General features: G+C 44.4%; 1 protein-coding gene across 1 annotated transcript; it reads right to left on the bottom strand.

The window, feature by feature from the left end:
• Positions 1–25,240: 25,240 nt before the first annotated feature.
• On the bottom strand, positions 25,241–58,576 carry Tmem272 (transmembrane protein 272). The gene is made up of 5 exons (XM_047554119.1): positions 58,427–58,576; positions 51,322–51,402; positions 38,748–38,807; positions 33,818–33,900; positions 25,241–27,414 (listed from the first exon to the last, which is right to left on the bottom strand). The coding sequence occupies exons 2-5, from the start codon at positions 51,377–51,379 to the stop codon at positions 27,052–27,054; spliced, it is 564 nt and encodes a 187-aa protein (XP_047410075.1). The 5' UTR covers positions 51,380–51,402; positions 58,427–58,576; the 3' UTR covers positions 25,241–27,051.
• Positions 58,577–72,089: the final 13,513 nt, after the last annotated feature.

Genomic DNA, 72,089 nt, shown 5'->3' with positions numbered 1-72,089 from the left:
GATGTTCTTGGGATCAGACAAGTCCACAATGCATAGAAAGATGCTCTAAACCCGAAAGTCAAAAACAGTTAAAGCTTTTTTTAAAAAAAGATATAGGGCTGGGGAGATAGCTCAGTCGGTAGAGTGCTTGCCTTGTAAGCACGAAGCCCTGGGTTTGATCCCCAGCACCAAAAAAAAAATAAAAATAAAAAAAAAAATAAATAAATAAAATAAAAAAAGATATAAACTAGTACATGAACATAATTTTTAAGAATTAAAATGCTTACACAACATGTAAGGGTTCCAATTTCTCCTTACTTATGAAGTTTATTAATTTCTGCTTTGTATCATGTATATCACTGGACACAACTACCTTTCCCAGGTAAAATTACACCTGTAATCCTAGTGACTGTGGAGGCTGAGGCAGGAGGATTGCAAACTCAAGGCCAGCCTGGGCAACTTGGCAAGATCCTATTTAAAAAAATTTTTTTTTAAATTTTACTTTGGAATGATATAAAATGAAAAATAAGAGTCCCACTCCTCAGAAGTAAACCATTGTTCATGGTTTCTTACAAATCTTCTGAAAATTTTTCAATGACACCACATAGACATATTTATACACAAACACACTATGTATTTTTTTTTCTACACAAATAGGACCAGACTCTACATTGTAATACATCTTCCTTTTTCACTTAATAATATGTCTTTTATTTCATTGTGGTAATAACACAATATGACATCTATCTATCTGAACAGATTTTTAACTGTAGGACAAATTGTGTTGATTATAGGTACAATGTTGTACAGCAGATCTCTAGAGAGTATTCATCTTGCCTAACTGAAACTTTATGCCTGTTGACTAGTAACTCCCCATGTCCCCCTTCCCTGAGTCCCTGGCAATCACTAGTCTACTCTTCTATTAGTTTGACTGTTTTAGATACTCTCCTATAAATGGAATCATGCACCATTTGTACTTCTGTGACTGGCTTATTTCATTTAGCATTATGTCCTCAACGTACATGCATGTTGTCATATATCACAGGATTTCCATTCTTTTTATAAGGACAAACAATACTCCATTGTATACTGGACAATAATATTCCAATGTATTCACTTCATTTTCTTTATCTGTTTACCTGTTGATAGACATTTAGGTCATTTCCATATATTGCTAAAAGCTCTTCGGCGTCCTGATGTCAGTTCTTTTGGATACATACCCAGAAGTGCAATTGCTGGATCAAATGTTAGTTCATTCTATTTTAATTTCTTGAGGATCTCCCATGCTGTTTCCCAAAGTGGCTGCACCATTTTGCATTCCCACAATGTGTAAGGGTTCCAATTTCTCCTTGCTTATGAAGTTTATTAATTTCTGCTTTGTATCATGTATATCACTGGACACAACTACCTTTCCCAGGAGAGGTGAGACTCCTTGATGCAGAAGTCGTGTCTAATGCTCCCTTTTCTCCTACAGTAGCACATGCAGCCATGTGTATGGTAAATGATTAATATACACTGGTTGTGCCCAGGGCACAGAGCCAAGGATATTCCTTCTGGAATGGTCAGTAGACATATGTGACTTACCACCAACCCATGGCAGAGACTCCTGCTACTGCAGAGACTGGAATACTGAGCTTACAGACAAGAATCTGAATAAAAGTCACAACGTCTTTGATAAAGCAGGGAAGGTAGTGCCCTGCCACAGTTTCCCTATTAACTGAGCCACAGAACACAAAGTATGGTCAGAATTAGTTTCTCCTGTTTTAAGATATATTGTTTTTCTCACCCTGAGACAAAGGCCCAGAGATGAGAAAGAGGAACCAACCCTACACTTTCATGACTCAGAACGTCTGTAGTCAGCTTGAATGCCATATTTGGCTGAAGTGTGGTACAACTGACTATTCTACCTTCAAAGGATAGGGAAAGTATTGTCTGTGCAGGATTGGGCTCTTTTAAAATGTCTGTCATAAATATGTGCAATTATTAGGTGTCAATTAAGAAGAAAAAAAAAAAAGATCTGCGAAGGCCCTCACCCAGCCAGAGCAGACACGAGGCTGATGACTCAGACCTGGGTCAGTGTGCGCCAGTACCAATGACTGCAACCTGAGTCTAGACACCTAATCCTTCCTTCTGAGGCCTTCTCCGCAGCTGCTTAAACCCCTCCCACCCAGCAATGCGGCCCAGCACTTATCCAAAATTCAGGTTAAAAACAACCACTACCCCACAATTCAAGTGAACAAAACCAAATTTGCTCTGAACATTCCACAAGCTCCCTGAGCTTTCTGGAAGCATCCTACATGTCTCAGAATGAAAAGGAAATAGCAACAAGGAAGAGAGAATTACTGTCCTAGAATACAGAGCCACAGAGCCTGGGGAAGTGAAGGATCATGGAAAGATGAAGGCAATCATCCGTCTTCCTCGAGGAGTCCCCCGAGGACAGGCTAGCAGACTGTTAAGGCCAGAAGGAATGGAAACTGAGGGACTAGGTACAAAGTTCCAATCTTCAGGTCCTTACAATGGAAAGACTGATCCCAGGAACCGCTGGGCTCCTCTGTACTAACTCTAAACCCTGGGAGCCAGGTGTGGTTATTGAAATAAAAGGATACTTTCTGTGGACAAGCCATTGTCTAGCTTCTGTGTGGCCCAGAAGTCATGAGGTGACATCATGGGCATATCCACTTACGTCAGAGCAGTTCCCACAATGCTGTAGTTTGAATATTGAATGTTCCCAAAGGCCCCAGGTGTTGAACGCTTGGTTCTCAGAGTGGCACTAACGGGAGGTGGTGGGGTCTTTGGAACATGGGGCCTACTGAGAGGTCTTCAGGTAAGTGGGGGCATGACCTTGAGGAGTATGTGGGACTTTAGACTCCCATTCTGTCTTTTGTTTCTTTGCCATGAGGTGAGCAGTTTTGCTCCATCACAGGCTCCCACCGTGATGTACTACCTTGCCACAGGTCCAAAGCAATAGGGCTGATGGATCATGGACGAGAACCTCCCAAACACTGAGCCAAAATAAAACTTTTCTTTTTATAAGGTGATTATCTCAGGTATTTTGTTATAGTGATGGAAAACTAACCAACACATACAATGAGCAAATGTCAACAGTGTGTGAATAGAAATCACTATGCAGGGATGAGGTGGCATTTATTCTTAATGTTGAGTACTTGCAGAGCTAAGGCAATTGTTCTTGACAAGCTGGGAATCCAGGCTGACCTGGGATGACTGAAGAGTAGAACTCCCTAGTTCTCATCTTGGTGTGTGATGTTGATGGGTCAATCCCCCAAAAGACTTAAGGTACTTTGACAGCACTGTCCACACACATCACGGGGGTGGCAGGAGTTAAAATGCAGCCCAGACACCTGTACCTCTGAGATCTTACCTTCTAAAACCCATAACTCCAGTTTAATCACAAGAAAGATCCTAATTGAGGGACAGTCTACAGAATACCTGATCATTACTTCTCAAATCTGTCAAGGTCCTCAAAAACTACAAGTATGAGAAACGTCAGAGCCAAGAAGAACCAAGGAGACTGACAACTAAATGTAACATGGATCTTGGATGGGAACCAAAAACCAAGACAGGACATTAGGGGAAAAGTGAGCAGGTCAGAATAAAGTATGAAGCTGGCTGTAGGGTAAATGGGACCTCTGTACTATTATCACAATTTCTCTGTGCATCTAAAACTCTTCTAAAATAAAAAGTTTGTTTTAGAAAATACTGCTCAGAGAGGTAACTTCCAAAGAAGGAGTCTGATACCCTCCTATGCAGGCAGTAAGATAGTGATGAATTGTAACTAGAAGCTTAGGAAGGAGGATCCACCTGGTTTTCTCCCCCAGACTCCTTGGGAGCTTCGTGCCAAGTGGACGGATGAACAGAAAGTTTGCTCTGTGATAACCAGCTTGTGGCCACACACAACCACTCCAGAAAGATCACCTTGCCATGGTATTTACCTCTCCATATGTCTACACATCTGATCTTAATAAGCCAGTGTGCACAAGAAGTGCAGTTCTCCGCGTGGCCTGAAGTCTGACCTGGTGTCCTTCTTTCCCATGCTTACCCAACTCAGTTGGCCCGCGGCACACCACCTCGAGGGACCTCTGATCTTTGAGGTCCACTCAACCAGGCATGCAGCTGACCAGCCCTCCAGTCTCTCACTGCTCTGCAACACATCTGGGGCCTCTCAGGCTCACAACTCCCACAGAGCAGGGCGTTGGCACTAACTAAAGAGAACTGGAGAACTTAAAGCAGAGTACGTAAGATTGGGAGTGGAAGTGATAGTATAAACAACAATGCTGACACCAGTAAGACAGGCTGAGTATTCCTAGTCCAAAAAATCTAAAATGCTCCAAAATCTGTAATTTTTTGAATACCAGCATGATATCACAGTAGAAAGTTCCAGGCTGGCCATGGTGGCACATGCCTATAATCCCAGATCCTGAGGAGGCTGAGGCAGGAGAACTGTAATTTTGAGACACCTGATCACATGTGACAGCTCAAAGTCAACACGCAGGGGCTTTTCAAATACTGTATAAGATGTCTCTCCAGCTCTCCATATAAAGTGTATAGGAAATATAAATGAATTTTGTTTTCAGACTTAGGTTCCATTCCCAAGATATCTCATTATGTACATGCAAATATTTCAAAACCCCAAAGAAATCTGAAATCCAAAACATTTTTGGTCCTAAGCATTTTGGACGAGAGCTACTCAACCTGTAGTTAACAACAGCTACTCCTATCGACAGAGAGTGATACCCTGAACTTCCAATGTAGCCTTTATCATGATAGGTCAAGATCTAACAGAAACCACCTTCAGCAGAGGGAACTGAATGCAAGGATTTGTTGTCCAGGCAATAAAGGGTTGTGTTATGGTCTGAATATGAGGTGTCCCCTAAAAGCTCCTGTGTTAACACAGGAGTATTCCAAGGTACGATGATTAGATATGAGAGCTGTAAACTAATCAGTCCACTCCAGTTTGAATAGTCTAAGTGGGTGGTAACTGCAGGCAGGTGAGGCGTGGCTGGGAGGGGTGTGCCCTGGGTCACTGGGGGTGTGCCCTGGAAGGGCTTCCCTGTGGCCTCTACCCCTGCTCCCTTTACTCCTGGATCCCTGAATGGGGCAGTGCTCCTTCACCACACTCTGCTGCCATGATGTTCTGTCTCACCTTGGGACCAGAGCAAAGGAATAGGCTGACCACCGACTGAACCTCTGAAACCATGAGCCAAAACAAACTTTTCCTCCTTAAAGTTGTTCTTGTCAGGTATTTTGCTCACAGCAATGAAAAGCTGACCAACACAGAAGGTGAGAACTTGATGAACATTGACAAAATAATGCAGAAATCTAGTTAAGAACAGAGAGATTCTATCAGCCCAGGACCAAGGATAACTTCAGTGTGACTCCATCAGGAGCCCAGAGAGGAGGTGCAGCACCACCAGGGAGGTTTCCCCTTCCTCCCACCTACCAGTCTTCCTCTGATACGTGCCATTCATCAAACCCAGCCAGAAGCTGCCTGCTATATGAGCTGGAGGAACAGGGGTGGGTTGGGGACCATACCATCGGTCCCCAGCCCACCCCTGCTGTGATATGGGGCAGGGCAGGAGGCCTAGGGCAGGCAGGCACTCTCTAGAGAAATAGCTCGTTAGTCACTTGTTTGCCACACAGCACGGTGAGGGGCTGTGTCTTCTCTGTTGTCTCTCTCCAGATCCTAGCACACCACCTGATGTGTGCTTCCCATTCAAATATGTGTTAAAAGCTGAGTAATGTTTTAAACCTATTGATCAGATGAGAAAGCTGAGGTTCAGGGGAGCTAAGAACATTGCCCAAGTTCCCAGGGCTATGGAGTGCAGAGAGCCCAGCGCTTTCAGGCAGGTCGTGATTTGTGTGGGGCTCCTACCCATGGGAGACCAGATGAAGTGGTGAAGGGGTGCCCCTTCCTCAACAGGCAGGAGAGCTGCTCGCTGGCAAAGCCTGGAGGAGTCGCTGAGTCAGGGAAGCCACTTACACAGGTACGAACAGACAGGCACCCTCGGCCCTGGACAGCCCAGCTCGGAATGCCAGGGGCCACTTAGAAACACAACAGTGCAGTGGGTCTCCCGGAGCGATATGGAGGCGAGGGGGCAGGCGGGGCAGGACTCTCCCTCTCCCAGCGCCTGGAAGCAGGCTGCTCCCCTCTGTTTTCTATCTCTTCCCAGGATGGTGGAAATGGATATAAAGATGGTGGAAATGGATATAAAAATGGCTCACTATTATAAGCAGAACCATATCATCATCATTTTCCATACAATTTACTTTTAAAAAAACATGTCCCAAACCACAGTGGCTGGAAGCCAGGCAAACCTGCCCACGGCCTGAGATTAGTATTCCTGTTGTATCCTGCAGCAAGCACAACTGAGAGTTATCAGCAGGCAGACAGCCAGCGCTCAGCCCCCACCTCTGCAGCCAGGTCGCAGCAGCACTTGCAGACATTAGAGGAAGATTTAGAGACCCTCGTAGTCACCACCAGCACCAAGCCTCTGTGAAGCATCTGATGGCGTGAGACTTGCCTGTAAGAAGGAAAGAAACAGCCACTGGCTTTGAAAATATTATTTAAAAAATAACAGCCATCATCATGAGCCTTGCAAGATGTTCCATCTGCGATTGGACATTTTTCTCTTTGGGAGGGCTGTCTGCCCCTCCTTGGCTCCCCTTTCTCTCCCATGGATTCCCAGGTTGTGGGGCCTGTGGGACAAGGAGGTTCATAGCACAGCTATGGAAATGGAATGGATGAAGATGCTCTTGAGTGGCAGTGAGCAGCCGAGGTGACAGGGTCATCTCCAGAGGCCTCTTCTCTTCACTTTGATCGTCAGGGGGCTGTGTCAGGGTTTCCATTCAGGGCCAGCCTTCCTGGGAGGCACTATCCTCACAGCTGCCCGGCCCTGCAGTCAGAAGGGCCTTGTGCTTGGTTTCATTCTCTGTCTTCGCTGTCCCGAGGTTCCTATTACACGGGATCCCACAATTTCATTTGTACTAAGCCCTGTAAATTCTGTAGCCAGTCTGGTTCTGCTCTTTCAGAAAAGGAAGATCACAAGATGTGGGCCAGGTCTGAAAGCTCCTGTTAGAAAGTGGCTCTCTCACCTTCAGAATGCGAGAAAAATCTTTGCCACCTGCACCTCAGATACAGCATTAATCTCCAGGATATGTAAAGAACTCAAAAAACTTAACGCCAAAAAAAAGCGAATAACCCAATCAATAAATGGGCAAAGGAACTGAACAGACACTTCACAGAAGAAATACAAATGGTCCACAAATACATGAAAAAATGTTTAACAGCATTAGCAATGAGAGAAATGCAAATTAAAACTATACTGAGATTTCATCTCACTTTAATCAGAATGGCAGTTATCAAGAATACAAATAACAATAAATGTTGGCAAGGATGTGAAGAAAAAGGTACATTCATACATTGTTGGTGGGACAGCAAATTGATGCAACCACTCTGGAAAGCAGTATGGAGACTCCTCTGAAAACTTGGAATGGAACCATCATTTGACCCAGTTATCCCACTCTTTGGTCTATACCCAAAGAACTTAAAATCAGCATACTATAGTGTTGTGACCAAATCAATGTTTATAGCAGCTCAATTCACAGTAGCTAAGCTACCCTTCAACAGATGAATTGATAAAGAAACTGTGGTACATATACACAAGGGAATATTACTCAGCCATAAAGAATAATGAAATTATGGTATTTACAGGTATGTGGATGGAACTGGAGACTATCATGCTAAGTGAAATTAGCCAAACCCAAAAAACCAAAGGCTGAATGTTCTCTCTGATATGTGGATGCTAACTCACAAGAGGTGTGGGGGAGGGAGGAGTGGAGGTTCACCAAATTGAATAGTGGGGAAAGGGGAAGGGAAGAGGGATGAGAATGGGAAAGAAAGTAGAATGATTTGGATATAACTTTCCCAGGTTCACATATGAACACATGACCATTGTAACTCCACAATATGTACAATCACAAGAATGGGAAGTTATTCTCTCTGTATATATGATGTGTCAAAATACTTTCTACTGTCATGTATTAAGACCAAAATGCTGTTGGTCTTTCTCTGTTGTTATTTCTCTTCATTATACGGTCAGTGGGCTAATGAATGAATGGCTTGACTTGGTGGTACCCGAGTCATCCCTGATGTGTCACTGACATGGGCTCCTTCTGGGGTGGAAAAGCTGGATCATTGTTCAGTGCTCTGTCTTACAAAGGGTTTGGCCCCTGCCCGTTGGCTTCTGCTGGCTTCACCGGCAGCCCAGGCCCATGGGTCAGACCGCAGCACCCTCATAACAGAGTTCAGGGGGGTGCTCAACTCTGCAAGAGCTGTGGCTGCCTCCACACCAAAGCAAACACAGGCATTGCCAACCCAGAGAATGTGGGCAGGGACCCAGCCTCCCTGGAGTTGAACACTGAGGCAAGAAACCCCAGCAGGAGGGGCGGAGAGCAGTCCCCTGGTGACCACTCTCTGATGATCTCACTTCTGGCACCTTCTGCTCCTCCTGGATCACAAACCGAGGGAACTGTGCCACCTGGTGGAATTCGACAAAACCATCTGTGAGTGACAGTGTAGCTAGGGAGACCAGCTTCTCCGCAAGAAAGATGAAAACATAGGGACCCACAAAAAGAAGACGTGAGATTGAGACTGTTCTGGAAAATCTAGCCGGTCAGCCCTACAGCTGCAGCAGAAAGGGTAATAGTAGATAGTGAGGGTGACACTGGAACCTTCTCTCCTGCCTATCCAGGCTGAACGACCGTGCAAATGGGATCACTGTCAAGGTTAGGGGTCTGAACATGGGAAGGATAAGAAAGATAAGCCTGGACATTTCTGTTTCCCCAGCATCTAGCATCACGCCTAACTCAGACAGCTGAGCTTGGCGGCACTTTAGATTCACCTGGGGAGCTTTTAATGATCCAGAGGATGGGCCCTGGCTCCCTGGTGATCTACTCTTCAGCAAAACTGGAGAACCACTGGCTTAACAAGCAGTAGGGACACAATAGTTATTGGATGCTGAATGCATAAATGGCCCTCATAGTCAGCAAATGCCACACAATCACCACACAAGATTTACTTAACGGGAGTTTGCTCCAGGGTTACTCCAAGGTTTACTCCAGGGCCAAGGAGGCAAGTAAACATTATGCAGTCTGGTTTCTTCAATAAAAATAGCCCAGTTTATTAAAACTGGGCCTGTTTCATGGGATGATCCGAGTTCACTGCAAAACCAGCCACTCTCCCTCCTCCTGTCCACGACTCTTGTGTTGCTAAGACACAGTCATCCCCTCCTGGACTCGGCAGATAATTAAACAAAGCTCCAAATGATAAAACATTCCCCTGGAAAATGCCTACCTTGGTTTTAAAGACAGGGGAATAAAGTGTGTTGGGGGGGGACATCTTTAGCATCTTGAAAAGCGATAAATTACCAATCTATTCCCTGAACTTTTGCAGAAACATCAATTTTTCCTGAAGAAGAGAGAAGAGACATGGCAAACTTTTCCAGCTACCATGGTCCCACTTGGTGACCCAGGGAAATGAGTTCATGAAGGAAATTCTGGCATTTGCTTCAATTCTGGAAGCCTTCTGCTGGTTGAATGATCACGGGCAACTGGAGGGCCTCTTTGCAGGCAAGTTAGGGAGGTGGAAGGTCTGTTCTGTCCCTGGAGGCTGCACATGGGCAAGGAAGACATTACCTTGAGGCACCCCAAGGGGAGTTATTTGGGGGGCACTAGTTCTTAAAAAGGTTCCACGTCCAAATTGCAGTGGACTTCCAGGATCCCCCTTCATGCTCACCCCCTACCCCTGAGATTCTCATTGAGAAGACATGAGCTGGAGACCAAGTATTAATTTTTTTTATTTTTAGTTCCATTGGTGATTTTGATGACCAAAATCAGCTTGAGCCTCCCACTTTTAATCAGAAAATACCATGGCCTGTGGGCAGAACTTGAGCTTTCCTGTGAATTAAATGTCAAGGAAAGGGCTTCGGTTACTTCCTTGGTCCATCTGTAGCTCAACACGAAGCTCCGAAAGTCAGCAGCTGTGCCCATCACCATAGGAGCACTGTCCAGGATTTGCTCAACTACAGGTGACATCAGATGCTCTTCCCAGTGTGGACCAGCTGCAGACTGGTCACCAGGTTCAGTGGACCCATGGTTAGCAAACTGCCCACCTTGCTGGGCTATTTCAATGGCAGTTACTTTTCCAATGCTGCTCTTTCCTCTGGTGATCAAGAAGGCTCTTCCAGAACTTGGATCTCCAGGTCACCAGGACAAAGATGCAGATTCATAACCACTCCTGGAAAGAGCAAACCCTATTGAAAGAATGGCCATAGGAACTGGGACCACACCCCCTGCCCCCAGGGAGAAAGCCTGGGGTTGCTGTCATTGCTCCCTGCCTCTTCCAATCCCTCCTTCCTTGGTCTCCCTGCTTTCCCTCCAAATCTCACCAACAACAGTATCTTCTCAGAGCCTACGTTTTCTGGAACGTTATCTTCCTGAACTGGCATCTCAACTATCTTTCCCTGACTGCCTCCGATAATGGGAAATACCGCCCCCCCCCACACCCCTCTTGATAGCTGGATAGCTTCTTCCCATTTGGGTGTGGGGGAATTAATTTAGGGGACCATTAGCATTACACTTATTGCCTCTCACACACAGAAATTCTGACCTAGTTGGAGAAGCAGAGCAGACTGACAAGTAGGGAATGAAAAAAGAGAAAGGTAGCATCACCAAGCAGCTCTGCACCTGCTCAGAGGAAACCAAGGCTCCTGCGGGGCTACGGGGTATGTGTGGCCCAGCTCTAGGCTGTGCCATTAGGATCACAGCTGTGGGGGACTTGTGTCTGAGTACTGATCATTTTCTGCCAGACGACAGCAAAACACACTGAGGACAAGGTGCTTTTTCTAATTTGCACGAAGGTGTCTTATTGGATAGAGTAACCCAGAGTTCCTTAACTGTTTCTACCCTTCTATCCTCACTTTCTAGTATTTCCTGGTTAAAAAACTGACTAAGGTCAGGGGAGGCAGAAGGGAGGGACTGGCAGGAGGCCCCCCACCCCAACCCCTGCACTGGCAGAGAGGGGCCCCAGAGCTTATGCCTCTCACTCACAGACCCTGGTGAGTTCTCCCCTGCAATGCAGAACGGGATTCTAAGCTGAAGGTTCACAAAAGGCTGAGGGCCCCACTGCCCCCGCCCCCCTGTTTACACGCACCTTGCCAACTGTTGGCCTACTGCCCCATTCCCTTGGTCCAGCACCACTGCCAGTTATACACCCGAGACACTGGGGAAGAGGCCAAAGCATGTTTATGAGCTTGGGTTTGGTTTAGAAGTTTTTGCCATAGGGCAGTTAAGCCAGACAGACTTAAGAGAACAAGAATAAAATTCCTGTTTGTACCATCTGTAGCTCTCCTGACCAAGGCCCCTCAGAGACTGTCCTACCCATTGCCTCCTCTGAGAGGCCCAGTTAGTGGGACAAAAAGATTTCTTACTCCAAAGCCTTCCTGAAAGTTTGACCTGAAACTAAAAATAGTATCAATAGCAAAGGCTTGGACTAAACAGCTCTGCCTTTTAAAAAGCTGTGGGATCTTATGTGTTGATTTAACCTTTCTGAGCTCCTGTTTCCTCATCTGCAGAAAGGTGATAAGGAGAGTTACCTCTTGGGCGGCCTAAACAAGATCATGTATGTAAGGCACATAGTACAGCACTTGGAACATATAAGGAACTCAATACATAGTGGTTACTATTATAACTATTTAATAAAGACAACACCTTCCATGTTCAAAATTGAGCTCATTTGCCCACCCTAGCCCCATCTTCAAATCAGTGAGGAATTTGAGAGTATTTAAAACTATAAATAAAGATGAAGTGGAAAGATTTGTTTTCCCCTAAGAGCAGAGGTGGGTCCTAAAATTTCTGTGAAAGGTTTTTCTGGTAGTGGTCAAGGGTTTATCAGAAAGAACCAAAGGCCTGGGTCAATGAATAGGGGACTGGTCAGGAGAAGGTATCATGAGAATGAACAGACTCCTCCCAAACCATAGCGGAGTCAGAAAAAAAGAGCAGGCCCACGTGGAACATTCTGAAAAGAAGACCGGAAAATCCCCTCTGTAGAAAGGACAAAAAGGCTTCTCCTGATCAGCCAGAGGAGACATTAGTCTCTGGGCTTCCATATTTATTTGCATTAGAGACTAGAGTTTGCTGAGGGTGGTTCCTGTGGATTAAACCTCTTCCTAGGCTGGGAGCTCTGCCAACAGGCAGCGCTGGGCTGGTCTGTGGTACGTGTCCTGCCTGCCCTTTGTCCTCTGCCCTGGATTTTTTGCCTTTTATACTGGAATTCCATGCTGGTCCAATCTGCTGTTAAAATAAGACTTGGCTTTTATGTATCCTCATGCCCCCTTTTGGGGAAGGTTTTATCTTCACAAATTCTTGATATCCTCTATTTTTCAATGCAGATTGATATGATTTGCCTAAGGTCACAGGATGGTAGGGGATAAAGCCAAAATAAGTTCCCCTTTCATTAAACACCCAGACTAGGTGCTCAAAAGGTGTGCCTAAACCAACAGCATCGGTCCCATCTGGAAACCTGCTTAGAAAAGACTTATCTCCTCCCTTGAGTCAGACATCTCAGGGTAGCCCAATAATTTGGCTTCACACACACTTCACTTGGTTTTGATCCAAGCTGAAGAAATTCTTGTCCTTAGTGTTTCCTGAACCCCAGATGATAGGGGGCAAATTTGTAGGTATCAGTGTCCCCCACTTACCCAAATAAGGAATTTGCTTGGGTCTCACCCACCCCTACCAGGAGCTTAGGAGTCTTTTAAAAATTGCTCCAGAGAATGATTAGGTTCACACCAGTTTGGAAACAGTGACAAGATCCTGTTGCCAGGGGCCCAATACAGGGAGGCTTTATAAAAATCCTGGTGAGCCCAGAAAAACACCATAAACCCTAGCTATAAGCTTCACATTGAAATCAAAATGAAGTTGTTGTCTTTCCCTCCAATTCACTAAGTGCACAACAAAAAGGAAACCCTCTAAAATTTGCCATCTCTCTTTCCCTCCTCTGGGCCCCTCAGGCCGACTTCTACCTTCCTTCAAGGCAAGGTGTGAAAATCTCTGAAGAGTTCAGAGTCCAAGGGAAAGATATTTTACAAGCCTGTTTTCCCTGGGACCAGCTCCAGCTCTGGAGTTGGAAGCTGACTGTAGTGTTCTGTGTAACATGGAAATATCCAGCAAACAGTGGTCACTGCCAGAGGACACTCCTTTGAAAGAGGGTAGTGGCCACTAAACTCAGGGCTGAGGAATTTTCTGGGAAGCAGGACTGACAGTTACACTTCTCACCATTCTTTGCAGGACTGGGTTCTGGGGAAGGTGTGAATTTTCCCCAAAAGGATGTGGATGAAAAGAAGAGAGCATAAGCCCTGACTCTCCTAGGAATTCTTCTTGTGTTCTGATTATGATGGAAACTTGCCCAGGTGGCCTTAGGAACTGATAAAACCCTAGTGCAGGAAGGAGAGAAAGTCTCTCAGAGATGAAAATGCGTCTAGGCTCTATGCAGACCCACCACATCATCAGCTCTAGGGGTGGGGCCCGAAAACTATATTTTTAATTCTCTGCCAGTGATTCTGACGAGCAGGCAGGGTTGAGAACGATTGGTTAGCTGAATCAATTTTAAGATAACTTCCATCCCTCCTCGGGAAAAATGTCACCCCTTAAAATCACAAGGAGGTGGAGGGCCGGCTAGGGCACATCGAGCGTGGGCACAGGCTGCAGCGACCATGAGCGCCACGAACCAAGCGCACACGGTGGGTGCAGAGCCCTGAAACCAGCCCTGAAACCCACGTCGAGCAAGCGGTCGCAGTCCACTCCCCGCATCTTCTTAGTGCGAAAAAATCAAGCAGGAAAGTACTAAGACCGAGTCTTGGCTAGCGATTTGGAACTAGCCGCGGCTGACGCCAGAAGGAGCCCTACGAACACAGCGAAGCGAGCACAACCACGGGGCGCCGAGGTAACGGCGAGCAGGAACAGAGGCGCCCGGGCTGCCCCGGCGCCAGTGGGTCGGGCCCTCCAGCGGCGGAGCCCCGCCCCCTGCGCAAGCCCCGCCCCCAGTCGGCCCCTTTTCCGCGGAGGCAGCTCCGCCCTTGGACTCCAGCCTCGCTCCCTCCGAAGGTAGCTAACCCCGCCCCTCGGAGGGACAGCCTCGTTTCCTCGGGTCCAGCTCCGCCCCTTGGACGCCAGCTCCGCCCCCCGATGACAACCCTGTTTCCTTGGAATCATCTCCACCTCTTGGCCGCCAGCCCCGCCTCCTCAGGAACCAGCCAGTCCAGCCCTTCGGGCAGCCCTCCTGGGATCGTCCAGGGGCGGGACTCCGGGCACAGCCCCCCACTCCCACCTTCTAACTGCTGGTTTGCCGGCACCCTTGTAGCTGAAGACTCGGTTGGTCCACTCAGCGAGGTGGAGGAGTAGCGGGCGCGTCCCCGCCAAGCCAGCTAGACCGCGCCAGGCCACGTGACCGATGCCGCCCCGCCCACGGGCCCCGGCGCCGCGCGTGGGCCTCGGGCCGCCTTAGTTGGTGCTAGCCTTACTGCAGGGTGGTGGAGGAACATGGTGGGGTGCATGCCGCACGCGACTCCTGCGTCGTGCTCGCGGTGCCCCCTCCCCAGCCTGGGAGCAGCCCGCGGTTACGTCATCTCGGTTATGTAAGCGCCGCAGCTTCCAGGGCTTTTCCCTAACGGGAGGGTAGACCCTGCTCCTGCTCATCTCACAGGGAAGCGTGGTGGTGCCGAGGTCCACAGCGTCACCTCGGGTTGAGATCCCAGGCCATCTGGAGAATATCTGCATGCTGGGTCTTGGGTAGGATCAGAATGCAAAGAAGGTCTCCAAACGCATTTGCTAGAATTTGATAACCTAGAAAATCGTGTGCAGTAAAAAGATGAGGCTTATGATGTTTAAATGATTTCTTCATTGAATGGGTTTTATCATAATTAGCATTTCTACACGTATTAGTTCACGCAATACCCCAAGCACAACTTGCCCTCTTTCACCGTCTGTCAGGGACAGAGTTAGATGGGTAACAGTTTTGTGCACACAGTGACACAACTGCCCAGAGGCAGGGCTGGGTCTCCCACCTGAGAGGTAATTCTGTCTCCAAAGTCCAGGCTTTTGACACCAGTTCTGCAGTTTCGTGCAGTGCCTCGGAGGTCCCCTTGATCTCCCCAAATCTTCATCTGCCTCCCTCCATCAATGCCCAAATAAACATACAGGGCCCGCAAAAAAGTATGGTTGTTGCCTGAACCCAGGTCCCAGATAACTCATACAGCTCTATTCCCAACCCTGTTATGTGGGACTCACCCTCATATCTGACTTCCATCCCTAATGTCATATTACAAATGGGTTGCTTCTGTCCCACCTCCCTGTCGCTCCATTTAATTCTGCATTGCTTTACCTCACTCACCCAGAGACTGAGCACTCTTACGTAAGATGTGCAGAGGCCAGCTGCTTTAATGGCCTCATTAAGATCACTGCCCATCCCCGCCCCCCACATCAACCCCCGCCCCTGTGGGCATATTCTTACTTTAGAATAACTTCTGAAATAAATTTCTGCTAACATCTTGCTCCTCCAACAGGACTCTGAAGCTCCCCTGCATTGCTCTTATTTCTGACAGTGTGATGAAAGGAAGCTTAAACAAATGGCAGTTTGCAAAACCATCCAGCCGGGTGTTAACTTTCAATGTCCGGTTTGGCTGGGAGAATATTTTAGATCCCCTGGGTTACACACTGTGCTTTGTACATTCAGCTTTGTGTCAGCAATGGAAAAGGTGTCAGTCTTCTCAGAATCTCTCACACCAACTCAGGAAATAATGCTTTTGGCTCACAGAGAGAGCAAGAAATTGTTTTGAACCACAAGGTCTATCGAGGGTTTGAGCAGATCCCTGAAGGAAAGGGATGGATGGAACCTAGCTCTTTCAATCGCCATGAGAACCTGGGCTTGCTGCATAAACACTCAGTCTTGGAGGGTTTTTTTAATGATAAAATGGGAATTAATATGGTCATCTTGTGGGGTTGTTGGGTGATTGAAAGCATTATAAAGAAGTTAGTTTTATATGAGGTGATCAGAAATGTTTGTTTTCCTCTGTAAGTTTTCTTCTCATTCCTATCCTCTCCCACACTTAGAGCCAACTGTGTACATTCAGTAAATGTTCTGTGAGTGCTTGAAGCTTTAAATGTTTAGCCTCACATTAACAAGCATCCCCAAGTTATTTAGGGTACATATTAGCCACGCTTCCATGGGAGGTTTTAAGGAAAGCAACCCTGTCACAAAAGGAGTTTCCACTTTCCCTTGCATAACAAGTAACACACAAAAATAAAAAAGGGCAGTTCTTGCTATTACCCCCATTTTACAAATCAGCAAACTGAGACTTAGAGGGGTTAAATAACTTGACTGAAGTCAGAGAAAATATGTAGTGGAACCAGGATTTGAGACCAGTCAGTATGACTAGAGCCCTAAGTTTTCCCACTGTATAATACTGTGGAGAGGCAAGTCAGCCTCTTTGGGCCTCAATCTTCTCCTAAAAGACTAGTGACATCTGGGGCCCTTCCAGCTCCAACTTTTTACAGTCTAACAAGAGTGTTATATAAAGATGTTATGGGGCTGGGGAGATAGCTCAGTCGGTAGAGTGCTTGCCTTGTAAGCACAAGGCCCTGGGTTCGATCCCCAGCACCCAAAAAAAAAAAAGATGTTACCATGGTTTGGATGTGGTATAAGTGTGTTGCCCCAAAGGCTTCTGTGTTAGAGGCTTGGTCTTCCGTGTGTCACTGTTGAGGCGCTGGACCTTTAAGGGATCCTTGGGTCGTGAGGAAGTACCCTGGCAGGGATTGGGTATTTCTGGTGGCTTCCTAGTTAGTTCTTCCTAGAGGGTTGTTATAAAAGGCTGAAGTGGGCCCCGCCCATTCTCGCTGGCTTTCTATCTGGAGATAGGTTTCTTCCTCCCACACTTGCTCCCACCTCCTCCACGAGGGGATGGGGAGCGGGGCATCCACCAGAGCCTGCACCATACTATCTGTACCTTCAGCCTCCAAAACCATGAGCTAAATGAACCTCTGTAAAGTTAGTCTGCCTCAATCAGTATGGAGGTTCCTCAAATGACTAGGCATGGAACCATCACGTGACCCAGCTGTACCATTCTTCGGTATTTACCCTGAGAGTTCAAGGTATTGTGATACATGCAAACCCATATTTACAGCAGCACAGTGCACGGTCGCCAACTGGGGAACCTGCCTGGGTGTCCAACAGCGGATGAATGGATCAAGAAAATGGATATGTATACACATTGGAGTTTTACTCAGTCTTAAAGAAAAATGAGAGTATTTTGTTTGCAGGAAAATAGATGGAACTAGAGACCATATGTAAAGCGAAATTAGTCTAACTGAGGAGGTTAAGGACTGTATGTTTTCACAAATGTGAAAGCTAGAGAGGATAAAGGAAAAGAAAGATAGAGCAGGGATCTTCTGAAAAAGGGAGATCAATGGAGGAAAAGGACCAGGCATAGGAAGAGGACTGAGGGGGAAGTGCTGGGAGTGATACTGGCCAAAGTATATTGTTAAATTGTGTGCATGTACAAATATGTAACCACGGATCCCATCATTACGTACAATTATAATGCGCCAATAAAAAAATGTGGAAAGAGAAAAAAAAAGTCTGCCTCTAGTATTTCTTCTTTTTCCTTTCCTTACCCTTCCTCTCTCTCTTCCTCCCTCTCGCCCTCTCTCCTTCACTCCCTCCCTCCCTCCCTCCTTTCCTTTTCTGTTGTACGGAAGGTTGAATCCAGGGATACTTTACCACTGAGCTATACCCCCAGCACTTTTTTGTATTTAATATTTTGAGACAGGATCTTTCTAAGTTGCTAAGGGCCTTGCTAAATTGCTGAGGCTGGCCTCGAATTTGTAATCCACCTGCCTCGATTCCTGAATCACTGAGATTACAGGCAGGCACCATTGCGTCCTGCTCAAGTATTTCTTTATAGTAATGAAAACCAGATTAATACAGATGTTAAATAAGTTAGGCCCAAGATGCTCTTAGGAGTGAAGTCGGTGGGTGTGGTGGTTCCCCCCCCCCCCTAGACAGCCTCTAACATATTTCTTATGTGTTGCTGGTTCCACTTTGCATTCTAAAGGTCAAAGAGTTCATCCCCCAAAGCTTTTTTCCAGTTAATTTCAATCTCTGAGGCTACTCTTAACAAAATTGGAAGGAGAAGCAGAAGACGTGGACTAAGAAATCCATAGCTTCCTGCACAAAAGATATACATGATGACAAGTCTGCGACCTTTTACACACACATGCACCAGTGTTCATATTGCCTTCCACTGATGCTCAGTACCAGTTTTTCTAGCCAAGTTGTCATGGCAACACCAGCTGCCAATGAGATCATAGAAGACCAGGTTGTAATGGCAATGTTGCCTTAATATTTTACCTGGCAAAGCCACTTAGTTAATAAGATGAGTAACCATAAATCATAAGTCCATAGGAAGCCAGGCACCATTCACTGTATATGTTTAGTGTGTTATTGGGGGTGGGGAATAGAAATGAGAGCGAAGGGAAAGGAACAAAAAGGAAGAGGATGAGGCAGGGGATGGAGAGGAAGATCTCCGATGCCGTCCTTGTTTTTCTTAGTGTAGACCATGCACAGGTCCTGACCCTGCCTGTGCAGAGATGAAGGAACTGAGCTCTTCTGCACAGCAAGTAGCGGGTAGGGTATCCCAGGCTCCCAGCCTCAGTTATAAAAGTCTTATAAGAAACCCAAGGTGACTATCTATTTTCTGGAATTCACACTAGTCGGGGAGAGAAGCTGCCCAAGGAAGATGTGCATGGAAGACACCAAGCCACCCTCCTGCTGCTCAGTGACTCAGTCACCATTTAAAATCTCTTTCTAGTTGCCTCCCTAAGTCCCTTGATGCTTCTCAGCTTTTACAGACTGGTTCCCTCCAGGGCTGTCTGTTGTCTGTCTAAAGCAACTTCACAAAGGACAAATCAATTTGATTTAAGCGTTTTCTTCCTTTCACAAGAAGCTAATCACAGTGCAGGCCTCTGGCAGGAACTTTGGCAGTGGGGAGCCGAGGTGGGAGCGAGGCTCCTTTCCAATGAATATCCTTTTGTTACTTTTGAATTTTGTACCATGTGCGTGAACCATATGTTCAGATAGAATCTGTGCAAAGCTCCCCTTCTTTCTCCAGCTGGACCACCCCACAGGGACTGGACGCATTGGCAGTGAGATGGGCCAGACGTGCTGGAGTCCAGGATAAGGAGACCTGAGTTCAGTTCTGACACCTCTTCAAAAGAGGTTCTTCATCTCTCTGAGCCTCAGTTTCCCCTCGACATAGGAGTACAACTGGACATTAGCACAGTAGAGCAGTGAGGATAGAATAAAGGAACTTTTATTTAACAAATGCTCCTACTCCACATACTGTGTCCCAAGCCTTGTTCTAAGCTCTTTAAAAATGATAAAAATGAGGCTTGGAGAACTGGAGGGGCATGTCTGAGATGGCAGGTGTCTAGAAAGGAGCAGGGTCAGGATTCCAGTGGTCAGTCTTGTGTCCAGAAGTCACATGCTTAACCCTTTTTTGGCTAAAGACAGACTTGTCCCTTGGTGGCTTATCCTTAGCCTGCTTTTAGTAACTTCAGTGGGGTCAGACACTTCCCCTTCCCTTTATTGGCTAGTTAATTTGTTCCCGACCGTGACAGGGTAGTTTACAATCTCCACAGTTCCCTCTAGAGCATTCCTCCCCTCCCAACCCCTAGGGCAGAGGAGTGGGTTTTGAGTCTGTGGTGGGTGTGTCTTTACATATGCACAGGATGACCAAAGCATCCCGCATTGCAGGCAGCGTAGAACTGTGTGATTTGGTTATTCTGTGGAACACACGTAACATACACTTTGCCATTTGAATCAGTGCTGAATGACATCATGTGCTTTCACATTACTTTGCGGCCACCTCCACCATCCATCTCCAGAACTTGTTCACCTTCCCAAACGGAAACTCTGTACCTGTTAAATAGTAACCCCTCTCCTTTCCCAGCCCCTCAGGAAAGTCACATGCCTTCATCCAAAAGGCTCTGACATGACCTTCATCAGGAGTTCTGGCTCCGTCGGAGGCTTGCTTCATTAGGCACACAAAAGCAGAAATAACATCATGAGGCAAAATAAAATTTTATATTACAACTTTCCCCATTTTGATTCACAAAAATGATAGACCATGCCAGTTAAGGAGACTTAGGAATATTGGCCATGATGATATGAATACTTGGATGTAATTTACATAAAAGTTCACATATGGGCTTAAATATACATATTCAAATACACAAATATACATAAATACTATATTCTGGAAGAATACTAAAAAATTAACACTGGGTGTCTTTCGGGGGGGCCTGGGACTGGCAGTTAGGGTGGGGGCTTGAAATATTTTGCATTTCCCCCCAGGGGGCATGACCTCAAGGGACATCAGAAAGGTGGGAGGGAAGCCAGGCAGGCAAAGGGAAGCCTGGGAGAAAGGATGTGGCTCCAATAAAATCATCCATCTTCCATCAGATTCCAGGGAAGTTGGGGGGCTCTGGAGCATGAGACTGACCTGGCCTGAAACAGGGAGTTGGGCTTTCCTCCCTCTTCCCCTCAGTCTTCAGCTAAGGGCACCTGTGCAGTGAGGGTGGGGAGCAGAGCAGTGACCATCATGCAGTGGGTGGCAGCCACTCCTGTCAACAGAGGCAGGTCCCTGGAATGGGTGGGTGACCTGCCACCTGCATCCTTCATCCTGGAACGAGGGTAGGCGTTGGTGGCAAGACCTGCTTAGAGGCCACTGGACTGACAAAAGGAATCCCTGGGGAGTCTGGGCTGTAACCCCTTTCCCCAATGACTTGGGAATTGAATCAAAACCGCAGTTTGTGGTTGTTGGGAAAGTCCTCAGAAGGCTGGGGAGAGGCTGTGTGGCAGCTCAGAGCTGCCCGGGGTGGAGGCAGAGGGTGTTCCTGGGATGGTCGAAGGGGAGCCCTGGTTTGGTTTTGTTTTTTCCCTAAACTTCCTAGATTGTGTATATCTTACCATTGATCACGTCTCCCTTTTTACTTTTTCTCCTTTGATTGTAGAGAAAATTCAAATCCAGGACTAAGTAACCCGTGGAATAAGGCCAAGCAAAGGCAGGGATTGACTTAGGAGGGTGCATGGTAAGGCCTAAAGTTTCATGGGCTGCCTTGACATCTTTGAGCTTCACAAGGGCCCAAAGGCCTAACCATGAGCTCTCAGAAATGTCCCTGACAGTGGGAAAGGACTCCACCTGATTAGTTTCCCAGCAGTTGGGCTGGCCGCCCCTCATTCAGTTAACAGTCTAGTAATGGGTTCCACCCCCCCCCCCCAGTCTGTAAAGTTAATGCTAACAAGCCAATCAAGCATTCCCATGGGAATGTAGGAGCACCCCACCCTCTGGTTACTACAAAGCGTGACCCTCCCAGCTGGTTCACTGGGTTCCTGAGTGCAACACCCAGGTGGCCCAACATGGTGAGCCTTCTGCCTGCTGTATCCTTCTGCGCTGGGACTGTGAGTCTAAGTGAATAATAAGCTGCTATTGATCTCATCTGTTCAGGGTGAGGGATGGTGTGTTTGACCATCTCACATCACTTGGGGCAGGGGACCCTCCCTCACTAACAGGGTGAATAAGTGATCAGAACAGAGGAATGTTTTGAGTCACCAGGCTTTTTAGGAGTCTGATTAGAACATGTTGTATATGCTAACCCTTAATTCCAGCAGTCCATGCTGCTTGCAAAGCATAGCTTTATTTCTTCACAATGCAGAAGAATAAAAAAAATATATATATATACATTTAGTTATTGATGAACCTTTATTTTATTCATTTATTTATATGCAGTGCTAAGAATCGAACCTAGTGCCTCACACATGCTAGGCAAGTGCTCTACCACTGAGCCACAACCCCAGCCCAGTAAATTTAAATTTTAAAACCTGAATGATGTAAAAAGAAAGTATTCAGACAAAACCAAAAAATGTATTTGAAAAAAACATCCCCCTCCTATTTTACTTCTGCTCACAATGACATAATGGGGTCTCCAAAGATATCCCACACAACTCAGTTGCTGACACTAAGCCGACCTGAAGAGTGAACTATTGAGATTTGATTTCTATAAAATAGATTTATTTTATTCTTAGTTCTATATTCATATAATGAGAAATTACTAGTGGAATCACGGAGCAGGATTTTCTGTTCATTCAATTTTCTAGAATCTCCACTGCCGATCATCTACCCACCTGAGGACTATGAGTTTGATGGAGAAAATTTGCCTCCTTCAGGCTCTGATGGTTGCCAGTGTCTGTGTGCATAAGCCGTAGCCTCACGAATCCCACTGGAAACACAAACAAGCAAAGCATCTCAGGAACTGGAGGATTCTCCTCCCCCGGGGTTATTCAAGGAAGGTGCTGGGGAACAAATTGTGCAAAGTTGATTTCATCGACCATGAAGCACGACCATGAAGAAATGTAGCCCAAGACTCAGTCAGGCAAAAATGAATACCATCGACCACTTCGCCTCTTCTCATATGAAAATAGAGGGAAACGATGTGAAGTACTGGGATTAAGATCATATTATCCTCCTGGTGGCAACTGAGATGGCCTGGTCTGGTCAGTGTATGTCTGATGTGAGGCCTGAGGGTATTTATGGTTCCCTGGCCTGTTGAATCATAACCAGGGAGCCCCACATATCTGAATTCCAGGGGCCTCTGATTCTGCATTTGAAACAAATTCTTAGGTAGTTTTGAGGGTTTGCTGAGGTTTGAGAACCACCGATGTGGCTGACTATAGTGATATGGTCTCATTTTTACTGATTTCATTACCTTCATTTCTGTCAAGACAGGCAAAGAATATTGAGTTCAATATACAGTTTATCTTTACTGCAGTCTTTTCTCAGATGGGCACAACTGGTTATCCCTCCTTTGAGTTTTCATAGCATCCAAAAGTTTGGGTGTTCCTGTGTTCATTTTCCTGGATTACCACTGAGGAGGGAAGATGGCAGTGTCCCCTGGGTAGACACTTTATTCTGCAGGTACACACAGCCCACTCAGCATGTACTTGGGCCATACCAGCAATTACAACCATGCTCATCTATCAAAAATGTCCCCTAGGTAAGGGAAATGATAGTATCAGGCAGCTCTCACTTTCTAGATAGTCTGAATGTCAACTCTGGATTAATCCAGACCTTAAAACCACACACACACACACAATTATAGACCATTTTTCCTGGGTCTTGGAACTTCTTTCTTAAACTATGCCTCATTGTACCATCCACAGAGGGGCCTAACCAATTATTACTCAAAGCCTGCTATGGAGTATGCATAACAGGCTGCAGATGTCACCCCCTGAGAACATTCTCTCACACTTAGTATTTCTTTTTCTTCTTTCTTCTTTCTCTTTCTTTCTTTCTTTCTTCTTCTTCTTCTTCTTCTTCTTCTTCTTCTTCTTCTTCTTCTTCTTCTTCTTCCTCTTCCTCTTCCTCTTCTTCTTCTTCTTTTTTTAAACCAGGAATTAAACCCAGGGGGTCTTTAACCACTGAGCCACATCCCCAGCCCTTTTCTTATATTTTATTTAGAGACAGGGTCTTGCTGAGTTCCTTAGGGCCTTGATAAGTTGCTGAAGCTGACTTTGAACTTGCAATCCTCCTGTCTTAGCCTCTCTAGCTGCTGGGATTATAGGCATGAGCCACTGTGCCTGGCTTAGCCTGTATTTCTCCAGAGGCAGTAGTTTTTACTCCAGGTCAAAGGTGTAATTTATAGGTGGTCATCATATCATCCTACTGCTTTGGTTGCCAGGAAATTCAAAACTAAAAATTTGGTCCAGGTGTTAGTAATGATTTGATGGATATTCTCCATAGCAATGCAGGAAGTTAGGTATAAGAATGAGTATACTTCTTCCACCATTCCCTCTGGTGCAAGAGACGAAGTGTGTTGGTGTGGAAAACAAAAACAAAACAAAACAAAAAGACTGAAAAAGTCTGCTTTCTAACCATCACAACATTTCTTAGAGTTCTGGCTTGAACTGTATGTTTTCCTTGTTCTTTTCCTTTTAATTTATTAATCAAATATAGTATTTAAAGACTTCAAGTTTGTTGTGAAAAAAGAGAAAAAGAAAAACTCTTTTCCAAGACATTTCTGAGGAAGAGAACATTTTTCCACTTTAATAGGCATATTTGATAAATCATTTATATCAAGATAAAGATTTTGCAACACTCCAGGAGTATCCAGGTTTATCAGAAACTGGGAAAGTCCAATGTCTGAGACAGGGCACTACTCATGTAACCACAAACAGTAGCCCATATCTGCCATCTGCTGACAGATATTCATTCATTCATTCATTGTCTTGTGGTATTGCCTACACTATCCTTGAACTTGTGATCCTCCTGCCTCAGCCTCCCAGGTGTCTGCCTCTGGGCCCAGTTAACACTCATTTTTCTAGCTATGGTTTTCCACAGTCTCTTTGCACCTTTGTCAAGCTCCTGTGGCAACATTCAAGAAGCATTCAAGAGGGAGCAGCTTGGGGCTCCCTATTTGGTGCTCACAGATTAGGGAGAGTCAGTGACAGGCTCTCCTCTGGATGAAGAAGTCAACTGTGCATCCCCTCCTTCCATACCCTCTCTCTGGGCAGACTCCACGTGATTCACTCACAAGGCCCAGCAGAATGTCTTAGCTTCGTGGTAAGGCAAGGACAGTTCTGGGATCTGTGGGAGAACTTCCACTTGCTTGGCCCCCAGTACCCAAGACACCCACCAGTATGGGCAGAGCTGTCAATCACTATCCAGTTGTTGCCTCCCTCCATCTGTGACCCAGAGGGGTGTGAATTCCACCTCAAGACTTTCTTGTAACCTCCGAATCATTTCCAACGTAAGATCTAACTAACTGGAGTAAACAGGAGAGAACAAATGAGTACCAAATTGACTTTTTCTTAACTGTCTATGTGGTCTTGGCTTACTATTTTAAGCTGGAACCTGAACATTCTTTACAAGTTCCTGAACAGGAATTAGTGTCAGGGACATGAAGGAAAGTACTGGTTGGTATGTGCCCTAGATTAGGCTTAGATATGGGTTCTATTGGCTTTCAGCTTTGTTTGTGTGCAAATATTGGCTAAGTGACTGGAAGTGGCTGAGGCATTATTGCCTGGGGGTGGGGGGGGGGGGGCATGGAACACCTGCCTGCCAGTGTCTGAGTTCAGAGTCTGTCTCCGCCCTTAATGTAAAGGAATGGGGCAGAATAAGGGCTGTTCTCCTTTTACCCAGCAGAGGGCGCATCAGGCACATTCTCCCCTGGGAGAAATGTGGATCAAAGGTGACTCCAGGTGACAGCTCCTTAGAGAGTCCTTCCAAACTCAAATGGGAACTCCCGGTTTCTTTTCCCTTAAAGCCATGGGGAAGAGTGAGCCTCTTGGTTTGAGCTGACACTTCTGAGACAGGCTGGTGCCTCGCACTGATGGCCACTGGGGCTTAATCTGATTTTAAACTCTCCACACACACACCCAAAAAAAGAAGGAAAGAAAAGAAAAGAAAGCAGCTTGGCACCATGGAGAGGTAATAAGCTGAGATACAAGCACAATTAAGCAGGTGCTGTGCTCTCCCTGGGTGCTTCCCTAGAAACACCCACGACAGTGTCTTCATCAAAAATTCTCAAGTAAGCCAAGTGCTGTGGTACAGGTCTATAATCCAGAGACTCAGGAGGCAGAGACAGGAGGATCACAAGTTCAAGGTCAGCTTGGGTAATTTTTCAAGATCCTGTCTCAAAGTAAAAAAATAAAAAGCTCAACGGTAAAGCACCCCTGAGTTCATCCCTAGTACTCCAAAAGGAAGAAAGAAGAAAATTCGAAAGAGCCACTTCTACAAGAGAAACTACCCACTTGCTAACCTTGTACCCAGGCTCCCATGAACTTCATGTCACAGGACAGCAGCAAGATGGAATGCTAGTGGTTGCTATTTGGTATCATCCTAGACTTCCAGATGGTTGACTTAGGAAAAGCTTCCCAAGCTAACTAAGTCATTAAACAGAAGAGCTGCTGGGTAATATTTAAGCACAGAAACCCAAAGCACCTGCACTAGTGGCACCTTAATTCATGCAACCTGGCCAGAAATATACAAGACTGTTTTTTGTTTGTTTGTTTTGGTACTGGGGATCAAACCCAGGGAAACTCAACCACTGAGCCACATCCCAGACCCTTTTTGTACTTAATTTAGAGACAGGGTCTCACTGAGTCTCTTCGGGCCTCGATAAGATGCTGAGGCGGCTTTGAACTGCAATCCTCCTGCCTCAGCCTCTGGAGATGCTGGGATTACTGGCATGCTTCACCGCACTCGGCTGCAAGGCTGGTTTATGACATGAAACCATGCACAAGCACACAGATTACCAGGTACAGAAAAGGAGTCCATGCCACGCACAGAATGCACAGCAGCAGCACACAGAAACCAAGATGAGAGGAACGCTGCTCACTGCAAGGCCCCCGGCAGGCCAGCCAGAGCCTCTCTGTGGAATCTATTCCTTGAACGTGGCAGATTTTAAAACCCATCAGATCAAACCCTTCTGATTTGGGGTTGGAGATATCCTGACTGCTCCTTAACTCTCTCAAAAGGCAGTTGGAGTTACTAATGAGCATCTCTACCCATCACTTCATGGTGCTGATAGCTGAGTGAGCTCAGCAGTAGCAACAGTAACAAGAGCAACCTCTGCCACAGTGCTTGGAATTGCCCCGTAGTTGGAAAAGCTCTCCCCTCTTTGCTCCCCTCATCTCATCCTCTTAAAAGAAAAATCCTTTGAAAAACTCATGAGTATAAATTCATACCCAGAGAGGAGCCCAAGTGCTTTCCCCCTGTCCAGGCAGGGAAGGCTTTCTCAAGTCTGCTGGACTCCTCGGTGCATTTTTGCTGGTTTCTGAAATGCCTGGATGGAAGGTTCTGTGGACTCGCTAGCATGCTTTCCTCCCCCAATTGTGCATGTGTGTCTATGTGCACCCACGTGTGCAGACGCCAGAAGGAGTGGTTGTCAGGCTTCATCGCCAGCAAATCTCCACCTGGAACACACATAGACACAACTGCTGCACAGGACCAGCAAGACCAGCACGGTGTGACTGAGCACCAGGACCCCGAGGGCAAAGAGGTATAGGGTTTTGTCACAGTATGCCTGGGGCTGCTGGAAAGGCGGGATAAAGTCAGGCAGGTACACGGAGAAGACCCAGTAATTCCCCAGAATAAACCAGAGGAAGAGGAAGAGGCTGAGGATGAGGTGGACGTAGTATTTGTGCGCATTCTGCCTCCAGGGATATTCATCATCATCGTCATCGTCGATCACCACAGCCTTGGACAGAAGCCGCCGCATCCTGGTGGAGTCATACAGCAGGAGAGACACCTGGATCGTGGAAGGGGTGAGGGTCATAGGTAGAGTGGAAAGGTCGTGGGGAACAGAGGGAGCATAAGGGGGCGAAAGAGAGAGAGGGGAAGAGAAGAGAGGAAGAGAGGGAGAGAGAGGAGAGAGAGAGAGGGAGAGAGAGAGGGAGAGAGGGAGAGAGAGAGGAGAGAGGAGAGAGGGAGAGAGGAAGAGAGAGAGAAGAGAGGAGAGAGGGAGAGAGGGAGAGAGAGGGGGAGAGAGGGACAGAGGGACAGAGGGACAGAGGGAGAGAGGGAGGAAGGAAGAGAGAGAGAGAAAGGAGAGAGGAGAGAGGGAGAGAGAGAGAGAGAGGGAGATATCATGAAAAGTATATATACTGGGCTGGGGATGTAGCTCAGTTGGTAGAGTGCTTACCTCGCAAGCACAAAGCCCTGGGTTCAATGCCTAGCACCCAAAGGAAAAAAAAAAAAAAAAAAAAAAGTATATATACTGGAGTTAGAAGAGCTGCCAAAGAAGGACATTTCATTTGAGGAATTAGAATTAGAACTGGCAGGAATGAAGATGTAAGTCCATAGTCAGCAAGCTTGCTGGCATTTCCCTCCTGGGTGTGTGAGCTGGTTTGGGTAAGGGATTCGCTGGCATAAACTTACCCCTATGGCGAGGCTTGAACCGAAAGCCCTTCTATCTTTCAGGCACATTTGCACGACACAGAGCAGTGAGGGAATGATACCTGGTGCATGCCAACGGGCCTCGCCGCCAGGTCCTCTGTCTTAGGAGGAACATCCCCTGCCACATGCAGGCCACTTCACAGGCCTGGCAGCTCCGGGCATCGTTGTCCCTTCTTGTCCTTCCTCTGCCCACCCGAGCTGCTTTTTCCTGGGATGTTTCCACTCTCCATCTCAAGGATCTGCCGTTCCTGTCTGGCCACGGAGGGAGGGCACTGTCCCTTCTGTCCTCACATACCTCTCAAGTCAAAGCGCAAGCCTTCTTCCATGAGCAAGACTCTGGAGGGACAAGGACCATCTCTAACGCTGGTGGATGGCCCCAGCCGGACTCCAGTCTGACACCCCTTTGAAAGTCGGTTTGAGTACCCAGAGAACCACCATTGCTGCCAACTTGGACTGGCCTCACACCCTGTGTCTCAGTGTCCCCTTGGAAAACACAGCCAGGGAAGCACACTAGCCTTCTTGTCTAGGGAAACCTTTGGCAGTTCCCTGGCTCCCCTCTGCGTAGCAACTAGGTCTGTGATTTCCCCTGAACACCTAATCTGCTTATCTGTTCTGTCCCAGCCTCCCAGCTCCACCCCTCCTACCGCAACCTCAGTGCACCCCTAACCCAAGGACAGCAAGGCTTAGACAGAATCCTCTGATGGCCAAGAGCATGGCAGGTTGGCGAGGGGAGAAATTCAGAGTGAAATGGAAGGAAAAGGAGGAGACAAGAAATGTCACCAACGGGCTCCTGTCTGGGACAGTCATATGGACAATGATACCAAGAGGACTGGAGAGCAGAGGAGCCTGAGTTGTGCCTTTGGGGTGTGTGACAACCTCAGGCTTGAACTTGTTCCACTTAAAATTCTGGATGAACATGCAGGTGATGGTGGCCAGCAGGGGGTGGTCAGAGGCTGGAGGTGAATAGAGAGAGGTGAGGGCTATGTCCGAGACATGGGAGTCACCTTTGTGCCGGCGACAGGGATGCTGGCAACAGACATTGTACAAGAGAACATCCTGGTGCTGGGTGAGGAGTTTAGTACACATTATCTCAATTAATTCAGCACATAGGTACTAAGTAAATATGTGCACAGAAGGACCCAAACTGGAGCCATTAGGCTATAGGGTCAACAGTGATATTTGCTGTGTAGTGTAATTTACAGGGGATTTTGATGTTCTTCTTACTTATCTATATTCTGTTGTTTTCTTCAATGGAGAGCTATTAATTATGAAAAAATAACAAAACCTAAGTAAAGTAGTTAGTCCAAAACTTGGTATGTTATGACTGAGATCTTTTAATGCTTATACTAACCTATGAGCTATATAGGATTAGCCCTGCTTCCTGAAAGAGGACACTAAGGCTCAGAGAAGTTAAGTCACTCCACTTAGTCCACAATAAGTGCAAGAATGAGATGGAGCCAGTCTGGGGGGTGCACGCCTGTAATCCCAGTGACTCCAGAGGTTGAGGCAGGATGCCTGGAACTTTGAGGCCAGCCTCAGCAACTTGGCAAGACCCTCAGCAAATAGTGAGATCTTGTTTCAAAAATAAAAATAAAATGAAAAGGACTGGGGATGTAGTTCAGTGGAAAGGAACTTCTGGGCTCAATACCCAGCTCCTCCCCTGCAAATGAGATGGGTATTGGCCCACGTCTCTCTGACCACCACACATACCACAGCATAGCACATGGTGCTTGAAGCAGAGTGGTCTCTCCTATGCCAGCAGAGCTCTCCCACGTGGTCTGCCTGTTCAGGCTCTCCAGAAATAAGACCTGCAGCCTGGCTGGGAGGTGGGATGGTTCTCTGAGAGTAGTGAGAGGCTTAGAGGAGTCAGGCATGGAGTGGGCTCATCCAGCAAGGGCTTCCTGGAAAGGGGGGCATACTCAGGACCCCCTCAAGAGAGAAGAGGTTGGGGGGACCTCCTGTGAAGGAGAGTGGCATGGCAAAGGCAAAGGGTGATGGGTTTAGGGAAGATGAGAAAGCCCCGTGACTGGAGCAGAGGGACCTGGGTGGAACTCTGCCTCTGCTTTTCCTCGTCTGTGATGATAGTCCAGCTCAGACATTCCAGAATATTGCCCAGCAGATTGCTGTGAGTAGCCATTTCCCCTCCTTGCAGGGCCTCGTTCTTTGGGCAAATCCCCCACCTGTCCTATGTCTAGGGAGGATAAATGTGCTGCCTGCCCTCCTGGAGGTCTGGTCCCTTGCTCTTGGCACACCAGGGAGCCACACCCAAGGTCCATGAATCAGTCTGTCCTCCTCAAACTAGTTCTTGGACCTAGTGACACCATGAGAGAGGAACTAGCTGGGGCTCCTGTAGTTTACCACCGACCCCGGGAGAGCTACAGTAAGGGGGCCTTGCTGCCCAGGCTTTCTGGAGCCATCTAGTTCCTTTCTTCTCCACCAACATTTTGAGTTGTGAGTTCTTCCAATAAACGACCTTTCAAATTAGAGTTTTTCTTTTTTATTGTTGTTATTGGTGTTTATCGTACTCAAAAGAATCCTTCCTGATACAAGTTCTGGCCTCATGGGGGCGCTATGAGGACTGAATGAATTCCAAATGGGGGTACAGATCTCAGCACAGTACCTGAGAAAGGCAAGCACTCTCAGTGGCAGTTATCACTAGGAAGAGCGACATTGGAGTGAGGTGGAATGTTGGGTAGATAATGGCCACCAGAACAGTGTTTTTGAAACTTTCTTTTAACATGATCCTGAGCAACAAGTACATTTTACATCATGACCCAGAAATCGGGTGACTGTAAGTCCTTGGGGACTCAGAGAAGCCCTGGCTGTGCTGTTGTCCTGGCACGATGATTACTAGAGTCCCCTTGTACTCTCAAAAGTATTCTACTTTGGGTGACAAATTATATGGTCAATTTACCCAAACCCACATGGGTACATATATAGTATCACATAATACTTATTAGGCACTCTAATATTTTCTGTTTTATCTTATTTTTAAATCAGATCAGAACCTGCTAAATGCATTTCATGCTCCACTAGCTCATGACCCTCAGCTCTTTTTGGCAACTCCAGGAAATGCCACCTCATTTCTCTGATTTCTCTTTGAATGCAATACCTTGATGCTATGTGGTGCATTTCACAAAAGATGCTGGGCTTGACAGGCAGTGCTCTGAGGGGGTTAAATACAAAGCATGATCATCACAAGTAAACTTCTGCCTCTGGGGACCCCATAAACCTGTTTGCCGCTGCTCTAATGGTTATGGACTCACTGTATATTACCTCACCATGATGAGCACAAAAATTTAATTTGGCTTCAAACAGTTTTAGATTGCCAGGAAAAAAAATCGATGCTGCTTATTAGAGCCCTGGTTTGTTCATTAAAATAAATTACCTTTGGGTTCTGAGTTGGCTTTTGTAAAGGGAAAGTTGGCTGTTATTAGGAGGAAAAGACCCTGTGGACAGTAGCACCTCTACAGGAAAGTTCCAGGTAGCAGCCTGGTGATGAGGCAGTCAGTGGGGGGTAGATGACAGAGGTAATTACTACTGAAAACTTTGCCCTGTTTTGAGCATCTCCATGGCGCCCAAAGCATTGCCTAACACCTGGGAGCCACAGGGGACATGCAGCTGCGCTGAGCTGAGAGAGCCTCAGGGTTTCTTTGGAGCCAGACAGAGTCTCAGGAGAATTCCTGGGGAATGTTGTTACAGGGATGAGAACGTGTATCTGTACATTCCAGAACATTGCCCACCAGACTGCTATTAGGAAATGAAGCTCCAATGGTTAGTTCAAAGTCAGACATTTCCCAAGATGTCACAGAGCTTATGGACACCAATTACACGTGAGAACACAATTTTAAAGACATTCTTTTGGTGTCTTAAATCAATAGTATGACCAGTGCCTCCGGCCAGCATCTTCTGAAGGACCCCAGCATCAGGAGGATGTTGGTACAAGAAATCAGACAGTGAGTCTGAATAAAATCAGACAGTGAGTCTTGATTCTGTTTTCTATTGTGTTATTGCTTCATTTTTACGAGTCTACTTTGGAAAAATAGATGCTATGTTTTCTAGTTTTGATAGGAAGCTGTGAGGTGGGCTTGGATGGTTAGGAAGAGTCACTGATAAGCACAGGTTGACCTGAGGTACTTTTGGCGGGTGTAACATTTCTGTGGAACAGGGATTTTAGAAACCTAATTGCAGCTACGCATGCCACTTAATATTTCTTCTTCCGACTCCTTTTCCGTTTGAACATATGTCAACCCATGAGCAAATCAGTTCTCTAGGAGGACATGGGCTTGAGAGACAGGGAGAAGCTCTCCTAGCACCAGACACCAGAGTTTAATGATTGGTTGATGACTGAAGCCAGTTTAATTCCATGTGGTCAACTGACACGTAGTAAAAACAGAAACACAAACTACTAAACAAAACACCTTGCAGCTGAGTGTCGTCGTGCATGCCTGCAATCCCAGCTACTAGGGAAGCTGAGGCAAGAAGATTGCATGTTTGAGGCCAGCCTCTGCAACTTAATAAGATCTTATCTCAAAATAAAAAGGGCTGAGGGTGTAGCTCATTGGTAGAATGCCCCTGGGTTCCCCAGTACCACACACACACACACACACACACACACACACACACACAACCCACCTTTTCACCAAAACAGGACACTTTTTAAAAAAAGAAGCACAAAGAAAGGTCATGATGAATTCAATGGCCAAAATGGCAGTCAGTGGTCACTCCTGTGCAGCAATTGATGTCAGACCCAAACTAGAATTTAGCACAGTGAACTCAATAGCAGGAAGAAAGCTACTGCAAAGATATCCAACCCGTGGTGAAGGCCCCTCATCTAGAAAAGTCTCTGAAGACAACCCTGTCACTTCAACAACCTCACTTAGGGGACCGTTGTCCTAGTACCTCTGTGAGTAGCTGACAATTAATGGATATGTCCCACCTTGCCAATAAGTAAAACTTATGCAAGAAGGACAAATGATAGTTTAAAATACTGAGATTTCCTCTCACTCCAATCAGAATAGCAATTTTCAAGAATACAATTCAATAAATGTTGGTGAGGATGTAGGGAAAAAGGGACACTCATACATTGCTGGTGGGACTGCAAATTGGTGCAACCACTCTGGAAAGCAGTATGGAGATTCCTCAAAAAACTAGGAATGGAACAACCATTTGACCCAGTTAACTCACTCCTTGGTTTATACCCAAAGGACTTAAAATTAGCATACTACAGTGACACAGCCACATCAATGTTTATAGCAGCTCAATTCACCGTATCTAAGCTATGGAACTAACCTAGCTGCCCTTCAACAAATGAATGAATAAAGAATATGTGGTATATATACACAATGGAATATTACTCAGCCAAAAAGAGATGAAATTATGACATTTGCCAGTAAATGGATGGAACTGGAGATGATCATAGAAAGTGAAATAAGCCAATCCCAAAAAACCAAAGGCCAAATGTTCTCTCTGATATACGGATACTGACTCACAACAAAGGGCAGGGGTAGGGAAGAATAGAAGTTCATTGGATTAGACAAAGGGGAATGAAGGGAAGGGAGAGGGAATGGAAATGGAAAAGACAATAGAATGAATCAGACGTAACTCTCCTATGTTCATGTATGAATACACCACCAATGAAACTCCACATCATGTACAACCACAAGAATGGACGTTATACTCCATGTGTGAATGACGTGTCAAAATACATTCTACCATAGTGTATAACTAAAAATAACAAATTAAAAAAACTTTACCTTCAAGGCACCGACGATCCCACCCACTAGCAAATATAAAGGAATGAGAGGCTGTATGGGGCAGTCCTCCAAAAACTTCATTCCTACACAGGGCAAACAGAAAGGGATTGAGAGAGAAGCACTCGAGCACCACGCCTGGTCACAAAAATGAGCTTAACACCTACAAAAGCCAAAATGTTAGTTCCATAAACCTTAACTCGATTTCCAGCCCTGCTGGTGGGATCCGCTTAGCCCCACCGGCCACCAGGTCCTCAGGATGCTCAGTGGGTTGACACTGTAGATCCCACTGTCCTGGCAGAATGAGGACAAATGTATAATGGGAACTAGAGAAGTTGCTTCTGTTAAAAGCAGTGACTCTTCACTTGGGCCTGCAGATGCCCAGTGGGTAACTAAAGGCAGGCGAAGCTTGGCATCTCGGTCTTCGTTTTGTATCCGTCTCCTGTATCACCTTCACCTTTGGTCAGGTGACTGCTCAACTTGGCATGTCGGCAGATTTTAATCACTTAACGAGCGCTCATCTAATAACTAGTAACACAAGGTTTGTTAGCCCTAAATTTACCTAACCTATCTCGGTTCCCTTTGAGACTGAGGCAGGATTTGCAGCACCCTGTTCCAGACCCCTGGAGTGATGTCTAGAAGGACTACAGCTTCCAGGACAGTTGGAACAGGATGTCACTCCACCATGAGACGCCTTAGTAGGAGCCATCATCTCCTGGGAACTGCCCCTTCCAGGATCGCAGGTCTGACAGGTAAACATGCTGAGCAGCAACTGAAAATTGCCCCCTCGAGAGACAAGGACTTTTCCAGAGCCACCTTGCAGAACAAGAACTGGGAGAATGATCACCCAGGCCACAGTCTGGCCAAGCCTGCTTCATTACGCACACCTCCTGCCCCTGCCGCAGTTCCTCCTCTATCTAAATCCCAGAAGGCAGGGCTGAGATGCTGGATCTCACTTTCCCTTCCCGGTGGGGCCATATTGGTTAAAGTTCTTCTCCTGCTGTTCACCACTACCTTTTCTGTTTGGTGTCTGGGGCAAGAAGGTGGACCTGATTTGTTGGGATCCCTGGAGTCAGGCCTCTGGTCTACAGTTCCAGGAACAAATGAATCATCAGACAAAGCACGGACAGATGTCGCTGCCCCTTTTCTTAGGGTGCTAAGTGGTTATGAATGTACTGTGCTGTTTTGAAAAGCTGGTGTATGACAGTTCATGTGTTCAAGGATTCTTTTCACAAAAGGATTTAAAGGATCCCTTTAAATACTCAGTTCCCTTGATATGCTTAAAATAAGATTCAATTTATGGGTCACATTCCCAAAATGCATACGGAGTAAAATGAGGCCTTTATTCTTCCACTGTTTCCAGGAGCCAGGTGGCAGAGGAGCCAGCAGGAATCCTTTCCACCTGTGCAGGGGCCCTCTGTTGTGTTAGTAAGGGTCATTTTATCATTACCACCCACCATTTCGCACACTGGACCCCCAAGCTGGGAAACGAGTGTTTCCTAACGTATCTTTAGCAACTGGGTATGGAATACCGCTGACCCAACCCAGCCCAGACTCCCACACTCTTTCTTAATGATAATTTGTCTCCCCACAACAATGTTTTCTCTACTTTTTGTAGGTCTTTATCTTCTAAGCCTATTATTAACCAATAATATGATGCAACTTTTTTAAACACAAGGAAGAAATGTCTTATTTCCTTCATTAACAAAACTAGTTCCGATGACCAGGCTGCAGAGGGGTTCAAACACACATCTCTTCAGTACAGAGTGTGGATGGCTCATATGTACCTCCATATTGCCAAGTCCCCTGTGTGCACACGGGGCTGTGTGACTAGTTCTGACCAGTTGGTTGTGGGACATTGGGGCCAACCATTTAAAAACTGATACATCATTCTTCTTTTGCTTCCTGCTTTGACCACCTGGAAACCAGGGCTGAGCTAGCCTGTCTCTCAGGATTGAGGCAGTTTGTATAGCTAGGTCATGTCACATTGCCTGGGGAAGTCTCCTGAGGCTCTGGATGACTCCTAACCCACCATGGAATTTGCACGAGCAAGAAACAAATCTTTACACTGAGATTCAGGCTTAATTTGTTTCGGCAGCACAGTTAAATTACTTGATTTAATTTGTCAACAGGGTTCAAAAAAGGAAATTCTCATTGTAGAACCAGTCTCCTGTTTAAAACACATTTAAAGTCTTAACTTTGATTTGACATTTTATTTCTCATAAATACCTGGATATGGGAACTTAAGCAGAGGAAATAAACCATTTTTCTATGAGTACATCATGTTACACTGACATTAATGAAAATTTCTAAATATACAGAGAGCTATAAACTCAGGGCCCAAAACAGAGTGAAGTTAAATACACACATTCATTGGATCACCAACCTATGGAGACGTGCCTTTCCAGTTATCTCTGATGTTTGGCTGAATTCATTATCAAACGGAAGTGCTTTCCAAGTCTCAAGACAACCTTTCCACACAAAGACATTCAAGTATCTGAGGCCAAATTTGTTGGGTATGAACTGCCTTTCCATTCAAAAGCCAGCTGTGAAATGAACACTGAGTAATGACTTACATATCTGCTCATTCCTAATGAATAAGAACAGCTGCTGCTCACAGGAGAGTTGATCCACACACAGATGGCTTGGAAAGATCCCAATAAACTTAGTCTACATGGTCTTCCCCTGCGTTCTTCACATGTTGCTTAGGTCCCACCTGAACTCTATTTTTCTTTCCTTTTGATCTACAGTATCACAGTGATACCCTTTGGCTTTTTCAAACTCTCCCCAATGCAGTTGATAACAACCACTAGAAGTAATGCTCCACTCCCCCCAACACACAACATTATGGGTGTGTGTGTGTGTGTGTGTGTGTGTGTGTGTGTGTATACTGTGTGCTTGAGTGTTGACAATTCTTTTTTTTTTTTTTTTTTTGGTACCAGGGATTGAACTCAGGGACACTCGACCACTGAGCCACACCCCCAGCCCTATTTTGTATTTTATTTAGACACAAGGTCTCACTGAGTTGCTTAGTGCCTTGCTGTTGCTGAGGCTGGCTTTGAACTCTCCATCCTTCTGCCTCAGCCTCTTGAGCTGCTGGGATTACAGGCATGGGCCACCGTGCCCAGCGAGTGTTGACAATTCTTATTGTGACATAATAGCCAAATAAAAACTTTGTGATTTTTAACCACTTAAGAGTACAATCCAATGGCATTAATTACAATCAACATCTTGTGTGATCATCGCCACCATCCATTTTCAAGACTTTTCATCACTCCAACACAAGCTCTGCAATTGATAAGCAGCAACTCCCCAAGACCTACTTTCTGCAACTGATGTAGTCATTTTAGCAAGTGACCATGTCAATGGGCTCATGGCAGTTTGTCCCATCTGTGCAGCTTGATGAATGAACTGGTGAACAGCTAGCCGTAAGCTCCACAGTCTCTCTTACGCTACAGATTTTGCATCGAACACTCTAAAAAGGAGCACTTCCAACGTCCCAAGCAGGTTGTAACTCACATCTTATAAACTCTTCTTAAAAGAGCAGAGCCATAAATAAAAGTTAATTTTCAAACTAACTCTAATCATGGTAGCTTCTGAATCTGGGCAAGTGGTTGAATTGTTTTCCTCTTACAGTAAATGGCCCCAGATCTTTTTGCTGTTTTAGTTCTGGGCAACTTTGAAATTTTGTTTTCTCTCCCTCTCTGTTGTTGTTCTTCAGGGTGTTTGTATTCTTTTTTTTTTGGTATCGGGGATTGAACCCAGGGGCACTTAACCACTAGGCCACATTACCAGGCCTTTTTAATATTTTATTTAGATTTCACTGAGTTGCTTAAGGCCTTGCGCTAAGTTGCCAAGGCTGGCTTTGAACTAGTTAGTGATCCTCCTGCCTCAGCCTCCCAGGGTGCTGGAACTATAGGCATGTGCCACTGCGCCTGACTCAGGCTGTTTCTTCTTTTACTTCTCTCTTTTTTACTCAGGCAGTCACCTTTCATATAGTTTAGCTCTAAGGGTACTGTTTTTGTTTGTTTCTATTTTCAGATTTGTTGTATTTTTTAATATGAAATTTACAGGACATAAAATCAACCATTCTAAAGGGAACCACTCGGTGGCATTTGGCATATTCTTAATCTTGTGCAAACATCCCCTTGTTTTAGTCCTGAACATTTTCATCACCCTAGAAAACCTTGAATCCATTAAGCAAATAGGATACTGGGTTTGTTGTTGTTTTTCAGTAACACCTGCATCCTTTTTAAATTTCTGCCCCATATGCTATCAGCTTGGAACCTGGAACACTGGCTTGCTAGGCCTCAGGGTAAATAGGGCAGCTACAATCCGCATGCAGGTCTCAGGGGCTCCCATTAGCAATTTCAAGAGCATGTGATTAATTCCACTGACATGTGACAGTGATTTTTGGCCCTCAAGGAGCCCACCCCTACTCCCTTCCCTGCTTCCTCCCCTGTACTTCACACTTGCAGGTTATAAAGTTGTTTAATACATGCAATTATGGGGGCATTTATTAGTCATTCAGACCACAAAACAAGTTACAGTGCGCCCTTACCGTCTGGAGCCTAGGATGCATTTTTCACATTGTTCACAATGGGCTGCCTCATGGGGACATAGAAACCGGGAAGGGGCCTGGGGCAAACTTGAGCCCTGTGACTCCCAAACCTGGGCTAGGAAGATCAGAATTATCTGCGGACAGTTTTAAAAGCCCCAGACATATTGCATCAATATCTTCCAGGACAGGGACCAGGAATCTCTGTTTTCAAATGTTCACCAAGTCATTCTGTGACAGCAAACGGGTAATTGGGAATGACTGGTCTGGCCAGCTCTTCTTAAGCACGCAGTTTATGCTTAAACATTACGTGTCATGGTCCCCTGCTCCACCCCTGCTGACCCGCAGTTTTTGGCAGCTCAGCTGCCAGCTCACCTGTGAACGCCATGGACAGCGGCAGGACCAGGAGAGCCGAGAGCACAAAGACGGAGCAGGCTGCAAGGAGACAGAGCTGGGTTAGAAACACAGGCCCTGGAGTTCCCTTTTGCACTGTGGTTTACTTTGTGTGCTGTGAAACCTGACCTTCCCTCAAGTCGCCAGTCAGTAGATAGGAGAAGGTCGCAGTCAGCCTGGGGCTTGCCTAGCCGGGTGCATTTCTGAGACAGCCTAACACCTGTGTGGTCATGCTGCCATTTTGAAGGCCCAGACTTCCTGTGTGACCTGTCCAAGTCTGACAGCTTATAGAAAGGGGATTTATAAACTGCTGTTCTGCTCGTACAGGAGGCCAAGGCCTCCTGGCATTCACTGAGCCAGGCAGGACGGACCCTGTGCTTCCTGGGAGCCTATACCCAGGGAAGATGGTTCTTCTCTTTCCTGAGTAAATTCTTTATCACTTAAAGAATTTGCTTCATGACATCTTTCCCCCTTTCCATTTATTGATATGTATGGTTTGCATATAGTTTGAATGTGTCCCCAAAGGCTCATGTGCTGGAAGTTTGGTTTTCAGTGTGATGGTGTTAAGAGGTGGTCTCGAGGGATGGTAAACCTTTAAGAGGTGGAGCCTAGTGGTAGGAAACTAGATCATTGGAGTAGCTGTCCTTGGACAAGATCATTTCCTTTTCCTCTCCTCTGCCAGGTTGTGACATAATCAAAAGGCCACCATAGAAGGCTGAACAGATGTGGTCACCCAATCTTGGACTTTCAGACTCCAAAGCTCTAAGCTAAATAAACCTCTTTCCTTTATAAAGTACCCAGCCTCCGATATTTTGTTACAACAACAGAAAATGGACTAATACTAATGGAGGTCTCCTAAAATCTCTTACTGACACAGTGTGACAGAGCTTTGAACTGACTTGGAGCTTTTCTTCCTGTTCATGACACCAATTCACATTTTAGGCACTGGGAAAGAGCAGAGGTGTGGGAACTGAACAGGCGTGGGTTCAAACCCTGGCCTTGCCACTCTTCCCAATGTGGCTTTGGGCAAATTTGTCTTATCTCCCTTTCTTGTACAAGGGGTTAGCAGAAGCACACAAGGAGCTCAGTATGTGGCAACCATTACAATTAGGCCTTTACTACTCCTCTGGTTCCTCATCTGTGAAGTGGCCTGCTCACATAGGTTTTGCTGGGCCAGCATTATTTTTAATTATGAATCAGAATATCTTTTGGGTAGAACTGCACCCAGTTCCCACTTCCAAAGTCTGGACAGTATCACACGCTTACATTTTTACGGGGTCCTGTTGCCAGTCCTGAGAGCTGAGATAGGTTCTCTAAGATGGCAGGTGGCCTCTGCAGTGTCTATTGGTTCCCTTCAAGGTCGTCATAGTTTTTTGTTCTGGTCCCCACCTCCCCATTCTCCTGTGCTATGTGGCAGAAGCTCACTCCATCCTGGGTGTGGAAAGGGACATGATAGTTTAACTCTGAATTGATCAGCATGGTCCCACTCACGGGAGAGGGTATCATTTGATGGATGGGCTCATGGCTCTTTGGGGAGCTTTACTGAGAACAAGGAAAGAGCCTTCTCACTCTTCTGATGGAACTGCCAGAAACAAAGTTTCTCCCAGTGGCTTTGGGGATTGTTGGTAACCATTTTGCCACCATGAAGGAGAACCAGCCTAAGAATGAGGCTGACACCACGGGAGGAAGAGAAGCAAAAGGAAACTGGGTCCTCAATGGCCTTTGTCACACAGTGAGTCACAAAGTCTGGGATACTAAACTACTTCTAGGACTTGTATTTACATGAACCAGTAAGCCCCTTCATTAGTTAGACCAGCCTGAGTTGGGGCTTTTAGCTATATTGAACTTGCTGCAATTGGTTTAACCTGTAATGTCCATTCCAATTTTGAATTATGGAAGATCTCAGATTTATTTCCTGATTTCAGTCATCTCTGAGATCCAAAGCTACAATCCACAAGTTCCCTAAGTGACACAAGCTCTGACTACTCAGAGCAGAAGGGACAGGACAGAGGCTGCCCCCTTCAGTCATCCTCCATGCCAATCTTGACCTTCACCTCCAGAAATGTAGAGGAGGGCAGGCTTGCAGAGTGCTTTGCCTTCATTCCCACAGCTCCCCTCAAACCATCCTTCCCTGAATTAGCTTTTTGTTTTGTGGGGGTACCAGGGATTAAACTCAGGGGGACTCAACCACTGAGCCACATCCCCAGCCCTATTTTGTATTTTATTTAGACACAGGGTCTCACTGAGTTGCTTAGTGCCTTGCTGTTGCTGAGGCTGGCTTTGAACTCATGATCCTCCTGCCTCAGCCCCCGAGCCACTGGGATCACAGGCTCAGGTCACCGTGCTGGGCTTCTGAATTACCTTTAACACTGACCATTTGTGCAGTCCCACTAGGCCAGGTGCTCAGGAAGACCCAGCATTTGCTGCCATCTTGGAATTCCAAATGACTTTATCTCGGTCCTTGTGTTTTTGTAAGTGACGTCTGACAGGACAGTGAAGCATGTGAGAAAATTATAAGCAATATTCTTGTCTGCCACTCCTTTGCCACCACATTCTTATATAGGGCTCTTGAATTCTGGTGCACCCACAACATGTGGGGGTTCAGCAGGACTCAGAATGAATTCAAGGTAAGTGGATTGTTCTTTGACTGAGTAAGCAGGGGCCTGGCAGTCCTAAGAAGCCACATTCCCTTGAAGCAGAACTGACTTAAATGCAGGAAAGGCAAGGAGGTTCTGAGAAACATGAGTCATCAAGAAACCCTGTCTTCTCCTTGCTGACCAATGCGTCTTCCCACACCCGCCAGTCATTCATCCTGCAAATGAAGCCATAGCTCCTTCTCCTTCGGGAGGTCTTCCCTCATCAGTAAGCAGAAGGTCGAGTGTTGGCAGAATGTGTGCATGTCCAAAAGTGAAGCAATAGTTCAGTTAGTTTTGTGTGGTGTTTCTACTGTTTGGGTAAAAACAGAAATGCATAAGTAGGGAGCCATGAAATGCAAACTGTGTCATTTTGGTGACTCCACATATGAGTTAAACGCTCCTATAGTTGCATTTAAAACTAGCATGTAAGGACTGGGGATGTAGCTCAGTGGTAGAATGCTTGCTGAGCATGCCTAGGTCCTGGGTTTCCAGCACCACAAAAAACAAACAGAAAACTTACACAATATTAAGATGAATGGTAAAATTTATGTGAAAATTAAATGCTTATTTTCCTCTATTTAAAAGAACCTTAAATAGCAAATAAAAAAGTACTATGATAGGTCAAAAGGAAAAAGTTTTATATTTTAGTAACCCGAATGTTCCCCCTGTTGTTCAAATGAGGTGTTCCTAATTTTCATTTTGCACTGATCCCTGAAAACTATAAAGCAGGCCCTACCGGTCATGGGTGACACAGCACAGCTGGCAGGTGTGGCTGATTAAAGAGAAAATCGCACTAGCTATCTGTCTTAATTCTCAATTTAGAGTAGAGTCAAGAAATTTCTTGCTGGTAAAGAATAGAACATCAAGAGGTCAATGAATCCCATTCTGTATTTCTGACTTTGGAGCTCATTGCCAAGATGATAAAGTGATAGGAGTTCTGGGAAATCCTTCATTATACTGCAAACTTGGGACAGATGGTGCTACCTGGGCACATGTGTAATCCAAGTGCTGTGACACAGAGACATGGAGCCACTCCCAGGGGAGCCACCTGCCACTCCACCTTTCCTGCTGCTGGGTGGTAGAATACACCACCCCAAACGATACCATTTTGGCATAAGGATTATTTTGAGCTACAGTCTCTTAAGTAATTGTGGGTGCAGGAAGGGTGTTCTGCCCTTCCCCTTTTTCTTCCTGAAAGCTGAAGATTAAACCCCACATGAATGATGTCCTCTCTATGCCAGAAGGAAGGTAACATTCTTGTCACTGCAGATGAGCAAATGAGATCAAAAGAATTCTGTACATATGAATCTTGTAAAAATAATTCTTATCTTCTGTTATCCTCCCCCCCATGTAATTTGGTTATGTTTCCACAATTGCCTTTCTTTGTTCAGCCTAGTATAAAAGCATTTTTAAGACTTTGCTACTTCTTTTGGACCTTCACTCCTTATAAAGGGTCTAGTGTCTCATAGAACTTGTATTAAATAGATTTGTATGCTTTTCTCCTATGAATTTGTCTTACTTCAGTTAATTCTCAGGCCCAGCTGAAAACCCGAGGAGAGTAAAGGTAAAAATTTGCCTCCCTACATTACCTCTGAGCAGGGTAGGGAGAGAAGGCTCAGGACAGAATGTTCCCTATGGCCACCCAGGGGAAGCTATGAGGACTGGAGCCACACACCTAGACTCACAGCTCACCCCCTTCCTCACTTACCTATAGCATGGACTGCAGGAACCAAGATCTGATGTTTCCCTGTCCTCATTTCAAACATGAACCTAATCCCAAGAATTTCCTAACTTGTTAAAATAATCAAGTGTCATCATCCATGAAAGGTACAAAACACACTATCACATAATACACACTGTCAGTTATTATCATGATGATGGCTGTGGTTTGAATATGTGATATCCCCCAAAAGCTTCACTGTGAGACAATGAAAGAATGTTCAGAGGTGAAATGATTAGATTATGAGAACTGTAACATAATCAATGGCTTAATCACTGAAATAGATTAACCAGGTGGTAACTGTAGGCAGGTAGGGTGTGGTTAGAGGTGGTAGGTCGCTGGGGGGCGTGTCTTTAGGGTATGTATATTTTGTCCCTGGTGGAGCATGCTCTCTCTCTCTCTCTCTCTCTCTCTCTCTCTCTCTCTCTCTCTCTCTCTCTCTCTCTGTGTGTGTGTGTGTGTGTGTGTTTCCTGTTGCCATTGCTAAGCTGCTTTCCTCTGACACAACCTTCTACTGTGATGTTCTGCCTCACCTCAGACTCAGAGCAATTGACTCACCCATCTATGGACTGAGACCTCTGAAACCAGGAGCCCCAAATAAACTTTTCCTCCTTCCTATTTTCTTGTTGGGTATTTTGATCACAGTGATAAACATGCTGACTAAAACAATAATTACTATTTTCCCTTCATGATGGAAGGAGACTGTGGTTTCTCCTTATATTTGAACCCTCACAGAGGGATCAAATGGAAAACTCTAAAAACAACAAATGAGGGATGCTCGGTGGTTATGGGGGATTTTGAATGGTCTGAGTCTGTTCTAAGCCTGATCTTCTTGTATGGACCTGACTGCATTTCTCCACCCTATCCTCAGGCAGGCCTCAGCTTCATTAGAATCCATCTCTCTAGATCATCAGTGTTAAGGTCAAATAAGCTCACTCTCACTCTCCAAACCTTGGAGCCGTGATTCTTAGACTCCCAGAGGTCACGCTAGACCTAACAAACCAGAATGGCAACAAATGGAACCTGGGTATCTGCATTTACAGCATCTCCCAGGTGGCAGTGCAGTAACCACCTTTCTGTGAGCCAGTCTCCACGGGGCCCTGTGAGGCACTGGGCAGGGCTGGGCTGTGTGGTGGACAGGATGGACGCCATCAGCTGTTACTAGTGGTAGGGTTTCCTTATCCCTTGGTCCTAACAAAGACTCCAAGCCCTAGTCCGTCTCCTGGGGGACCTCCTTGGTCACAAGAGTTCTTTGAAACAGAGGCTATTTCCTGGTGATGTCACTAGGTCAGGACAGTGGTCTGACAGCAGTGACCACCACCAGTAAATACTGCTCTGCCCTCAAGTTTATAAACACTGATTCTAATGTGGCTCAGAGTATCACATTCTGGTTTCCGCAAAAAGGAGAATTCCTAACCATAAAGTCAGTTCTAAAAGTATGTGTGAAAGAGCTAAATCCACTGACAAGTCCAAAGGAGAGAATAATTCTGAATGAGAGTAATGATGGAAGATACCAGAATCAAAATGTTGGAGCAAACATTCTTCATGCCAAGAAGACAAATCAACTGATTCTTGATTTATGTGTAAGACTGTCAAAGGACCTTGGTGGTGGGGCACCCTCCTCAACCTCCTCAGGCCAACTTCTGGATTTCTCATTCAGGATTCGTGCTCACATCTTTAAGTAGATTTAATGTACAGCTGACTGCTCTCACCAGTATTGATTACTGCTGCGCAAGATTGTCAAAGATCTAGGCACATAAGTAGGTATCAAAAATATATTATCAACCAGCAGTAGGTCAAAAGAGGTAGCTGCAAGCATTACAAGCATTTCTAAGTGGGTAATCTTTGTAAGGGAAAGTGGGTAGCTTTTGGGTTAGTCTGTTCTCAAGGATCTCCAGACGCTGTTTCCTTTAGGAAGCAAGTGCTCCCCTACTCTCTTGCCAAATAGTTCGGTACAGAAACTGAGACCAGAATCCAATAGTTTTTCTCTGCAACACCATTCTTTGGGAGTTTAACCCTCTGAGCTACCTCCCACCCAGGAGGCAATTGGTAGAGTGCAGGAGGATAAACTGAAACTAAACTCCTCTTCCAAGTTGCCCTCTCTACCCGCTGTATCTACAATGGCACCCAAATATCAATTTCCTAGGCCACTTCTGCCCTCTTCTGGTACTTTCAGTAATACTGCCTTGTCTTTAACACCCATCCCTCTTATTCCTCATTCGGTGTCACCCTATTCCACAGCCTACCACCAATCTCCAAGGTCAAGAGCCAACATTGGTGCACTGGGGTGGAAAGGTAAGTGAAGAGGCAGATATGTAATTTAGCCCAAGAGCTAAATCACAAGACCCAGCCAGATCAGGGCCTTGGACACCAATGAGATGCTGGTCTGAAGGAAAGAAAGGAGTAAAAAATAACTCTCATGCTGTGCTTGGGTAATAAGAATGGTAAAGATATGGACAGAAGTGTGAGAGATGGAAACAGGCAGAGCTTTTGGATAAGGGCATTCGGAATTCACTGCATCTAATGTGCCAGGTGAACCTACTGGAATCAAATTCCAGAAATCCAGGATTTTCTAAAACCATCGCCATGGTTCATATTCTTGACTTTCTAAAGGTTCATGATTTTCAATTGTTTATGTAATAGGATGAGTTAGTATGGAATATTGGGCCCCCTGGTGTTTCTATCTCCTCTGATCCTTGAAAAGAGATAATCTCCTGCTACTTGAAGGCCACAGCAAGCAGTTCCGAAGAAGCATCCCATGAGAAAGGATGGATGGAAGTGCCCGGAAGAGGATGAGCAGCAGAGGAGCTGATGAGGACTGGAGTTCTCTGATGGAACCTGTGGTTGGTCAAACCCCTTCCTGGCAGGGAATTGCTACAAGGAGTTACCTGATGGGGCTCCCGTCCCATCATGAAGACCCTGATGCTCCATGTTTGACATGTTTGATGCTCCATGTTGGCCCAAGAGGAAGGAGAGTGTGCTGCCATGCAGTTTTGCATGAAAAGAGGGCCTGGTGGGGCTAAGAGGGAGGGGGAACTCCTTTTCACCTAGGGAGAAGGTCCCCTTTTCCTCCAATGAAAGTGCTCTATTTCCTGAGGTTGCAGCTGCCAAGAGGGCACCTTTTAAAAAGTTGCCCCAGGGGTTTATGTGGCCTTGCCCAGACAGCAGGAGAAGTCCCTGCCTCAGAGCCCCAAAAGAGGTAGACATGATCCCTGACCCCAATCCCAGACTCTTAATTCTTATATGATCCACCATGCCCAAGATTGGTTTTCCTACTACTCTGACACATGGAGCTTGGAGTCAGATTAATTTTATTTACAGGGGGAGCAGTCTTAAAGTTTTAAAAGCACACCAAAAATAAAATAATAAAGGAGACGTTGATGTGGCTCAGTGGGAGAGCATGCACTTAGCATGTGTGAGGCCCTGGATTCCATTCCTAGCATCAAATAAATACATAAACAAAATTTTAAAAGTGCTCTTTCTTATTGCTAGAATTGTAGAATAAAACGCACAGGTCTCTCTCAGCATATGGACTCTCTCATCACTGGGGGCGGCTATGAAGGTCACCCAGCATCACAGTTTTCTGGGTCTTGTCTCGAGCGGAGGGCCTCTCTCCCAGTGCTGGACCCTTCTTGGCTCCTGTATCCTTGTGGAGGTAAATAAGGCTTCCCAGGAGCCCTGACAGGTGCACTAACCCAAGTTCACCATGCCCACGGCGTCTGATTAAATTACACTGTGAGGGCTGGAGGCTGCTCTGCATGCAGCACAGGAATTCATCAAGGTTTCCCAGTCGTGAGAGTGATCCTCCGGGGCAGCAGCGGGTGTGGGCAGGTAAATGTTGCATAGCAGAGGAGCTTGCCAGAGAGAACGTGCCAGATGGCGAGGAGGACAGCCAGAGCTGCACAGGGGCCAAGGAGGGCTCCAGAACACACTTCCAGGTGACTCACCTGAGCCTGAGGGCATGGAGACCCTGGCCCACTTCCTCAAAAGAAGAAGCACTCCTCCCAGACCTCCAGCCCAGCCCCCACCATTTAGCTCACATCACAATGGATAGGGACCGCCACAAAGCAACCTACAGGATACCTAAAGCTTGTTCTCAAAACATAACCTCCTCCCCCAGTTACCTAAGGATGTAGGACTTGATGGGGAAATAGGAAACGTGCAGAAAAATCATACAGAAGAAGAATTCAAAGCTACCTGAAAGGAAAATACTGCAGTCTATACATATGCATCTAGAGTAGTATTGGATCAAGTTTAGGACGCGGGCAAAGTGGTCAATTTTTCTCAGTCTAAATTCTAAAAGGCATGTTAATTGTGAAAATTCTTAAACATGCACAATAGAGAGTAATGGAGTAAACATTCAGATACCTGCCACACAGGGTTTTGTGTGCAGACTTTTTAAGTGTTTTAACTTTGTAGTCAGAAGTAATTCTGGTGTCCATTTCTTAGGAACAAGGATAATTCTCTTATATAACCTGAGGACAGTTACAGTTCTTTAAATTTACATTGATACGTAATCTACCATCTATATTCCAATATTGATAACCTAATAAAGTCCTTGGCTCCAATCTAGTGTCAGGTATTTATTACATTTTGTTGTCATATCTCCTTTATTCCCATTATACCAAATTTCACCACAAAATCATTGCAGATTTTATGCCCTTTTTTTTTTTTTTTTGCAAAAAAAGTGGAGTAAAACCGTTATGTGAAACTTTTTATTTTTTTAAAAATGTGTCAGTATTACTTAGGCATCATTTATTACTAAACTGTCTTTGGTGCAAAATTAGGATGCATGGAATTCTCGCGAATATACGTTAGAACTGAATAGTCCAAATCAACACACATTATTTCTTCCTGACAGTTTAGCAAACACTTTTCCTGTGTGGAAGAAACTGTAAATACAGTTGATATTCATTTGTGCATTATAGTCAGAATATCACACTTGAGAAAATTTACTAAAGTGCTGCAAAGTATGAACTTAGAAAATTTTAATCTTCTACGTCCAAAGGTTCTGACCCGCTCTCATTGGTTTTCTTACCCAAGCTGCGGTCCTCAGCGCCACTCACAGGAGATGGTTTCCGGTTAGTATTGCAGTGCTTTAAACCGCTCAAGCGGACCTTTGGAAATATGTTGAAATGCGCATGCGCAGAGCATTGTAGGCTCTGGGCTAGCTATGTGAGAGGAGGCAAGATTGCATCTGTATGCCACTGGTGGATACGTTGCTGCTCGGTCTACCTTTAAAGTAGCATGATGAAGAAAATTATATCATGCGATGATCACCCCATGAAAGATTATAAACCATTTTTTTTTTTGGACTGAAAAAACAGGTTTCGATGATTATGCAGTGAAATAATTTAGTGTGAATGTTTTCCAATAAAGTTCATGTGCTGTAAACCTGATCCCCAGTGCAGCAGTGTGGGGTCTAAGGATTGCTGTGCATTAGGCCAGGAAGGCAGAGTGAATGTATTTATGTCGTTACCACAAGAGTAGGCTACCTGTGGGAATGAGTTCCGTGCGAAAGGGGTCCTTTCTTCCTTTTTCTCTTTTTTGCCCATATGACACTCAAGAAGGTGCTTATCCGATGCCCGCCCCTGATCTTGGACTTCTCAGCCTCCTGAGCCATGGGACCATAAATTTCTGTTCATTATAAGTTACCCAGTCTCTGACGTTCTGTTACAGAAGCACCCAATGGACTAAGACACGCCCCTGCCCTTGACTCTAGAACATTTCCACAGCCTTTGTTTTGTATGATGTTGACATTTTTGAAGACTATACTCCTCTCCTCTCAGTTTTAATAGGATGTTCCTCACTTTCTGTTTACCAAATGTCCCTTGCGTTTATATTAAGGTTACACATTCCTAGCCTGATTACTGCATAGAGGACAGCCATCTGTCCCTTGTTGGTGATGTTAATTTTAAACCCCAGAGTTTGGCCCAATTTCTCCACTGTATAATTATTATTCTTTTTCTCCCTTGCCATCAATAAGGAGTCTGGGGTTAGACTTTAAGACAATGCAAATATCTTGCTTGTCACCAAAATTTCTTCTTAGATTCAACATCTATTGAGAATTCTGGGCACAGAGAGGAAGACTCAGGGGACAAAAAGAAACGGGTACTTTAAGGAAAGTTGAAATATTTTTGTCCCGTTAAATATTCCAGAGTGAGAAAGAAAGGCAGTGATATGAGAAGAAACAGGGGCCAGACCACAAAGGGTCTTAAGAGATTTGGAGCGTCTGTTCTCTTCGGCAGGTCTTGGGGGGGTCACTGCACAGCCTGGAGGGAGGGACTGAGAGTGGCTAGAGGCCTCACCATCATCCAGGCTGAACTCGGCATAGCTCACAACTCAGGAGAGAGCCTGGGGGTCAGGGAGACCACAGATAGGGCCACTCAGTATGACATCACTTCGAGGGCATGTGTGGAGTTAACAGCCTAGAACTGGGTTTACTGAGTACAGGAACATCCCTGTTTTAGTCAACTTTGTGCTGCTGGGACCAAAAGGCCCAATAGGAACCATGTAGCGGAGGAAAAGTTCATCTGGGGTTCTTGGTTTCAGAGGTTCAGTCCATAGCTGGTTGATTCCATAGCTCTGGGCCAGAGGTGAGGTAGAACATCAAGGCAGAAGGATGTGGCGGGGAAAGCAGCTCAGGACATGGCACCAGGAAGCAGAGAGAGCGAGAGCTCTGCTCACCAAGGACAAAATATAAACCCCAAAGGCACGCCCCCAGTGTCCTGTCTCCTCCAGCCACACCCTTCCTGTCTACAGCTACCACCTAATTAATCCATATCCATGGTTGAATCCACCGAGTAGGTTAAGACTCTCATAACCTAATGATTTTGCCTCTGAGCCTTCTCGCATTGTCTCACACATGAGCTTTTGGGAGATACCACATATCCAACCCATAATAATCCTTTTTTATCTTTCTGGGAACCCCTGAGAGTAATTCTTCCTCTCTCACCAACTCAGTGGTCCAGGCAGGCTCTTGTTGATGGGTAGGAAGGATGCGAAGGTGTATGTGTGTAGTGGTGAGGGGGATTAATTTCAGAAGGATCTAGAGCAATGCTGTAGTTGATTGTGCCTCTCTCCCTGCAGCAGTGAAGCAACCCACGTGTTTCCGTTGTGCTAGAGCAGCAGAGCAGCATCTGGGCAGAGGTGCCAGCCCTTCTGTCCCACCCTGGCCCTCAACAATTCTTACGTTGTGTAGGAGCGCGCGTGCGTGCGTGTGCGTGTGTGAGAGAGATAGCTATATTCATCCAAGGACAAAGGGGCCAGTGGTTCCCAGAACTTTCTGTGGAAGTACAAAGTTAGAGGTGTCAATGAGATGGATGTTGGACACATAAGTCATGGGAGAATTTGTAAGCTGGCAGTCCATTCATGCACCCACTTAGTCATCTGGGGGATATGATTGAGCTCCTATTATGTGCCAGGCATTATTGAAGATGCTGGGTGTGCAGGAAATGTCCCAAGAAGAGTGATGGAAGGTGGGGAGTTGAGGAGAGCACATGGGTACCAAGAGGTAAGCACGAGGAGGCGGGCACCCCTCTATCAGCCCCTTGTTCTCCTGACCACTCTACTGAAGTCCATTCTGTCCACTGACTGCCATTTGCTGATATTGCCACTGTAAAATCCATTGCAGAAGGCTTTGCATAGTGTTACCTTAACTCACATTTCATCAGCATAAAAGTTAGGCCACACTCCCCACTGTGAGGTAAATGATTTCATCTCAAGCAGTCCTGAGGCATGGGTTCTGCTCTTGGGAATATCCTGAATGTTGCAGTAGACACTGGACTTGGTGTAATGTGGTCCAGTTCCTCCAGGACCCCAGCAAGTGACGGTACAGGGAAGTCCAATTTGTCAGGGACATGGAGTGGGGTAGGGGTGAGCAAAAGCTGCCCCAAACCCAAATCCCAAGTTCCCTATCTCCCTGCCATGTTGCCCAGCTCTGGTGCCATATGCATTGGTTGTCTCAGTGCCTCCATTCACAAAAACATGCATGTGAGCTAGCATGTGCCTGAACTGAACACTTTGTACTGAGGCTAATAAGGAAGGAGCAGAAGCAGCCAACAGAGGGCAGGTCACTTCCCCAGTTCTAACCTGGAACCAAACAGGGACCATTTGCAGGACTCATTCTGGCTGTAGTTCATTATGTGGTTCCAGACACCCACATCCTTCAACTAGGGCATTTCCCAGGACCATGACTCACCATTGCTGGCGATTTTAGAAATGCACCGATGACACGCCTTCTCCAGACCACCCGGCATTGTTCTCACTCACTGGCAAAGTTCTGGGAATAAAATAATTGATTAGCAAGGTTGATGGAAGGGTGTTCTAGCACAGCGACTGTCTCTGTGCATGTCTATGAGGTGCGCAGGGTTGCCTCAGTCAGCCTGGGAGTCTGGGTGCCAGTGTCAGTGTGAGGCCACCTGTAGAGATGGCCTCGTTCTTGGGACTGAGAGAAATATTTCTTATTTCACAGATGGAGAATGAAGCTGCTAGAGGTTAACAGGCTCACCTGATGATGCCCAGCCAGGAAGACAGGCCTGCAGAAAGAGATAAAAGTAGCTATTGCTTACTGCACAGCCACTACATGCAGACGTTGTGTGACCACTCGTTGTGTATAGTGTCATATTTAGTCCCTGACAGTCCTCTATTTTAACTCTATTTTATAGAAGGGGCCCTGGAGGCTCAGCTAGGTTCAGATTTGCCCTAGAGCTGGGCTGACAACTGGCAGAGCCCAAATCTGATCCACGTATGTGAAGCTGGGGTCCTTCTCACTTCCTGACACATGTCCATCTTCTCTCCATTATAATGTTACTCCCTGAGGGCCCAAGGCTAAAGGGTAACCATGAACTTGACCATAGCAGCCTGGAACCAAGACCCAAGAGCCACCGGGGCTTCACTGTGGGTTTGCTGTCATCTGAGCAAGTTGGTTGACGCTGTGAGAAAGGAATTCCCTTCCTTGGAAGAAATATTCATGAATTTAAAACCCACAAAAAAAATCCAACTGATCAAGGCAGCAGATTTTCCTGCCCAGTAACATAAAGACATGAGGGTGCGGGCTAATTCCTTCGCCCTTGGTGCCCGGGTACAGGTAGTTCTACCGTTTTCTATCATTTCATTGCTCTGAAATAAGGCCTCAGCAGGGTCTGGGTGCTCCAGATGGCATCTGGGTGAACATCCTAACTTCACACACACAGCCTCTCCGGTAACCTGTTCTGAATGCATGTGGCGCCACGTGGAAGCAGTCATGGTTCCCAGTATTTAGGAGAGTTGCAAACCTGGCCACCACAGCCTGTGAGCAATGCTGCTGGCAGGTCCCCCTGGGGCCCAGCGCTGGGTGCCTGTGGTGGTGCGGGGGGGTGTGTGTGGGGGGACAGGCAGTGTTGAGGAGGGCTGCTGGAGCAGATAACAGAGGTGAGGATGATGACCAAAAGAGGCAAGATTACCTCCACCGCCAGTCGTGGGCACAGACCTGGTGGCAGGAGGCCACCCTGGCAAGCAGCTCTTCTGGCAGCTTCTCCCCTCTGCTAACTTGCAGGTGGCATGAGTTAGCTAGAGCTGTAGGCTCTGGGGTTTTTATGTCCCATCCCCTGCTTCTAGGATCGTCCGTGCTCCTACCTGGCTCTGTACCTGCAAGGTCTTCTGTCCCACAGCAGGAGGCTGTGTGCTGGGGGAGGGGCTGGTCCCAACAGAGGTGAATCTCCCGCCCCCTGCCAAGGTCTTCCTGGTGTGGCCTCATTTAATCCTCCACTGCCCCCCAGAGGCAGGTAGGCCTCCATTTTACAGAAAACAGAGATTCAGGTCAATCCCTTTGCTCAAAGTCACCGCGTAAACAATAGAACTGGGGTTTGAAATGAGAACCTGGGACTCTATTTGTGACTTCAAAGTCTACAATCTCTCCACTTTACACCACAGCAAGAAAAAAGGGGGAAACCTAGACAGGAAGGGCTTCCCAGAGCAGGTCAGGGACTTGGCAAGATCACTGGATTAGTCCTGCAGATGCCGGATATTATTTAGCCAAGTAAGCATTATTATCCCCATTTACAGATGAGGAAACCGAGGGTCAGAAAAGTTAAGAACCTGCCCAAGATCACACAGCCAGACTGGATCTCAGGTGTCTTAAGATCTGCCAAACTTGCTCTGTCAAGACCGGAACTGAGTTTTCAATGCACTCAGATGACAGGACAGAAAGCAACAGAGCTGAACGGAGAGGGACTTGCAGCCCTATGAAATGTCACGCTAGACCATTCCCAGCAGGCCCACTGCTGTTCTCCTGAAAGCAACTGTGGAGGATGTGTGAGTCTCTGTCTTCTGGGCACATAGTAGGTCTTCGACATTGTTGATGAATAATTCCACAAACTACAATTCAAATGTCCCTTCACAAGTCTCTATTGTTTTTCCACCCTGCTGTGCAAAAAATGTCTTCATGGTGTCCTTACCCACAGAAAATCAGGGTAACTAGAGTCCTGCCTAAACCTCAGCCTCCCCGTATCCCTTTACTCGGCATTCCACCGATCCAGGCGAAATTAGACCAGTTCTCTGGCCTAATGGGGTCAGCCAAGCGCAAGCCCTTTAGTTAATCAGGGCAGAGGCCAGAGTCGTTGACAGCAGTATGAATTACAGATTAACAGTTGGTGTCCACAACTTAGTAAGGTTGACTACCTCGGAAGTGCCACGCTAGCAAAGTCACTTGAAATCCCATCCAGAGGCATACCCTCCCCTACTGAGTACAAACCCAGTTACCTGAAGGAACAGGCAGGTTCCAGTCTGGCCCGTCTGGGCTCCTAATGGTGGTTCATGGCCTCACCCTTGGGTAACGAGCTTTCTGATGTAAAGAAGAGATGCATCTTGTGTTACAACATGCAGACCTTGCTCCTCTGCATGCCAGGGGGGCCTCTGCTCTGTGTCCAGAAGAAGTCTGAGTGGGCAAAGAGAAGCCATGCTCACACTGTCCCTGGTCACATCACAGAAAAAGTCCTCAGTTCCTGGCACGGCTCTTCCTAAGTGTCGGCCCCACGTGTGGGGTGCCCTGCTTGCTCAGGCAGCTCTCCTGGAGTTTATAGCTGGTGACCTTCGACAACACAGGCCTGGGTATCCTGGATACAGCAAGCAACTAACATTCAGAAGCTGGTGGAATGTTCTTCTCAGGAGTTGGTGTGGACTTCTCATCTTCTAGCCACTGGTTACAACATGTTCCTCTCAGGTCAGAGGGAAGCAACACAGGAAGGAGAAACAAGGGCAGACTCTGCTCTTCCGCACTGGAGATGCCACTGGTTTACAAAGCCCCTTTGAAACATGGGGAATGGTTTCTCTCATGCCCTCCAACCAAGACACTTCAGTCTCTAAGTTCACAGCAGCTGGACAGGAACTATCTACCTGTGTCACAATGTGGTAATACAAACATCTGTGCTTTGGCCCTCTAATGGGGCCTAAGCTCAAGCTTTTTGTGAACCTGGAAAAATGATGTCAAACTACAAAAAGGAATGAAAGGCTGAGTAGAGATTTTTTTTTTTTTTCAATTCAAGTATCTCAGATTGATAGCTCTCTTTAGCCACTAACTGTAAATAATGGTAGAAATGTTAATTTATAAAGCAAAACAACAACAACAACAAATGATATCCTTATTGGGAATAATGTCAGACCAGATCCATTTTATAAATGAGACAGTTCTTATTCCCTCAAGCTCTTTATTTTCATAAACTGACAAGATGGATGAGAACTAAGAAAAGAATGATGTGCTGTTAATCCTGTCACGCCTTAAAGACTGTTCCCTGAGGGACAGGTAGCTGTGGCGATCGAACTGAGCTCTGGCACCCAGCTGGAAAGGTATCGTGAAATTCCCACCAAGAGTCCCAGACACTGGCCATCAAACTCAGTGTACTGTGTCCAGCTTCACTTACAAGGAATGAAATGTCGCTAAGCCAACCATGAGGTGTCATTTCCCACCTATTCTATTGGCAAAGATCAAACAGTTTAGTATTTTAGAAGAGGGATACCCTGACTGTGAGAATGCAAATGGGTGTCAATTTTTTCAAAGTCAATTTGGTACAACCTATCACAATCATGGCAGGCAGGGTGTTTTATATATTGTTTTATATATATATATATATATACATATATATATATATATACACACACATACATATAAATTACATTATATATAAAAATTGCATTTTATATATATAAATTGCATTATATATATACACATATATATAGATATATACAATTTCATTCATGTGATAATGTCTACACATATGTGTAAATGCATAGGAAAAGATCAGAAGCATACTCACCAAACCTCGGTTGATAATCATTCCCTAAGGAAACAGGTACAGGGAAAGGAGACCATGGAGGATGGGAAAAGTTTCAGAGACAGGCATGGGAAATATTTTTATCCCCTATTATAGCCTGACTTTTGCCCCTCCCCCACCATGAGCAGGTAGGCTTACCTTTATAATTCAAATGGGAGGGGGTGGGGGGATGTAGCTCAGGGGTAGAGACCTGTGTCTGTGTCCCAGTACCACACACAACAAAAGCCTTTTTATTTAAACCCACCTAAAGTTCAAGAAAAACTATTCATAAAGAAAAGAGGTTTAATTGTTTTCCAAAATTCCAGAGCTAAAAAAAGTAGCATATTAGGGGCATAAATAAAGATAAAAATCTCCCTGAGAGCAGAAACAAAAAGAGAGATGATGTGATGGTGGTGAGGACGAGTTTCTCTCTGGGAACATTTTCTTTAAAATTTTTCAAAGTAAATTTGAAAAAAAAAAAAAGATCATGGAGAAAATAAAATCATTTCTCATGATAAACAACTACAGAATTCCTAACTCAACAAACTCAACAACTGTTAGTGGTTTGGTGCTTATCTTTCAAGGCACCAGGCACATTAAATTAACCCTTCACATTTTGACATAAAAGTTTTTTTCTGTTACCATGTGGTCTTCATAGCTATCATTTTAACAGTTGCATCATATTCCACAATAGAGACCATGTTATAGTACCCTTGGCCATATCTCATTGGATATTTACTTATCATTTGTTACTATTATGATTATATTCCTAAAGAATATATCTTTTAAATGGAAATTGCTTTCTTTTATACAGTATATAACTCCTTTAGAATAATTAGATGTAGGATTATTGAATTAAAAGCATGAATACTTTTTGGTTTTGAGATAAGATTGATTTCCAGTTGTATCAGTTGTATCAGTTACAGTATTACCAGCTACACATGAGAATGCCAGGTTTACCACCCCTTTGCCAGTATTGGGCATTACCAAAATTAAAGCATGTGATTACTTTCATAGACAAAGATAGCATTTATTTGCTATTTTAATTTACATTTTTGATTACCAGTGATGTTGCACTTTCATTTATGCTTATTTCCTGGTTGTATATTTCCTTTATGAATTATTTTCATGCCCTTCGCTATGGATTTATTTTAATATTCAAAGTAAGAACAGGTATCTTTTGAGTGCTGAAGTCCACCAAAAATGTTGCACTTTAATTAAAAAAAAAAAAGAAAAAGAAGTTGCAATCTGAAAGAAGAGCAGGAATCTGCTTTTTTTATTTAAAGAACTCACCAAGTGAATTTATAGATCCAAATATGCTGTGAAAGACCTATTCACTATGATGGTGGGAACTTGAAAAATTCATAAAGCTCAGTCGCCTGCAGTCCCTGCCTTTTTTTGTAAGTTCTTCTAAGAGAGCGTGGGTCCCTCAAAAACAGGAGATGCTCAATAGAGTGAATCTATGCTAGCAATGGTGGAAACGACCCAGATTTTAGATAATTTCTATATAAAAATGAACATTTTTCTTATTTGGTAAGAGTTTTTCTTATCTGGTAGAAATCGGAAGCAGGAAGATTGCCATAGAAGGCTGGCAGTACCTTCTCCTCCGAGTAAACAAGCGGTGACTCAGGTCTGTCCTGTGCGTGACTGTGATCTGTGTCTCACGCTTGCTTCTACCTCAGTGAGCACAGCAATAGTAACCCCTGTTGCTTCCTCCCCAAGGAGCTGAGTGACAATAAAGGGCATGAAGGAATTAACTGATCATAATTGCTAAGTGACATTCTCAACAATCTTTCAATTTTCAATCCAAGTGATGTATCTCAGGTCTTCTCAACCAGGGGGATTAACCCCCCCCAAGGACATTTGCCATGTCTAGAGATATTGGTAATAGACTGGGGTGGAGGCTATGGATAATAGAGAAGAGAGATGCCATCTAACACTCTACAAGGAACAGGGTAGTCCTCACAACAAGGAATTAATGATCTAGTGTGAAATATCAGTAGTGTGGAGTCTGAGAAATTCCTTTTATAGCTGACTACCATTTCTAGTCTCAGCATTCAAATTTATAAAATACCATTTATTTTAAACTTTCAGTCATGTCATGAAATCAATATTGAGCTAGCATATATAGATGGCTAAGTTTTTAACATTTAGCTGTGGTCAGTATTTAGCATTAGGGATTTTCACCCTCAAGTTCCAACCTGACTCAAGAACACATCTCTGCCCTGGTGAATGTGTTTGGAGTGACTGGCTTAGTAAATTAAATTGTTTACTCCTCAATTAGATGTGAGGATGACCCCCCAACTCACTGCTTGATTTTGAATAACAGTGAATATTAAACATTAATTATCTCAATACCCGTTCCTCTGGAGGCAGATGTTAACAGGTATCACTGAATATTTCCAACAGTTTTGGGCATTCAGGACAAGATCCTTTCTCTCCTGGACACTCTCTCTGTATCATGTGCTGTTTCCTTTTCTAACTATGTCCTTAGCAGAAGTCTACAGAGGTTATTGCATACCTACTGGGTGTCAGAGAGATTTGACCCTCTCCCCAGGATCCCTTCACGGTTCGTTTCCTATTTAATGAAAATGCACTTCCTTTTACCTCTACCACACTTTTAAAATGATCAAGTCAAAGCCAGAGACCCACCAGGTAAAATGTAGAGGTGTTTTCCGTGGTCCCCACTCCTGCTCTGAACTTAGCAAGTGGTTTCTAACCATCCAGCATAACTCACCTTTCCCCTGTGGTTCCTGTTCCTTTACATTGGTTCTCTCCACGGAAAAACAAAAAAACAACAAACAAACAAAACAGAAAAAACACTTTTCCCTTAGGTTCAATAACAATTTAATGTTTTCTTTCCCTGCACACAACTAAGCACTTCCACGACGCTGTCATTTTCTTTTCAGGAAGTATAAATCAGTATGCTGTCATCATCCGAGGAACATGGCCAGAGAGCCTCTGCTAGGAGTGTCTCTCCAACTTTAAAGGCTGCACAGGGCTGTCCTGACCACTCACCTTTAAGCGGAGCAGAGTCAGATCCAGAACCCGGCAGCACTCGTCCCGCAGGGTCTCGGTGGTCCAGGGCTAAATCTGTGGGGCTCCCCTTGGCTTGCAGCTCCCCCTCTCTCCTTCCTTCGCTTTCTCTCTCTTTCTCGCTTCGGATTTCTCTCCTGCAGCATGACAGAAACTCGTGCCTTTTCCTCTAAGGGGCGGATTATCTGCCTTACCCACTCCCACGTGTGGGGAGAGCACCCCACACCCCGCGCCTCCAGCTTTCATACCCCGCGGTATCTCCCAGGGCCGCCAGGGGGCAGCAGAGCCACCCAGGGGCTGTCGGGAGCCCGCCCGGAGTCTGGAGCGGGGTTTGCGCTGGAAACTTTTCTTTTGGGTGCCGTGACTTTAAGGGTGGTGCACCTCTTCTCCTGGCTCCCCGTGTGTGTTTGTGGCACATGAGGAAGAATGAACTGAACAGGGACCTATTAGTAAATAGGGTGAGCTACCCAAAGTGGCGCTTAGACCATGAACGCTGCCTTAAGTACTTGAGAACTGCGGTATAGAAAAGTCGCTGTCATTCCAGACCAAGAGTGAAGTTATGTGGAGACAGAATTGTGCCCAGGAGAATAAACTTTCTAACGGCTGCCATCTTAGACCAGAAACAGGCTGTTTTGTGAAGCTGAGTGTTGTCCGTTCTGAGGAAGCATCAGGTAGGGAGAGTTCTCAGCTGCTGATTTCTAAGAAGTGCCACAAACCCTTTATTAAAATGCAGATTCTGCAGACCTGTAATCCCAGCGGCTTGGAGGCTGAGGCAGGAGGATCATGAGTTCAAAGTTAGCCTCAGCAATTTAGTGAGGACCTAAGCAACTCAGTGAGACCCTGTCTCTAAATAAAATATTTAAATAGGGCCTGGGGATGTGGCTCAGTGGTTAAGTGCCTCTGGGTTCAATTCTCAGTACAGATTCTTGCCCCATCTCCCAAAGATTCTGAAAGTATGATCCTGGGCTTAGGTCCAAGAATCTGCATGGTAGACCTTGCTAAGTCTCTGGTGGGTACTCCACGGATCACACTTTGAGAAACAATACAGCCACACAATATTAAAGGCAACTTCCAACAATGACTTTCTATTGTTGTAATGGAAAAACCATTTCCAGGGTGTGGGACTAGGTTGAGGCTAGAGGCACCTTTTGAAGACAATGTAAGGAGCAGCTCCTTCTGAAGGCTACCCCTGCCCTTGCAAGTCCCTGGGAGTGATATGTCCTTGCATCTTGTGCCCAGGCCCCTCCTTTGACCTACTCTGCATAGCCCTGCCAGTCCCCCAGCCCTGAATCCAAGCTGACCACTCCCACCACAGGGTGGCACAGGGCAGAAGGCAGAAGAGGAAAGAAGATGTAAGATGCTCATGAATCTCTGAGGTATGGCCACACCTCACACTGAACGAGTCTGAGAGGAATGATTGCAAGCAGCAGGACAGAGCCTTAAGGATGTCTTAGGATAGTGAGGTCTAGGAACACAGAAGCCAAGGGTCCAAACTTTTGAGGGTGTTTCATCCCAGGGGTTGGAATAGACAAAATTCCAGGTAATGGGGTAGTTTTCCTGGGCAATCACCGACTGGATGGTCCCTCAGTAGCTGTTCCAGAAGCTGCAAAGCATCAGACTATTTTTTTCCAGACCCTACAACTGCATATGTAAGTACAGAAATGAGGGAGGCCAGAGGTTGCAAGGAGCAGGATAGTAATTTTGAGATTCCAAAACTAAATGATAGCTCAGTTGGTAGAGTGCTTGCCTTGCAAGCACAAGAGCCTGAGTTCAAGCCCCAGTACCGAGAAGAAGAAAAAAAAAAGAATCCCCAAAGCTAAATGATAATAGTAGTAGTAGCAATAACAACAACAACAACAACAGTTGTATCATCTAAGAAAGCAGAGGGAAAACTGACATGGAAAATTAGTTACAAAAGCCATAAAGGAGTCAGGCATGATGGTGCATGACTGTAATTCCAGCAATTTGGGAGACTGAGATAGGAGGATCACAAATTCAAGGCCAGCCTCAGCAAATCATTGAGGCCCTAAAGCAACTTAGTGAGACCCTGTCTCAAATTAAAAAATAAAAGGCCTGGGAATCTAGCTCAAATGGTAAAGCACTCCTGGGTTCAATCTCCAGTACCTGCCCCCCACCCACCAAAAAAAAGACTATGGAGGAACTGAAAAATCAAACAGAAGAGGCAGTGGTGGTGCTGCTGCTGGGGTAACCTAGAGACAGGCAAATAACAGTGCAAGAAGCTGCTGTCCCAGCTTTGATGATGAGAAAAGTGCTCTTGAAATGCTGTCCAAAGCAAGGTAGGTGCTACTAATATCCCCATTTCACAGATGAGTAGCATGAGGCATAGACAGACCAAGAAATTAAGCAAGATCTGATGCTAAGCATGTAATAATTTGTGTGTGTGTGTGTGTGTGTGTGTGTGTGTGTGAGAGAGAGAGAGAGAGAGAGAGAGAGAGAGGAGAGACAGAGAGAGAGAGAGAGAGAGAGAGAGTGTGTGTGTGAGAGATAGGGTCACACCAAGTTGCTTAGAACCTCACTAAGTTGCTGGGACTGGCTTTGAACTTGAAATCCTCCTGCCTCAGACTCCAGGGTTGCAGGGATTACAGTTGTGCACCACCATATCCAACTAATAAATTTAAATTCAGAGAGTGGGATGAAGAGTCCTTGCTCTGAACCTGTACGCTTATTGCCAAAGAACACATTGGGGAAGTAATAGTAGAACTGAATGAATGAAAGTTGAATTCCATGTATAAATTTTATTGTGCATGATGTTGGTTGAGGTGGCTGTTTTAGTCAGCTTTGCGTTGCTGAGGCTGACAAACCTGACAAGAACAACTCAGAGGAGGAAGAGTTTGTTTTGGCTCACAGTTTCAGAGGTTCAGTCCACGGTCAGTGGACTCCATAACTGTGGGCCTGAGGTGGGGCAGAACAGAAGGAAGTTGCTCAGTTCATCACATCCAGAAAGCCGAGTTTGAGTACAAGAAGCCAAGGATAACATAATCTCCAAGGACAATATCCCCCATGACCTACTTTCTCCAGCCATGCCCTACCTGCCTACAGTCACCACCCAGTAATCCCTTCAAATTATGAATCCCGCAACTGTGGTTCTCACCATCAAATCATTTCACCTCTGAACACTCCTGTATTGTCTCACACATGAGATTTTGGGTGACAACTCATATCCAAACTCTAACAGTGGCCTTTCTGGTATAAGTGAGTTTGTTCATTGGTTGAACAAATACTGCTTACTTCCAGTCAGATACCGTGAGTAAAAGGATTGACCTGTAAAGCCCAATGTATCCCATGAGGAATTTTAATTCGAAAGAAAAATGAGTTAATGAGTTTTATGGTTTAAATATGAAGTGTCCCCCAAAAAAACTCATGTGTAAGATAATGCAAGTAAGTCTAGAGGTGAAATGAGTGGGAGCCTTAACCTAATCGGTGTGTTAATCCACTTGAATGGATGAACTGGGTTATAACTCTAGGCAGATGGGGTATGACTGGAGGGCATAGGTCATTGGGGACGTGCTTTGGGGGTTATATGTTTTGTCCAAGGTGAATGGAACACTCTTGGTTTCCTGATTGCCATGTCCTGAGCTGCTTTCCTCTGCCACACCCTTCTGCCATGATGTTTTCTGCCTTATTTTGGGTCCAGAGCAACAGAGTCAGCCATCTGTGGACTGAGACTCCTGAAACTGTGAGCCCCAAATAAACCCTTCCTCCTCTAAAATTGTTCTTGTCAGGTATTTGGGTCAGAGTGATTAAAAAACAAACTAAATAAAGCAATGAGCATATGCCTGAGTTTGATTACAAAGGAGTCAAAGTTAACGAAGGTATGCCTGACATCTTGATGGAAGCCATAGAAATGAAGGACATCATTAAAGTTGGCCAAAGACCAACTCATGCGCCCCTTGGGGAACAGAGATTCTAAAGATTAACTTAATTCTCTCCTTTTTTTTTTTTTTTTTTTGGGTCAAATCAGCTGTAAGTAATGTTGGTTTTACCCTTCCTTTCTAATATTTATACCTCTTGTTCTATTTCCGTGTCAAATACACTGTTTACAGAGTCATTTGTAAACAAAACACTTTGTCTTATTCTTAATTTTAATGTTTTCAGGTATCAGGTGTTTTTTTTTTTTTTTAAACTGGGCAAAGGCCCTGGCCAATCAGAATGGAGGGACCAATCAGAACAGATGCCAGCTATAGGCAATTAATGAAGCCAAATCAGACCACAACACAGGCACAGAATAAACCCTGGATGTTTTTAGCATCAAACATGATGATTTTGTTGCTTTGTAATAAATTTTTAAATGATATTGTACTTCTTACTTTCCAAGAACTGTTTTCACCTGCCTTTGTCCAAATCCTTCAGACTGTCCAGTATTAATTATAGGATGCAGTCCAGTCAAATGGAACAGGGAGCTCTGATCTGATTCCTATGGCCCCCCACATCTTTTTTTTTTTTTTTTTTTTTTTTTTTTTAGTTGTAGATGGACACAATAACTTTATTTTATTTATTTATTTTATGTGGTGCTGGGGATCAAACCCAGTGCCTCGCATGTGCAAGGCAAGTGCTCTTCCACTGAGCTACAACCCCAGACCCCCCATATCCTTCTAATGCACGGGAACCTTCTCCCTGGTAACCTGGAAAGAGGCCTGCTTCCAGGGCGTGGCTCATGTATCCTTTCTGAAGTCTTCCCTAACCATTCCTATGCTCTGAGTGCCTCCAATCAAGGAAACATCAGCCTCTGTGCACCCCAGGGTATCCCGGGCACACTTCCTGTGTGGCCCTTTCTCCCACTCTGTATTTGTGTTTAGCTGTTTCCCTTTTGTCTCCGTTTGTGGACCGTGAACTCCTCTATCCTTAACATCAGGCACAGGGTTTGCTGCTTCATTCACGGGCAATTAACATTCATTGAATGAATGAATGAAGCCAAGAGTAGTGAATCTCACTCTGCGTGTGAACATTTATCATGTAAAGCTGATATCCTTTTTAGAATGATAAATGGGTGCATTTTCATTTCTTTTAACTAATAATGCCAGAAAAACTCAAGTATCACTGTTCTGATTATCTATTCCAAGATAAGTGGTGTAAAAAAGCAGTGGCCATTTATTAGGAACTCTCTCGGTTCTGGAGGTGGAGAGGGACCAGCTGGAATCTCTCAGTTGGGTCTTTCATATGAAATGCAGGCAGTTGGTGGCTGGGATTGCAGTCATTGGAAAGTATCCTCGCTTGAGAGGCTTATGGTTTCTGGCTGACCCACCCTTCATGGTGTTCACCTAACTGCTGGATGCACAGGCTGGCCTGATTCCTCTATCAAACAATGACACATTTCACTTAAAAATGGAGCAAAATCTATGTGATGTTATTTTGGGAGAATATAAATGTCTAGTTCTCCAAAACCAATGGGTTGCCAGGCACTGTGGCACACATTCCCTATTATCCGGGATACTCAGGAGGCCATAGCAGAAGGACTGCAGGTTCAAGGCCAACTGCAGCCTCATAAAAAGAATGTCTCTCAATATAAAAATAAAGACCAGGGAGCTGGGAGTATATAGCTCAGTGGTAGAGCACTTGCCTCCCATGTACAAGGCCTTGGGTTAAGTCCCTAGCAAAGCAAAATAAATAAATAAATAAATATAACAAGAAGTTAAAATTTAAAAAGAAAGGACCAGCGATGCAGCTCAGTGGTAGAGCATCCCTGGGTTCAGTCCCTAGTACCAGGAACAACAATAACAAAAAAATCAATGTGTCACCAGGCACGGTGGCACAGGCCTATAATCTCAGCAGCTTGGGAAGCCAAGGCAGGAGGATAGCCAGTTTAAAGCCAGCCTTGGCAACTTAGCAAGGCCCTCTGCAACTTAGCGAGACCCTGTCTCTAAATAAAAGATAAAAAGGGCTGGGGATGTGGCTCAGTGGTTGAGCACCTCTGGGTTCAATCCCTAGTACCAAAAACAAAACAACCGACCAAACCAATGGGTCACCTTTCCAAACCAATCATTTAATTAGGAAGTGAAAAAAACATTTTTTCTTCTTATATCATTCCTCCTAAGTATATCCACCAGGTTCTGATTCAGCCAAGCTTTCTACATTCACCTGGGGTTACTTTAGTATCAGGCTTTATTTTTTCCTTTAATTTAAAAATATTCTTTAATTTTCAGATTTTCAAAGAAGTTGACTTAAATAACTTCGTCAACTTACCTGGTGACAGATGAGCTTTTCCTGTCTCTTTTTTGATTATGAGTTTGTGGATTTTTAGTTTCCATAAATTTCAATTGTTCTTCCTGTTGCTGCTTAAATTCTTGCAATTTGGCCAGTGGGAACCCATTCAGATGGGGTCCTGTGTCCTTTTGACATGACGCAAAAGCTTTGCTTCCTGGGAAAGTACATCTGAGATTCACTTTACACTTCCACCTCCCTCTACCAGCTGCAGTCACTCGCCAGTGGGGCCTTGGCTCCCCTTAGTGGCAAAGAGTGTTAGAGACCAAGTCCTGTGTACAGGGATGGTCATTGCTTCTGGGATACTGTTGCTCCCAGTCCTTCTTAATAAATAGAGCTATACCATATATATTTTTTTCAATCACAAGTTCCTTTTGATCTCTTAAATTTGAATTCAATATGATAGAATTTTATTTAATTTTTATAATTGGACCCCTTCTCTTTGACACTGGAAATCTTGATTCCTAACACTTTTTTTTTTTTTGAGACCGGAATTGAACTCAGGTTTACATGACCATTGAGCCACATCCCCAGTCCTATTATGTATTTTATTTAGAGACAGGGTCTCACTGAGTTGCTTAGCACCTCGCTTTTGCTGAGGTTGACTTTGAACTCTTGATCCTCCTGCCTCAGCCTCCTGAGTCGCTGGGATTTACAGGTGTGTGCAACGGCGATTCCTAATATTTTTAATGCAATGCTCATCTGTTTTATCATACAATAGAATTTTGAAATAATGATAACAGCACTACTACTAAATATAACAGCACTAAATATAAAATTACTGAGTTAAAGTTTCAATTTTCTTTGAAGATCTTATCTTTAGAATACGTCTCACTGAGGAGGTATGGACATTCCCTGACTTATAATGGTTTGAACTATGGTTTTTGGACTTTACATTGGTGTGAATGTGATATGCATTCAAAAGGAGCTAATCTGAATTTTGAGTCTGGATCTTTTCTCAGGCTAGTGATACAGGATTCGAACCTCTCTTGAAATGCTGGGCAGGGACAGCCAGCAGCTCCCAGCCAGTCCCACAATCACCAAGGGAAACCACTGAGGCTACGCTGTTGCTGTGATGTTTGGGGATGAGGTGTAGTCTACATGTTCTCAGCTTACAATGGGTTTAACAGGACGCGACTCCTTCCTAAATTGAACAGCAGCTATAGAGTCAGAGCTTTGTGCCCCAAAATCACTTGAAACCAATCCTTCCTCTTTGTGAGCGTGGAACATATTTGCTATCTGGTTATGTTCATATATTTATTTCCTTTTTTTTTTTTTAATGGTGCTGGGGTTTGAACCCAGGTCCTCATGAATGCCAGGCAATCACTCTGCTAATGAGTTACATCCCATCCCTGTTACCAATTTTAAGATTAAAAGAATAAGGTACTACATTCATAGTATTTGAAGACGAAAACTGTCTAGAAAGGGGTATGCAGAGAAATCTTGCTTCTCTACTCTTGTCCCCTCATTTCCCCCATCAACAACCATTTCTTTGCGCAAATATCAGCAAATACATTTATTCTTATTTTCTCCCTCATACACAGTGTGGCACTATTCTATACCTTGTTGTTTCCTCATTTAATAATATATTCTGGGAATCTCTCCAAATCAGCATAAAGAGATCTTTGATACATATCTTCACAGCTGCATGGTACTCTGCCATGTGAATGTGCATAGTTCATTCAAGCATGTCCTTCCCTCTTGAGTAAAATTGGATATTTCCATTCTTTTGGAATTACAAACAATTCTTCAGTGGACTATCTTCATAAGTATCATTTTGTAATTGTATAGTGGTTCTTGCCAGATAGATTTCTAGAGATGGAATTGCAGGAACAAAAGGTAAATAAATGCATGTCATTTTTTTAGTTACCAACAAATCCCCCTACAAGGGAGTCATAACATTCTGTATTGCTACTATCCCTGTAGAACAGAGGCTATTTCTTTTTACTTTTTTTTTTTTTTTTTTTTTTTTTTTTTTTGGTACTGGGAATTGAACCCAGGGGCGCTTAACCACAGAGCCACATTTCTAGCCCTATTTATTTTTTATTTAGAGACAGGGTCTCACTACATTGCTTAGGACCTAGCTAAGTTGCTGAGGCTGGCTTTGAACTTGAGATCCTCCTGCCTCAGTCTCCTTAGTCCTTGGGGTTGCAGATGTGTGCCACCACATCTGGCCACAGGCTATTTCTTTACAAATTTGCTAACAGAATGTCAAGTTTTCAGGTTTTTGCTAACCAGGTGAGAAATGCAAACTTTATTTTCAATTGCGTTTCTCTAATTAAAAGTGTACATTTAAGAGCCATTTGCACTTGTCTGCATTAATTTATTCACAACTTTTGTCCATTGTCTGTGTTGGTCTCTTTCTGCTTGATTCCAGCTCTTTATAAAGTGGGTACTGTGGATACAGCAGTGAACAAAACAGTCTCCGCTTTCTCAAGGCCTGCTTCCCGTGGATGGCCCCTCCCCTGCTGGTGCTACCTCAAGGGATTTTCATCTTTCAATACAGAGGCTGAAGCCACAGGCAGTGATGATTGATTGCTGCTATCTTCATCTGGGAGCCATTTTCCCATTTAACCTATCCTTCCAGGAAAATAACACATATATTAATTAATAAATTAACTTCCCCCAAACAAGAAAATGTGCACTCTTGCAGTTATTAAGAATCGTGTCCTCAAAAATATTTTTAAAAATAGGAACATGTTAATGACACATTATCACATGAAAAAGTCATAAAACAGCATACAGAGCATAAAACAAGTTGTATAAGGTACATTGAGCTATAAGCATAGGAAAAGTATTAGAAGATTATACCCCAGAAAATTTATAGTGATTACCTCAGGGTACTGGGATTATGGGTTATTTTCTTTATTTTCACTCTATTTTCTAATTCTTTTGTAACACTGGACATGTATTCTTTGAAAATTGTCAAGAATGATAATGCTATTTTTAAAATTAATAGTATTGAATAAAATTTAAGCTAAATTTTCTATCTTGAGTGAACATTAATTATTAATTGGGTGTAAAGTGTGTATCGTTTTAATTCCTTGAGCTCACTGATGTTGAAAATCCATTTATTTTCTGTATTCCATTCACATTCAGCAACAGTGTCCTTATTTGCTATTTCCTCCAGAGGCTGTAAGTTTTACCTAGAACAGCAAACATTTTATGAAACATGAAATCACTGAGGATCACAAGGTTTCATGTAAGAATATTCCAGCACCCCATCTAAATTAGCTCCATCTCAACTTTGAATTTCTTCCAGTGCATGATAACTTTGCAGATTTTCTTCTAGTCTTGTTGCATGATGGGAATTGAACCCAGGGCCTTGCGCATGGTAAACAATTACTCCACCATTGAGCTACACTCCCAGCCTCCACTTTCCAGGTATTTTGGCCAAGCATCTGAGATCAGTCCTTGACTTTCTCCATTCTCATGCAACTATTTGATCACCTTTCTCCAAAATACTTCTTGTAACTACCTATTCTTCTCTGACTCCCCAGCTGTAATTCTGGTTGTGACTCAGACTATCTATTGCCTCCGATATTACAGCAGCCTCTTATCTTAGAGAGGTGTTATTTTGGGCTGGGGATATGGCTCAGTGGTGAAGTGCTTGCCTAAGATGCATGAGGCACTTAGGTTTGATCCCTAGCACAAAAACAAAACAACAACAACAAACAAACCCTGTACTTAGAGAGGTGTGATCTCTAGGTATAATTTCCTGGGTTCAAACCTGGGCTCTGTATTCTGAGTATACATGATTTAGGATCTTAGGCAAGTTTCTTAAATTCTCTTTTCATTTGCTTCCTAATGTGTAAAATGGAAATTGCAATAATATCTAATCTGTTAATTTTTTGTCAAGATTAAATGCATTAATATATGTATAAACACTTATGATAGTGACTGGGCACACAGCTAATGATCATGACCAATACCTGTTAGCTATTTTAATTTTGATAATTGGTTATTATCCTACTTTGGTCAGATTAATCTTATGAAGTTCCATTGTGTCACTCTTTGATTGTAAACCTCCATTTGAGTTCTGTACTTGACCATGGCTGCTTAGGTTGATTTAGACAACATATTCTGCTTGGAACAACTTGAAGAAATAGACATCTCAGAGATACCAAGGTAGAGAAAATTTCTGAGAACACTGGAACAAGATAAGATCTGAACAAGGATTTAAGTCAGTAGAGGTGAGTCTGGTACTCAAGGATTCTTTTCCCTCAAGTCACTTATTGATTCCAAAAGTGAAAGCAGTAAATGAATCCTAAGTTTAAACAGTAATTTCAGCAATGTAAGGGATGTAGAAGAAACAATTGCAGCTAAGGGCCTACCAGGTCTCAGAGGTTCTGGGAAATATCACAAACCTTTGGAGTAAGTGCCAACTGAGGAAGTATGTCTCACAGGGAATGAAGCCCAGTTTAGAATCATCTCAATTCCTAACTGGATTACAGCAATTGGCTCCTAGCCTCTCCAGAAGCAAAAATAAATACCTCTGGCAAAAGTTATTATCATGCAGAGCCTCAGAATATTAGTAATTGATCAAAATAACCAGATATGCAAGAAAATAAGTTTTGTACCCAGGTGCAGTGGCACACGCCTATAGTCCCAACTATTTAGGAGACCAAGGCAAGGGGATCACTTGAGGCTCGGAATTCAGGGCCAGCTTGGGCAACAAAGAGAGACCCTGTTCCCCAAAATAAATAAATAAATGCCTATATAATTGTATATTTAACAAAGAAAGAAAAGGGAAACAAGTTTGACAGAAAGTCAAGAGAAAAAACAGACCAGGATAATATAAATAGAAGACCTAGATATTGAAAATAAGACAGAGATTTAAAATAACTACAATCAATATGTTCATGGAATTAAAAATCATTGTGGATATATTTGGTATGAAAAAACTTGAGGCTTACATAAAACAACAGAATGAATATCCTATGCCTGAATAAAATTCAGTAAATAAATTTAAAGACTGGATAAATCGAGCAACGGATTAGACCCAGCTGAAGAAAGAATAGTTAACTGAAACACAGGACAATAGAAATTACATAGACTAAAGCAAAGATAAATGCATGAAAAATATAGAAAAATGCATAAGAAATTTAAGAAACCCAGTGAACATGTTTAACAAATGTGTTATTCACATTTCATAAGAAAAAGAAAGGAGAAATCAAGAAGAAATATGGCCATGAATATCCTAAAACTTATGAAAATCCTTAACTACACAGATAGAAGAAATGTTTCAAATCCCAAGTAAGACAAATGCAAAGTGAAGCACATCTAGTCATATAAAAATGAAACTGTCAAACACCAAAGGAAAATTCCTAACAGCAGCTAGAGGAGAAAAGCCCACTACTCAAAAAAACAACTATTGGATGATGCTCCTTTCTCAAAGAAACAATGGAACCCAGGAGAACTGAAAGAAAATAGCAACCAAGCTAGAATTCTCTAACCAGTAGAATTATGCTTCAAAAATGAAGGCAAATGGGGCTCTATGAAGGAGAGCATGTGATAAGAAATCAAAGGTACTGCTGTTTGACTTTCAGGATTGCATGACCCCAAATTATGTTTTCTTTTTTCCTATTAAAATTTTAGAGCCAATTATGATAATATAACTACATCAGGAATAATTTTGGCATCACTTGTTTACAGAGATTAAAATTCATTTCTTATTCATGTTTTGAAATCTTATTTCCATAAAATTCTCAATAATGCAAAGAACAGAAAAGTATAAAGAGGCATCTGTTTACACAATAGTGGAGACATGCTAAGCAAACCAGTTTACTAATAAAATGTAATGTTAGCTGATTTTTTTTAAATGAAGGCAAAATAAAAGTATTTTCAACAAACACTGACACAATTTATTCATCACAAGATCCACACTGAAGGAAATCTAAGGAACTTGATTTTTTGGAGAGAAGGAAAACAATCCCAAACAGAAGCATAGAGATGCAGGAAGAAACAAAAACCACACAGTAAAAATTGTGGGTAATTATATGCAAATGTTAACCTGGAGTCTTAAACACATGTAGAATTAAAATTCCTGACAACAAAATGAAAAAGTTAGGAGGTATAAATGGAGTTAAAACCTTCTAAACTTCTAGCATTACCAGGAAAGTGGTAAAAGTAAAACTATATTAGATTTTAATAACTCAGGATCCCTACCGTAATCACCAGGATAATTATAAAGTAATATAGCTAATGAAGTAGTAGAGGGAAAATGGAATAAAAAATATTTCATTTACCTGAAAGAATAAAGAAAAGTGACATTCAACAACTAGTACTAGAAAAAAATGGTATGATAATACATGAAATCTAAAATCAATCAGTAATTATATTGTTAATATTTAAAAATACTCTGTTAAATGACAAATTGTGTCAGAATAGAAAATCAGAAGGCAACTATATGGTGCTTGAAAAACATTTTAAATATAAGGACAAAGACAAGTTAAAACGAATCTATGGAAAAGATATGCTGGGCAAATACTGTAGAAAGACAACTACCTATACTAATGTCAAAGTAGAACTTAATACTAAGGTGAAAAGAAGGGTGCTTCATAAAAGTCAATGTGCCAAGAATATATGACAATTATAAAATATACATGTACTAAATAACATGACATCAAAGTACATAAAACAAAAACTGTCCAAATTGGGAGCAAAAACCAATCTGCAAGTACATCTCACTCTCTTGCTCCCTCTTTGTTCATATATATCCTCATCAATAGAGCAAGCAGCCAGAAAAAACATACATTGAGATAGAAAAGATTTGAAGAACAGTTAAAAAGTTAACCCAATTCATATATATAAAGCACCACATCAAACAACTGAAGAATATCAATTATTTTCAGATGGAGGTGAAATGTTTACCAAAATGCAAATCCTAACAAGTTGAAAGGATTGAAATCAGAATGTGCAAACCATATTCTTTGTGCAGAAGTATAGAACATAGCAGAGTAGTGCCGGGAGCCAGTAACAAAAAGAGAATTGGGAAAAAATCCTCATACATTTGAAAATTAAGTAATATACATGTAAATAGCAAATGGATCAAAGAAGAAATTATAATGAATATTAGAAAATATTTTAATTAAGTGGTAATTTAGAGGTGTCATATGATATTTGTGAGATACAGATAAGTGTAGAAAATATGTGAGATACAGATAATCAGTAGTCTTAAGCATATACAGTAGTCTTCCCTTATCCATGGTTTCACTTTCTAAAGTTTGTTACCCACAGTCAACCACGGCCCAAATATAGTAAATAGAAAAGTCCAGAAATAAACAATTCTTAAGTTTCAAATTGTGTGCCATTCTGAATAGCAAGATAAAATTTAATTTCTGGGACTGTGGCTTAGTGGTAGAGTGTTTACCTAGCATGTACTAGGCCCTGGGTTCAATTCACAGCACAACGCTGCAAATACAAA

Source organism: Sciurus carolinensis, chromosome 5, assembly GCF_902686445.1.
Source record: "Sciurus carolinensis chromosome 5, mSciCar1.2, whole genome shotgun sequence".
Lineage (NCBI taxonomy): Eukaryota > Metazoa > Chordata > Mammalia > Rodentia > Sciuridae > Sciurus > Sciurus carolinensis.
This window is presented reverse-complemented; position numbering and strand designations above follow the sequence as displayed.

What these genes read in the sequence shown, in the direction of transcription:
- Tmem272 (XM_047554119.1), bottom strand. Translation starts at nt 51,379, where the DNA reads ATGCCGGGTGGTCTGGAGAAGGCGTGTCATCGGTGCATTTCTAAAATC. An exon ending in TTCTAAAATCGCCAGCAATG is followed by an intron (nt 38,808 to 51,321) that starts GTGAGTCATGGT and finishes GTCTCCTTGCAG; the next exon opens with CCTGCTCCGTCTTTGTGCTC. An exon ending in GGATCGTCGGTGCCTTGAAG is followed by an intron (nt 27,415 to 33,817) that starts GTAAAGTTTTTT and finishes TCCACGATCCAG; the next exon opens with GTGTCTCTCCTGCTGTATGA.